The 72,089-nt window shown below is 40.5% G+C and overlaps 1 protein-coding gene across 1 annotated transcript; it reads left to right on the top strand.

Annotated features, from left to right (window-relative positions):
- Positions 1-13,167: 13,167 nt before the first annotated feature.
- On the top strand, positions 13,168-68,450 carry HECA (hdc homolog, cell cycle regulator). Its single transcript, XM_036903661.2, has 4 exons — positions 13,168-13,726; positions 52,685-53,734; positions 61,982-62,136; positions 64,895-68,450. Exons 1-4 carry the CDS (start codon positions 13,456-13,458, stop codon positions 65,057-65,059), a joined length of 1,641 nt encoding a protein of 546 aa, XP_036759556.2. The 5' UTR covers positions 13,168-13,455; the 3' UTR covers positions 65,060-68,450.
- The last annotated feature ends 3,639 nt before the right edge of the window (positions 68,451-72,089 follow it).

Raw genomic sequence — 72,089 nt, 5'->3', positions numbered from 1 at the left:
GAAATGGATCACAGACCTGAATGTAAGTCATGAAACCATAAACTCTTAGAAGACAACACAGGCAAACATCTCCTGAATATAAGCATGAGCAACTTCTTCCTGAATGTATTTCCTCAAGCAAGGGTAACAAAAGCAAAAATGAACATATGGGACTACATCAAACTAAAAAGTTTTTGTACGACAAAGGACACCATCAACATAACAAAAGGCATCCTACAGTGGGAGAATATATTTGTAAATTACATATCAGTAAGGGGTTAACATCCAAAATATATTAAGAACTCACACCCCTCAACACTCAAAAAGCAAATAACCTGATTAAAAAATGGGCAGAGGATATGAAGAAACACTTCTCCAAAGAAGAAGTTCAGATGGCTAACAGACACATGAAAAGATGCTCCACATCACTAATCATCAGGGAAATGCAAATTAAAACCATAATGAGATATCACCTCACACCAGTAAGTATGGCCAGCATTGAAAAGACTAAGAACAACAAATGCTGGCAAGAATGTGGAGAAAAGGGTACCCTCCTACACTGTTGGTGGGAATGTAAGCTAGTTCAACCATTGTGGAAAGCAATATGGAGGTTCCTCAAAAAACTAAAAATAGAAATACCATTTGACCTGGGAATCCCACTCGTTGGAATTTACCCAAAGAATACAACTTCTCAGATTCAAGAAGACATATGCACCCTTATGTTTATTGCAGCACTTTTTACAATAGCCAAGATATGGAGGCAACCTAAGTGTCCATCAGTAGATGAATGGATAAAGAAGATGTGGTACATATATACAATGGAATACTATTCAGCCATAAGAAAGAAACAGATCCTACCATTTGCAACAACATGGATGGAGCTGGAGGACATTATGCTCAGTCAAATAAGTCAGGTGGAGAAAGACAAGTGCCAAATGATTTCCCTCATTTGTGGAGTATAACAAGGAAGCAAAACTGAAGGAACAAAATAGCAGCAGACTCACAGACTCCAAGAAGGGACAAGTGGTTACCAAAGGGAAGGGATGTGGGAGGGTCGGTTGGAGCAAGGGAGATGGGCATTGAAGGGTATTATGTTTAGTACACACGGTGTGGTAGGTCACGGGGAAAACAGTGTCGCATAGAGAAGGCAAACAGTGAATCTGTGGCATCTTACTTTATTGATGGACAGTGACTGCATTGGGGTATGGGTGGGGACTTGATAATATGGGTAAATGTAGTAACCACATTGTTTTTTCATGTAAAACCTTCATGAGAGTGTATATCAATAATACCTTAATAAAAAAATTTAAAAAAATGCTACCTTCATAAAACCAACCATAGAAGCATATTATAGTCTTTGTTCTTTTCTTTCCCTTCAAGACAAATCTTGTCATCCCCGTTTATTGAATGGATTAGAAATCTAAGACGTTTTCTTTGGCATCGGATATGTAAATTATTTTATGTTGAGTTTATTGTTTTCAGTTTATTCTTTCTATTATTAAGTATATATAACTCTTTACTATCTCCTTATTTTAGAATGCAGTTTAACATGGAACCAGAACTAATCCTCAAAGAACTCCTTTTGTTCTGTGGTCTTGGATTTCCGGGGGAGCCAGTTTAAACTTGATATAACTCTGAACTCTTACTGATTCTTTCAACATCCACTGCTCATGTAGGTAGACTCTATTTTCTTAATTTATTATCATTATATTTAATTTAAGGGCGAGCTGAGATATGTAAACTATAAAGAAAATGAGAATCTTTCAGTTAAAGCTGTACTTTAAATTTTTAATGAGAATTTTGCTGTGATGAGAAAGCCCTTTTAAAATAATATTCCATCCATAATAAAACCTGAGTTCTAAGAAAGTTAGGTCTTTCAACAAAAGTTAGTTGGTTGCAATAATACCTTTTTACTTTGGAAATTGAATAGAAGTTTCCAGAATCTCTCTTTGGTGACAATGTCTGTTCCAACCTTGAATAATGAAATTGCAGTTGTGTCCCCTTTATTCTCCTATAGCATGTTATGCATGTTTCTTTCACTGTACTTTCCACATTATAGTGAAATTTTCTGCTTAAGTGAATCCCTAAAAAATTGCTTTTACTGAACTGGACTTTGATGATAAATCATACTGAGATGTGTTATAAGAGAAATAGCCCCACTCCATTAACTATAAGGATATTGTTGAGGATTTTTTTTTCAGTGTATCACATAGTATTGCACTGGTCAGATCACTGAGGGTTTGTTTGTTTGGCCTTACAACAGGACTAGTTATGTTTTCCTGAGAAGTTGGTCTGCTTTTATCTGGTGGAAGCTGTGGGTTGTATAACTGATCATGTTCCTCCTTTTGTTGAGACTGCTAAAAAGCTTAGAGCCAAATTCCTGGTGGATCCTTAACAAATACATACAGGCCTTCAGTGTATTTATTTTGTGTATTAGTCTACTTCTATTGTAAAATTCCAACATTGCTTTCCCTTTGCCTTAGCTTTCTCACTTTTTTCTAATACACTTGATTTTTCTGTGTTGCACATCCCTTTGTTTTCTGTAAGTCCTTTTGAAGAAAGGCATGAGAATAAAGACATACCTGCACCTTTCTCTCATCAGGCTGTGACCTCCTTCACAGTGGACTGGATTATTTCTTAATCACTTCGCAGTTGGATATGGCACAGACCTTCACTATATTCAGTTCTCAGTATATTTTTGAAAATAAACCAAATGAAGTGGCTATTATAAAATAGAAAATGATCATCTGGTAATTTGAGCAATGCCATTTTTCTCTTTCATGGTAAGACAAAGGGAAAAGACTGAATTAAATTGCTACCTACAGACAAGAAGGCCAAAGATATTCCTTATATGAGTCAAAGATTAACAGATGGACTAAATAAAAAGTTCCTTCTTTTGAACTTGTTGATGCTATGGTCATAACATTTTCATGACTTATAAACCAAGGAAAATGAAAGGCACTTGCTATATATTTATTACAGAGCTGTGTGCAAAATTGGTATTAGATAAATGCATGTTAAGTCTACCTCTTTGGATACAAACTAGGTTGGGAAACAGAATCATCTAGAATGCTTGGCAGAAAATGTCAAGCACTTCTTTTAACCTAAAAGTGTCTTGGGAAACCATTGAATTCAGGATCCTCCTTGACTTAATCCAGAGTTGGTCCTAAAGACATCTAGCTCACTGGGTGACATCTTTTAATGACAATATGCCCAATTTTACCTAGAATTTTCAACTCTTGATTAATAGTAAGTTGATTTTGTTCATTAAAAGCAAAGAAACCAACGTAGTAAATACTATGCTCTTATTTACCTTTACAGGCTTTCCTAGAATAGAAGATGGTAACAACTTATTTGTGGGTATTGAAATTCATTGTATCCATCTAAATGGAATAAGATGATGAGATTTCCTTCCTTTAAACTCAAAAATTTTTTTCTTTAAGTTCTGTGATTTCATTCCTTCAAAGTATCTGCCATATACATCCTTTCCTCTTGGTTCCCTTGTTAACTGTGTAATCCCAAATTCCCATGATCTCATCTCAACACAGATAAAACAGGTTTTTTTCTGGCTTCTCTGTCACTTTTTCTATTATATCAGTCCTGAGTGTTACTGTCAGGCTAGTCTTCCATAATTAATTGTTTTGATCATATCGTTTTTTAAATTTAGTCACTTGCAATAATTTATTCTGTCCACACAAATCAACTTCAAGCTCCTGGGCAAAGTGCTTCCTCATTATCTCCCATCCTGGCTTCCAGCTGTGCACACCAGAATGCGCTCTGTTGCAATGTTAGCGTCCTGCATAGGTTCCTGGTTTTGACTGTCCCTTTAAGGTACCCGTATTTACATGCAATAGGAAGTAGGGTGTGGTTTGTTCTTAGATGAGACTACTCTTGTGCACTGAAAACAGTTTATCCTTGATCTAGAATTAGCACTGCTTTTAGAAAAAAATCTTGTCTGCAGTTAAAAGGCAGAAAGTTAAAAGCATTTACAGTTAAAAGGCAGAGAGTTAAATAGCACTAGTGAATATAAACCTTATATGCTTCTGGTAATAACTGCTATTTATTGAGAGCTTACTATGTGCAAGGCACTACACAAACTTAATCTTGACGTGAAAATAGATATCATTATTATCCCTATTTTGAAAGTATGTTGTGCAAGGTCACACAGCTCCTAAATCAAGACTGGAACCCAGGAAGTTTGACTCCAAGGATGGTCTCCTGACCACAAAACTGTAACTCTAAATAGAACCTAAATCCAGTGTCCACCCTGAAACTTAAGAAATGGCTGCTCTAGAAATTAACAGAATATTTTGGGTTTATGCACTAGAAGAAAGTCCCTCTATTTGGAAGGGAAAATTTTTTTCTGAAAACAAGTCTGCTCTTGCGTGGGTCCAAACCTGGTGCAGATAGTCCTCTCACCACTTCAGCTCACACTTCTGGCTCTGTCAGCTATTGTTCAGATGTTTCATTACATAAAGAAACCCACAGTTTAGTGAGGGCAATGTTTATCCCATCTCAAACTCTTTACCTTAGTACTACAAGTTAGACAATGTTGTGGGATTACTTCAGAGTGGAGTCCATGTTGTGTGCCTCTATGGGAGCCCCCTGACTAAACCCAATTTGGCAATTTCAATGTTGCAAAAAATGGTGCAAACCAGCAAAGACTGCAGAATCAGTGTATCAGCATTTAAAGGAGAAGCTTCCAATAGAAATGTCACCATACTAGCTCTGGCTAGGTGATCTACTGAACACAGAAAATGTCCTTACCTAGAATTCAGCTATAAAAAGATATTGTACAGAGGAGGTTTCCTCAGTTGCCTATCACAGTACAAACAAGTCCTACTAGCTCACAGAGCTGATTATGCACACCTCTTGCCAGACTTGATTTCAGAGACATCTTGCCAGCCTAAAATTGGCCATGGTGGGAATATTAGTACCATGTGCATATGCAAATGCTGCAAATGAGGGCTCCCTTCTGCCCTCATCCTTAATGGTTTAACCATGGTATACCATTAAAACTCTCTCAATAGTAAAACAGCAAATATGTATTATTTCTCACAATTCTGTGGATTGACTGTGTTCATCTGGGCATTCTGCTCCATACAGTGAAGCCCTGGTGACTCATGGCTGCATTCAGCTAGAATAGGATTTCCTAACCATGACAGTACATTTGGGGCTGGATAATTATTTGTTGTGGAGTCTGTCCTGTGCATTGTAGGATTTTAGCAGCATCCTTGGCCTCTAGATATAGATGTTAGTAGTGACAACCAAAAATGTCCCTGGGTGAAAAATTGCTCAGGCTGAGAACCACTGAGCTAGGAGGTTGACTGAGACTGGAACATTAAAGATGGTTTCTCATCTTCCAGGTGTCTAGGATCTTTTGTTAAAGAAAAATGAATTCATGACACTTGTTAAAGATGGTAAGGCAGACTTTATTCAGAGGGACTACTACAGTGGAGATTGTAGTGGGAGAGAGAGATTGGGCCCAACTCTGAATATGACCAAGAAAAAGTGGGAATTTATAGCCAAGGAGAAGGTAGGAGTCAGTGGATGCAAAGTTACTGAGAGGAAAGAAACATCAGGGCTAGGGAGATTCTGGCTAAACTGACCTGACAGGACTTTTGCTGAAGGCAGGCCAGGGTGATAAGATACCAAGAATGGGGTATTTTCAATGAACTAACTCACCAGGGTAGTTGCTAAAACTGAACTAAGCAGGCCAAGGACAGAGCCCAAGTTTAGGGTCTCATTCAAAAGGGGAGCCTGATGCAAGTTTGGTTAAGGAGAGAGTCTTTGTCACCTTCTCCATATGGCCTCTCACCATTTCACAGTCCAGCTCAAGTTCCTTCACAGAATGGTGCCTGGCTTTAAGAGTGTAAGAGCAAAAGCTAGGATGGGAACTAGAGCAACATAATTTTTGCAGCATTTCTAATTGGTGAAAGCAAGTCATAAGACCAGGTCAGATTCAAGGGGAGAGGAAATTAGACTCCACCTGTCAAAGACAGGAGTAGCAAATTTGTGGCCATACCATATTTACATTTGAGGACTCAGAATGAATATTCTTCAGAAAGAAAGGAACTCCTGAGAAAGAATTCTATTCAAGATAAATCAAAATTAACTCCAGAAACAGAAATCACCACAGTCTTTATTACTGGACTAAAGGTGCAACTCATTATTCATGTGATGGTAAAGAAAAAAGCCATAACATATTCAGAGGGTACAAGGTAATATATTTGCAGATTTTATCAAATCATTAGTATTATTGGCATTTATTAATAAACTAATACATATAAATGATTTTGTTCAAACTAATCAAAGGTTCTGAACAAAAGTTGGAAGTTCTGGTAAAGATGTATTCCTATTTAAAAAAAAGTTGTCCTTACTAGGTTGTTGACAGTAATTTTTATTCTTCCATGGAGAAATGATAGCATAATTGATGTTTCTGAAAATGGAAGCAGTATTGTGACCATTCATCTGTTTTACATAATTTAGAATTAGTAGTTAATGTATTTATGGCATTGTAACTGTTGGAGTTTATGGTTTTAAAGATATTTCCCAAGATGTTTTCTAAAGAACCGGTTGTTTACATGAGGGATCCAATATCTACCTTTTCACTTGGTTTTTTACCATTGCATCAACTCACTTGAATATTAATACTAGAAGTAGATATTTTTTGATATAAGACACTATTTCCCAAAAAAGTATTCAGTAAAACTCCAGCTTCAGAGAGTGTTAATGGGTATTACATGTGAAGGGATTTGTAAGTTTATAAACTTCAGAGGTTCTAAGTTGAGAGTAAGGAGGTTTACTTACTGCTGGACTTGTTAGTGTCTTTGCTGTTAGGACTCATAAAATATAGTGTTTCCTAGACTTATTTAACCACAGAAATAGAGGCATGTCTTACATAATGTGTTACTTAGGATACTCTTGGTAGAACTTGTTCTAAGTGGAAATAAAGGAGGAGGTGGAATCTTAAGAGAATTTTATTCAAGATCAATCAAAATTAACTCCAGAAATAGGCATAGCAGTAGCCTTAAGCACTTAAAAAACACCTAGTTTTTTTAATACACCTAGTTTTTTGAAATAGGCCCTCAGATCCAATAAAGTACTATGGCTGCTGCGTTTGTTCTTAATGTCAATAGCATTTTGGATTCAGAGGACTGAAACGGTTTTAAAAAGGTCATTTTGCAGAATTTACTTTAAATTCATGAAATTTTATCATCCAAGAGTATCAAAGACTGACTAGTCAAAACAGTAATTTAGAAAGAACTAGAACAAATTTGTACCTTTTCTCACTCTTCTTGTTTTATTGACAAATAAAAATTGTATGTATTTACGATGTCCAAAGCCTGATATTTTCATGTATATGTACATTGTGAAATGATGGCCACAATCCACCTTGCTTGTCTTGTAAACTAAACTTGAAACCCTTAGGAATTAGGATTTGCCTTGCCACATTACCATACTTGTGGTTGGCAGCTTCTGAGATGATTTTCAATGATCCCCATCCCCTAGTATTCATGTCCTTGCATAATCCCTTCCCCTTGAGCATGGGCTGACCTTGACGACTTACTCCTGAGCAACAGCGTGCAGCAAGAGTGATGGATGATACTTCTGAAATTAGGTTATGCAAAAGACTGCCTTCTATCTTGCTTATCCTCTCCTACTCTCACCCTTGCTCACTGCAGGAAGCCAGCTGCTCTATGTGGAGGCTCACAGGATAAGACACTGAAGGAGGCCTCTGGCCAGTCCTCCTGAAGAACTGACTACTGTCAACAACCTCAGAAGTGAGTTTGGAAACCGATCCTCCACCAGATGAGCTTTGATGTAACATGACTGCTGCCCTGCTGACACCCTGACTGCAGCCTTATGAGCAACCTTGTGACTGAGGACCCAGCTAAGGCATGTACACATTCCTGAGAGATATTACTTGTTTGTGTTCTGAGCCGCTACATTGTGGGGTAATTTGTTAGACAGCAGCAGATAACTCATGTAGAATTAAAAGAGGTATTTAGAGAGACCAGTGCTGTATTATCTTAGTCAAACCTTGCAGATAGATGAAGGAAGGAGGAAAGCACTGTGGTGAAATCATGCTTTAGAATGGCAGCATAGAAAAATACTGATTTAATTGGAAACAAATATAGAAGATCTTGAAGATGAAATCTAAGTGATAAAAATCTTCTAAATTTCAGTGCCACTTTCAGAGGAGGTATCAGAAATACAAGGTGTAGAAATTGATAATTGCATGGCCACTGTAATTGCTGAAGAAGATATTACTATTTTTTTTTTCTTGGAGTCTGGTTTGGATTATTCCTTTTAGGTGTTCTTCTGTATGTTTTTTTATTCCACAAATACGTATTGAACACTTACTAACTGCTAGGCATTGTTTGAGGCACTGAGGGTTCAACAGAGATATCCTCCCCCTTGTGGAAGCTACCTTCTAGTGGGGACAGACAATAAACAAAACAAATAAACATAAAAATAAAATACATTATATAGTAGTAAAAATAAAAAATACGTAGTATAGAAATAAGTATTATTGAGAAAAAGAAAGCAAGGAATGGAGAGAGGGAAAGTGAGTTCTAGCTCCCTTACCATATCAAGTCTGGGCTGCATAACCAGCTGTGTGACCGCTGCTGCACTGGGTCTCATCGTGATCTGTTTTCTAAATCGACCCAACGCACCCCAGAGTCTCCAGCTTTCTCTCTCTCCTCTGTATGCTCCCTACTTATTCTTGTTTTCATGCCTTTTGGAAAGGCTGATTTTCAAGGCTTTCCCATGAAGTCTTCTCTGACAATTGTAGCCTCCACTAACCCCTCTTATCCTCTGGGGATCTGAGGGGACCACACCCCCACACCCCCAGAACAAAAGGTAACAAACCAAAACAAAATACAACCTACCCATCTTTTTTATTTTCTTCATTTACAGGTTAATAGTTGGTTAATTTTTATTTGTTTCATATATTTGTGGTTGTATGTTCGCCCCACCCCTACCCCACCCCGACTCCATTAGAATTTCAGGTCTTTGAGTGTGGTTTGTTTGGGCATATATATGGAACTTGCAAGCAAAGTGCTCTTGATGGTAGGTTCACTGGAAGAAATTTAAAAGAGGAAAGATATGATGCCTGTCGCTGAAGAATTTAAAATATATTTGAAGAGATAAAATGCTCTCCCTGACGTGAGAAGACCGTGGAAAGACAGCTTATATAAGTCAAATACTTCATGGCATGGTATAGTAAGTGGCTTTCAGATTTTTTTTTCTTTTTTGGCTTGCACCCATAATGAGAAATGAGCTTTACATCATGACTCAGTATACATTCACACATATATACCCACACACACGTGTTTGTGTAAATTTTATAAAATATGTATGTTTTATAAAACAATACTTAATTTCTATATATAATGAATTCTGGTATTTTTCTATTCTGTCCCAATTTTCAAAAAATGCTGGTAGAAATCCTCTGAATTGATTTCACAAACTGCCAAAAGAATATGACCCAAAGTTTGGAAAACATTGGTGTAGCCAGGTGGTGAGCATACGCAGTTACATAGTGAAAGAATGTTGAGTGGTATGAGTCCAGAGAAGTCTGTCTTGGAAAACACTATACTTGATCTATCTCTTGAAAAGAACATCCTGTTCAGATTATTGGGGCCCAGAACTAGTGTGGATGCTGTGCTGGGACAACAGTTTGAGCAAAGACGATAACAAGGCTGCAGTAAGCAGCAAGTTCAGGGGTCACTGAGAACAGAATTCTGATCTCAGAAAAAACTGCTTTTGTTGATTGTGGAAATATTGTAAAAGTTCAAGGCCTGAAAAGAGATTTTCAGGGCACATATTTGAGAAAAAATATTTATATTAATAACTGGGAATAGGCTAATAGGAGAGCAGATCTATGGCATTTAATAACCTGTACTATATCATTCGCATTAGTATTCCATTTTTGTCAAAGTTCTTTATAATCGCAGTTATCATTATTCCTCAAAGTAAACTTGTGGGCATGGGAGAGGCTATTTTCAGAAGAAACTGGTGCCCAGAGATAATATACATTATTCAGTGTATATTTACGTGAGGTGACTTTAGCAGATCAGGCTAACTCTGGCCCAGATGATTTAGCTGACCCCAAGAGTTCAGAAGATGGGCACGAATATCAAGCAAAAAAGAAACAGAACAAGAACAGTGAAACAATGATGACTTACTCTGAAGATTACCCTGGTCCTTTTCCCAAGAGTATAAAACTGTTTACCTTTGATGACCTTGATTTGTTGCTGTGTTTTAGTTTTACAAAGACCTGGGTGATAGAATGGGTGATGAAATTTGGGGGAAGGAAACCTTGGACAGAGGTATAATTTTTTTGAAGTTTACTTCAGACCATATGAGTCAGTCAGGGAAATTAAAGAAAGAGAAGCCAAGTGTGGATACACAGAGCAGAGTGACTTCCTGGGCTTCCCAGAGGCCTTCATATTTCCTTCTGGAAGCATCTGAGAAGAGGGCTTTGTGTCACCATGCATCTGAAGGAGAGAGAGAGAGAGAGAGAGAGAGAGAGAAAGAATAAAAACCTCTCCCTCTCTCTCTCTGCAGAAATGGTGGGAAAAAGGGAAAGAAAACGACTAGGATACCAGGGTATTCCACATGTTGTATGGAAATAGGAAATAGAGTCCTTTAGCCTCACCTAAATTTTGTTTTGAACATCTTGAGTTTAGTACTTCTTTTTGGTAGCAATAAAATCAAAACTTTACCTCTGCATGAAATTTGACTAAGGCTAAAAATACATTAGCAAGGTTGAGCATGGAAGAAATGGCCCAGCTTCTCCTTCCTCCTTTTCATGTTGTTTCGGTTTGAATGAGGAGGTAGCTCACACAATGAACAAGAACAGCAACTAGCTGAATGTCTGTGTGCTCTGAGCCAATCATGATATTTTTGTGGGAATGCTTCCAATTCTTAAATCTTAGTTATGTAGAGGTGGGAGGCAGCTGGTGTGAATGTCTGTCTGCGGGGTACATGCATACTTACTTACTCTGATCCAACATAGCACAACAGCAATGTGCATATTTAAGACGATAATTATCTCCATGTTCTTTTACTCTAACAAAAAACTTCTTCTTTCTCACCACTTAAAAAAAAAACAACAGCAAAAGAAGAAAAAAGGGCAAAGCCAAGGTCACTAAAATATTTTGAGATTTTTCAGTCACCTTCAGTAATGAAATTAAGCTAAATCTGAAAGAGCCACATTAACTTATTATCTTCCTCCACAGCTCCACTGCACTACCCCTAAAGTCTCCATTTATTTTACTACCATCATCATTTCCTCTAGTTTTCAGAATTTCTTGACTTCCTTTATCCCACACATTCAAGTGGCCACCAAAGCCTGCTGCATCTAACTTCAAAGCATTTGCCCATTCATTTATTCATATTATTTGTTATGCATTTATTAAAATACTGTGTACCGTGCACTGTGTCAGGCACCAAGGATTACAATGATGATTAAGACACAGTTCTGCCATCACAGAGCTGATACTCTCTCTAGTGGGGGCCAGACAATAGACTAATAAAGAGGCAATTTTAATACCTTGTGTGCAGGCTGTTGGGGTGGGGAAGGTCAGGGGGGCATATGGGGACGAGTCTAGGCTTTGAGCTGTCAGAAAAGACTTTCTAGAGAATCCATGATTTACCCGAGACTTTAAGGTTCAGAAAAATGTAGCCAGAAGAATGTGTTAGGCATCTTCCATTAAAAAATTTTCATTAACACTTACTCTGGGTCAGACTTTCTGCAGGACTGCAGAGTTAGAAAGATAGACTCAATCCGCGCTCTCTCAGTGCTTAGAGAACATCAGGGTGGGGGAGATACAGATGTGAAAATATAAACAGATGTGAAAAGAGTATGTATCTCTTACTCTATGAAAAGTCCAGCCAGCAATTGCTCCCAAGTATCCAGGCTCCTCCCTGCAGCTCTTGGCTCTGTTATGGACTCTGCTATGCACGCCCAGAGTCCAGAGTCCAGTAGGAGGGTTCGAGTACTCTTCCACCTGCGTTCCTGTTTTGTCTCTTGATGCTTCACAACACAGCTACAGAGCTTTACTGAAGGGCTGGGTTAATTAAAGATTACACTATAGGGGGGAAAACTGTAAATTGTCAGTTAAAATAGTTGTAGGGAATAAAGGAAAAAAAAAGAATAATTTACACATTGAACAAATAAATATATGCTAGCTGTTGCCTGAGGTGCCTATGAGAGAACATTTCCTACCTAGGGAACTTCCATTTGAGTGAGAAGGTGATAGGGAATAAGTAAACATATGCATGGACGATATAATTAGAGATGATGAGAGACATAAACAGGGTGATGTTTCTTATAGCTCTTCTGGGGAAGTGTCTCTGTTGAATGTCCTGAAGGAAAGGATGTGTTTGAGCTGGGACCTGAGGGATGGGAAGGAGCTGGTCTGTGCAAAGGCAGAATAGAGTTGTAAAAAAGGGAGACCAAGTGAAACTCTTCCCAGGGGTCGCCAGCCCTCAAGTCATTGCCTCTCTTCACAGGTGTCCGGTTCTAATCCAGCCTGCTCACAATGCAGCCACTTATCTCTCAGGACTACTCAGTCCTGCGCAGAGATTGGGTTTGCACCCAGACAGGGCCTCCTTCTGGGTCACAGGCATTTAGTTTCATCCTAGATGGTGGGTCCAGTTTGAATGAAATGTTTCACCACTAAGGTGTGCCGACTTTTCATTCAGCGGCAGTCCTATCCTTTCTCGCCGTCCAGGAACGCAGCCCCATTTCTGTAATTACTGAAGCTAATACTGTTCCTGAAGGGCAAAGCCTTTCAATGGATTGTTAATCCGAAATCCTTTGTTTTACATTCTTTTTCTAGTCACCCGCCTGCTTTTTTACGGACCATAGTGTTGTAAATCTCTTTTACGTGAAGGTCAGGAGGCAGCCGCATACCTTCAGACACCACCGGATTGGCGATCGCGGCCAGCTCGGGAAGCCGCTTCGCCGACGCCCGGCACCTCCGGAGGCTCGGAAAGAGGGCGCCAGGATTACGTCACTCGACGCGGCCGGCTCAGCGCGGGGCTTGACGTCACGCACGCGGCCGGTCCACCGTGAGGTCACCTGGTGGGCGCGGCCAGGCCGAATCCCCAGTGTCGTCACGGGCGGGGGCGGGGCCAGAGCGTGTCAGCCAAGCCGAATCAAAACAAGCCGTAGACCCGCCTTTTCCCTCCGGCTCGGGAGCGTCTCGCTCGCGCCTCGAGCCCGCGGCGTCCGCGCGGCTGCGAGCCTCTGGTGGCCGCGCTCCGGCTCCAGGAAGCCGGGGAGGGCGCGGCGGCCGGGATGGCGCGGCGCGGGCCGCGCGGCTAGACGGGCGCCGGAGGAGCCGCCGGCCCGCGCCCTCCATTCTCTCGCTGCGGGAGCCGGTTCCGCGCGGGCCGGGAGCTGTCGCGTCTCCGGCAGCCGCTTTCGCTGACGCGGGGCACCTGGACGCTCGCGAGATGCCCAACCCCAAAAACAGTAAAGGCGGCCGCAAAAACAAGCGCGCCAACAGCAGCGGGGACGAGCAGGAAAATGGAGCCGGGGCCCTGGCGGCGGCGGGCGCGGCGGGCGCGGCGGCCGGCGGGGCCCTGGCGGTGGCGGCCGGCTGCGGAGCGGCGGCGGCGGGCGCGGCGGGCACCGGGGGCGCGGCGGGCACCGGAGGCACGGGCACTGGCGCCGCCAACGCCGCGGCCGCCGCGGGGGCTGCGGCCGCGGGCGATGCCAAGAACGGTAAGACTGGGTTGGTGGGGCGAGCGCCAACTTCCTCCCCGAGGGGATGGCGCGGTGGCGGGGCCCTGGGTGGCGCGGGCGATGCGTGGACAATGCGAGAGTCAGGAAGTGCTCACCCCGCCCCTCCGCCCCGCCGCGGCCGCCCCTCCTCGGTCCCCACGCCCGGCGGAGGACAGAGCTGGCCCGGCCTGGGTCCGGCCGGCCTCGCTCCCTGGGCAGCCCGCGTCCCGGATTCCGAGGGGCGCCCAGGTGTCCGGCCGCCGCAGCGCCACCCTCGGCCCGGCCCTGGTGCCCGCCCTGGCAAAGCCGAGTGTGTGCCCCGGCCGGAGGGAGGGGGGAAGGAAGGAAAGAACGGAAGGGAGAAAAGAGCTGCCCGAGTCGAGAAGAATGATCCGATTGAAAACTTGGGCACCAGTTCGTTCTTCCCTGTGCCCCCCTCACCCACCCGCCATTCCCCCTCGGGTGAAAGACAGCCTTAAATCCCAGCAAATCCAGGCCTGCTCTGACGATTGCCACAGGTGAAGAGGTCCTGAGACATTTTTACTATACGGCGTGTGTGTGTGTTGGTGGTGTGTGGGGGGTGCTGTTTAATTCTCTTGCTCGCTTGAGGAAGGAAGAGAATCTGAACTTGACTTCCGTTCTCAGTCTGGAGTTTAAAAAAAAAAAGCATTGTCTAGTTGTGTTCCACGTTTTTGGAAGGACCACTAGTAGTCTTAGGTAGTGTCTGAATGCACCTTTTGAGGGGGCACTTAGGCAACAGTGAAGATGTGATGGGATTGCCGTTGTCCTACAGAGACATGGCCTTCGTTGTAGAGTGCTAGCACACGTTTTTTACTTGGACAGTTTGAATTCCTCTGGTCAGGTAGTTTTTCAGGGATGGGAATATAGGTATATCTTAATGAAGGAAGGTGAGGATCTTTCTCTCTGGCTTTTAACTTGTAGTTTTCAGCCTTTGAAGCTGTTCTTTATTAGATCAGTAACTTTTGAAACAGGGCACCTGCACTTAGAAGAACCCAACAGTGTTCTAAACACAGGAGACTGAAGCCAGCCTATTAGAAACAGCAGAACCTTAGGCCCCACTGACTGTCTCTGCACTGTAGACATAGGAAGATTTCTTTTTTCACTCAGAAACAAACTGAATCCGTTTGTGAGTGTTTGATAATACATCTTTTGGCCAGACTGTCTTCTCCATGTTCTTTTGTTTTCATAGCTTTCAACCTCATTTTGGTATTGATGTGGCAGAGGGGAAGGAAGATGGACTCCTGGCTCAGCCATTTAAAACTTTGCCATTTTGGAAAAGCCAGCCTTTCTGGCCTCAATTTCCTCACCTGTGAAATTGAAAAAATAATTATGCTGGTTATTTTGGTCTCCTCATCGGGTTATTATGAGGCCCAGAGTGTCCCTTCCCTACTCAGTTCCCAGTTCTTGTTGTCTTAAAGGCCTGTTACATTTTGACCAGCTTAGTATAGTAGTTCCTCAGGAAGAGTAAGCGATCAATGAATGATAGCTATCATTTATTCAAAATATATTAAGCACTACAGTTTTGCAAGTACTGTGTTAAATATTATAGGATACAGTGGTAGGTAGAGTAATCAGAGAGATCATTCTGGTCCTCATGGAGCTTGCAGTTTAGTTCTGGTGGTGGTTCTGGGTTACTCTGCCATACTGTGTATGGAAGCTTCAGATTGGCTGTTCCTTTTTTTTCTCCAAAAGATTAGACCACTTTAGGGTAGTGTGAGGACTTTTTTGATGCTATCTCCTTGTGCATAAACTGGTTATGGTACTATTACTCTCCTCTGAAGTGGCAAACTCAGGTCTGTGTAGCAGTTATGTATATATTTGTGTGAAGCTATGCATTTCAGATTTGGAGCTTGTTTTAGTAAATGAATGGGGTGTGGGTGGGGTGGGGAGAAGGAAGAAATGGGTCAAACATTACTGTAATCTGAGCTAGAGAAGGTGAAACTTAGATCAGCGAGCTGAATTTTATGCCAACTTCTTGGTTCTGACATGGTGTGAAGTCAGTGAATGACCCATCCTAATTTGAAGAACATGCAGTTAATGATAACTGAACATGGATGCTAAGGCATCCTATACGCAAAATTGTTAAATAAAGTACAAGTGCTTTCTTTTTGCCATTTAAAACTGTGTTTAGTAATATAGGGATGGGAGAGGTAGCATCAGTGAATTTTTAAAGGAAGGAACAACAGATACGTGCAAACTCTCAGAATCAACTGATATGGCCCAGTTATTTTTGAATTTTAAAATAACATTCGACTAGTATGTATAAATACATTTCAGTTTTTTACTTAGCTGTGATATTAGACTTTATGGTTATGGGTATTACAAATCAAACAGTTATTCTGGAGATGTAGTAAATCTGCATCTTATTAAACTTTTAAATGGTTTGTTTTCACTGCTCAACTCAGTTGTGATCTACATCTCCTAGCATGCAAACTCAATGACTTCACTTGAAGTTAATAGTATTTATTTGTAGTTGTTGGGAGTTTATAGAATTGTTTTATGTTTTGTAGTTCTTGAGCAGTGTGGGCACCAGGGCAGGGTAATATTAGTTCTTAGTTCACTATCAATAGGTATAAATACCTACTTACTCTGTGAAAGATAGTTAGGGAAAGCTTGGGGAAGCTACAGTAGAGTTATAGTTGAAGAAGTTGAACTGGTTGCAGTTGTACATCTTGGGTTAATGGAATATTAATTGTAAGGAATCTGTACCCCTAGTAAGAACTTTGTTAGTGCATTTTTAGATACTGATTTAGGAAGCTGTTTGCAGGGATTGGAGTAAAAGGTGAGGAAAGCCATCCTCTTCCTACATAGCAAATATCTTTCTGTACATATTGTAGCACTTTAACTGTAGGTGGGCAAGATTTGCCAGTCATTTTTTTAAAGACCTAGTCATCATGCAGATTATAACTATCAGTTTCTGCATGTGTGAAATGGGATTATAGTACCCACCTATACATAAAGTACATCTATGGTATGTATTACATGCATACTATATATATGTAAACAGTGCTTGACTTACTAGTGGGTAAGTGAGGAAAGGGGGGTTGAACCAAGTGAGGAGTTGAACTGTGATGCACTTCAAATGGGGAGCTCTGGAGCTGGGATGGCCTTTCAGAGTTACCTTACCTTAAGGCATGGGGGCAGGGTCTTCAAACTCCTCCATCCCCCATTGACTGATCATTTGGCTATGGGTTGACCCTAGGAAAAATGTGACCTACTTGGTGGTATATCTAGCTGGAGAATCTCTTTGGAGAGGGTCTCAGCGAGAGCCTTCGGCTCCAAGTGAAGGGGAGCCGTTCTTATTCCCCTAGAATTTTTGGTTTCTTCACTTAGACCACCAGTGCCATTCACTTGAATGGAGGTGTGGGATAAATAGTTCTCACTAATGACTAAATAGGCTTCATGGACTAGGCTGAGAGTTAACCACTGTTATAACATTGTTTTGATGGGAAATGTGCTCAGAATTCTGTATATCTCTTTACAAATAGATTTTTGGTGACACCCGTTCCCTATAAACAAGATTTTTATTTTTCTGCAAACTTAGGCCACCAGACACACTTCTTATAACCCCAGGTTTGTAGTATATTTTAAGTAGTTTCTCTTTTTAGATGTGAATTCTTACTACATTTAAATTACCTGTATCCATCTGAAGGAAAAGGAAGTGTGTTTACCTGCTTTTTACTTTAAATCAAGGAATATTTATTGAGGGTCTAAGGTGTGTAGTGCACCATTGCCATCTTGGAAGACATATTCTTGGGTTATCTAGAAGTTGCTTTTGTCAGGTCTTTAAAATATCTGCTACTTTTGGACCTTGTCTTTTGAAACCCACCCTTGTAATGGGGATCGGTAAAAAATACTGCCTCATCCATCAAAGATTCATCTTGTGCACTTCATATTCTGTGCTCTGCTAATGGTGTTTTATGCACAATCCTTTCTCTCTCTCTCTCTCTCTCTCTGCTTGCTACAGGCCCTGAGCTTACGTTCTAGAAACTAAACCTTCAATGTCAGCTTTTCTGTAAATCCAAGGATATGTATCATTCTGTAGAGAATTGAAAGGAGGAGATAAAACTTGGAAATCTCTTGCAGCTTAATCCTCCTATGAATTTACTCCAGGCTTTTAGCTATGAACAATTTAAAGAACTTGAAGGTATCAAAAGGAAGGCTTTTAGGGTAAAAAAAAAAATCAGTCCTGGTTTTGATCACAAACTCTTTGGCATTTTTAAGGGATTGATTTAATTAATTTATTATTTCATTACTTTGCCAGTTATAAATAGCATTGTGGAAAAAATATTTGAAAGTCATAAAAAAGTAAAGAAGGTAAGCAAAGTTCTCCTTGACTTTCTAGTTACATGCTACTTAGACACCATCGTTAACATTTTGATATACTTTCAGCCTTTAAATTTTTTTAATAGATTTTTTTAAGTTACCTGTATAATTTTTAAAAAAGACATTTTTATAATCTACTTTTTATATGTACAGTATTTTATGGACATTTTAGCAGGGCAGTAAACACAGGTGTATCAATACTTTTAATGATGGCATAATATGCCATCATATGTCTGCATCTTGGATAATGTGATCATTCTGCTGTTGTTTGACCTTTGGTTCAAAACCAAGTAAGAGCCTACTGGTTCTTATTCATATATCTCTGGGCATTATTCAGTTATCTCCTTAGGATGAATTCTTACCTGTGGACTTACTATGTCAAAGGATTTGCATAGTTTGATGGTTTAATACATGCTGACAGTTTGCCCTATAGAAAGGTTGCACCATTTTGACCCCTCTGTGGTCAGGGCGCCCTTTCCCCACGGCCCTCCCAGTCCCTAGTTCTGGTTGTTTTTAATGCATGCTGGAGAATTGCTGGTACCCTGGACTGTCTCAGTAATCAGAGGGCTCCTTTTGGATCGAGAGCTTGGAGTAGATGCTCCCACACTTAGGGAGACTTTCCAAGGCTGAGTCTATTTCTTTTGGGGACTATTGTACTCTAGTGATTTGGTGGCTAGCAAGGGTTCAGCAAAATAATAATGGGGAATGGTATTTTTGCAGCTGGCAGTAGTGAAGATGAGAGCATTGGCTTTTGAAATTCTCTCTGTACTATTTTTTTCTAATCTTAGGAAGTAAGGCCTAGAATTTTTGAAGTTTTAGTAAAAAATGCAGTTTGAACAGACCTGCTGTTCAAACTAGGTGCCACATTTTACTAGTAAAGTGACTTTGGGGTGAGTTACTTCATCTTTCTAAGACTCTATTTTACAGCCCTTTGGAGTGTTTCCGAAGATAAGGAAAACAATATTCTTGAAATATTTTGGCATAGGGTCTGACAGATATGGACAGTATTAACAGCTTTATCAGTTTTATGATTTGCTCAACTTTATCCAATTGAAAAGCTTGTTAAAGTATTATACTGTTGAGTACAGGCCCTGAGAGACAATAAGTTGGTGGTGAAGGGTCTGTGAATATTAATAGAGAAGAGGACTGGTATAAAGGTTTTTATCCAAGCACTGATTAGACTGTAAATGATCTCTTCTTCCATCATCATCTCTCTCTGAGCATAGTTTACCTGGAAAAATTAGATAACTTAATTAGAAAAAAGCAAAAAGAAAAGAAAAAAGTAAAAAGCAAATCTTTCATTTACATCTTTTTTACTTCATTCATTTATAGATCTCACATATATTGAAAGACTTCTATTTGTCAGGCACTGTGCTAGGCTCTGGGATGATAAGGACAAAAGAGGCAATGGTCTAGTTGGAAGACTTCCCGGAAGCAAGTGCAAGTAGGATACTACATGTGTGACACAAGGGCAGCTATGAGCTAAAGAGCAGGGGCTTCTGAGGTGGCAAAATATTAAAGATAGGGATTGTATTTGAAGATGTGGATAAGTGAAATGAACATGGAGTCGAAGAGTAGCTGTAAGGAGGTGAGGATCTCAGGGTGTTCTTTGGGAATCAGGGCTTAATATTACTAACAGTTAAACAGAAGATCATCCCCTCTCTCCAGGTAACAACTAGAGAGTTCATTCATTAGTTCATGCATTCATTTGTCTGCTCATTCATTGTTTTGTTTGCACTCATCCATTTACTAAACATTTATTATGTGCCTACTGTCTTCTGTGACTGGAAGTTTAATGTTGAATTATACTTTAAGAAATCAGAATCTATACCCACAGAGACTCATGGTGAAGCTGGGCCAAGAGACATGTAAACACCGGGAGCCATGACAATGTGCTGTGGATACCCAGTGGGAAAAACAATTTGTTTCCTGGAGGAGGGAACGTTTGAGCTGAGTCTCGCAGGAAGAGCAGCAGTTAGCTCTGAAAGCAAAGGAAGGGTGTTTCAAGCAGAGGGAGGTAGGAAAGAGCCTTGAATTCTGGTTGGTGCCAGGAGTTTTGTGGCTTGTTGGGTGGTAGGACATGAGGCTGGAGCCAGACAGTCAAATCTGGAGTTTAATAGCCACAGAGACCCATCCTTGAGCAGGGAACAGGTCAGCTGAAGCTGCAGAAGGGGACTGTAGGTTGTTGACAAGATTGTGAAGTTGTGCATTTCTTGCAGTTTTTCTGTTATCTTCTGGCAGTTTTTCTTTTGATACAGTCAGTTAAGGATTGGTGGTTCAACCTGCCACAGTCCCTTGATTGTGATTTTTCAGTAAAGTAGTGGGCACATGTACTTTTCTGCACAGCAGGAGATAGTATTGCAGCTGGGCAAGTCTGTCTTAATTGTGGCCATCAGTATCCCTGTGTTTTCTGAGCCGTGAGAGATTAGCTAATTGAGAGAGAACCAAATGCCAAGGGAAGACTTGGGGCCATCTGAGCAGAAAGGTTTTCTCTGGAGGGAAAGGGTTGTTTCTATGGTTTATTTTTCATACCTTGGTAGAAAGTGTGTATCTCTGTGACAGGGTGGGTTACTTTTCTTGGTTTTTCATTTTATTTTTATCACTGGATCAATTTTAAAATAATAAATTTTGGTGAGGGGATATGTCTTTGTTTTGTGAACTGTATGTGTGTTTTAATTCTGTGTATTTCAGAAAACTTCCAGTTCTCAGTGGTTGGTTTGAAATAGCAACTTGCTTTATTTAATCAATAGGACGTTTTAACTTGATTGTACTTGAGAGGTTTTTATAAACTGGCAAAAAGTGAGTTGTGTTTCTAATGTTTAATAACTGTATGTTCTGATTTATCAGAGGTAGATAGGGAAAGTAAATTATTTCTCCTAAATTATTCTTAAGAGAATAATACTTGAAAACAGTCTTAGAGTTAGAAACAAGAAAAATTAAATTTAAAGAAAAGTGAGAAATAGGAAGACGGAAAGAGGAAGTATTAAATGTTAATCATATAATTGCTTAGATTGCAATTGAAAGCATGGTTCTCAGATACACTTATAATACAGTGTATTGCATAGATTGAAATTGTCTGGGATGAGAAACTTTCCTCTTCCCTCTTCTGTGTCTAGCCACCTGCATATTAAACTGACAAAAGATGGATTATCAAGAGAAAAGATAGATTTAATCACAGAAAAGAATGTGACTCAAAGGGAGTGGAGGTTAGAATTTGTGGTTTCATATACCCTTTAATAGAAAGGGAAGGAGAAGGGCACTTACGGGAAAATAAATTACTTCTTAATAAGACAAGGGGAGGGAAGGATGGTAACTTTTTGGGAAGATAAATGGCCCTTAGAGAATAGATAGGAGATATGATAGTTTTCTGACAATATTTAGGTGTGGTGTAGAGACTTATCTCTGTTGATAAGAGTTAATCCTCCATGGCTACTCCTACTGAGGGGATTTATGACAATTGAGTTCTTTTGAGAGGCTCTGTTTTTATGCAGATAAGAGATTTTAGAAACTTAAATGCCTTCAGCTCAAAATAATTTTTAGGCCACAGTGGCATATTCTGGACCTTTTCAAAATATATTGCAACTCAAATTACATCACCCTCATAATAGCAATTACAGATGGTCAGATAGCAAAAGACAGTGTCATAATTCAGGATTCTCTTTTAATTTTATTGGAAATTTATTAGAAGTAAATGGTCTTAATGCATATGCTGTTATAAAACTGATAGTAAGGGTGAATTTAGGCAAAAGTTAGAGCATCAAATTGCTCATATAAGTAATGGAAATTTGTTAAATTTAAATAAAATTTTTTCCCCAGGGGTAAGCATAAGTTTGATGATACTTTAGATCATGTTCCTTCAAGTTGTAAAAGCATTTCAGGAGACTCTTTCAACACTGATGTTGAAACAGAATCACGAACTCTGTTTTCGATTTCTAGAACAGCACTCCTGAATGTGATGTTTATTTCCGTATACTATTTAGTAGGGCTATGTTATAACACAACTTCTTATTAAAGTGACATGCTATCTATTAATTCCCAACAAAGATCAATGTCTGGGTAGAAATGGAAACCAATGTACAGAATCAAATTCTGGCTATTTTTGATAGGCAGCATGTGCAGTCTGTAATTGGAGAGGATAAGGCTAGGATCGTTAGTTGGTGACAGTTGTTAATGAACAGACTTGATGTTGTCAAGAGCCATGGAGAAAGCCTGGCATTGAGAAATAGGAAGTGTTCTTCCGTAGTGGAGGCAGAAACACACACATTTCACACATGGGGCAGCTCCAAGAATTCTTCCAATGGTTTCCAACTCCTCAGATCTATTATTGAACAGTGCTTACATGTTAGCCCTACAATGATTTGGTTGTACTATATATTAGGCTTTTAGTTTTAGAAATGCAGATAATGTCTTCCAGTACAGAAGCAAATTGGGTAAGATTCCTGGGTGGTAGGCGTGTTGGGGATGTAGAACCCATAGAACCATAGAGTCCACAGAAAGGAGAAGTGGTCGTTCCCAGTGACAGGAACAACAATAATACTGAGACAGGGACCATGGGTGTAGTCAGAGTAGGGTGAAGGCCTCCGGAAAAAGCAAGGCAGGATATTTGCAGTCAGAGCAATGTACATGCAAGGAAACCCCCTACTAAAACTCTGTGTTAAACATTCAGCTCTAGAGTCATTCTTCAGTAAGATCAGTTAATATTCCCCAGATAAAGAAGAGTAGCACATGTTTTTATTACGCTAATCATTTATAATCATGTGTAAGATTCACCTTAGCATGCTAAAAGGCCCAGGCCTCTGTGCTGTTCTTTCCTCCTTCAGATCTGTTGAAGTGATTTTGCAAACTGGGCAACTAATTTAGCATGCAGGTCCAGCCATAAACAACACAGTAAAAGGCAGAAAGGATTCCACCTTAAAGATAAGATTGCATTTTAATACCCAAGAAGTTAAGATGTTAGAAATTCTTAACTTACTCTTTAGCAAACAATACCTCAGTCCACCTTGGGGGCAGGGCAGGTGACCTTGTTTTATATGCTCCCAGACCCAGACATTGGTATCTCAGGGAGAAATCATCAGAGCAGGAAGTTGCTTGTGTTAAGTTAATTCTAAATATTCTGGGAACACTTAGTAAGTCCACACCCCTAAGCCTTTTTCATGTTCTCAAAAATCCTCAACTGCCTGTAAAACCCCTATACAATGCACCACTATGGACTCTCACTCCAGGAGCTCTGTCCTTTCACTTTATCTCTAAATAAAAGCCTGTACCTTGCTCTCCTACCTTGAGTGTTTGTGGAGCTCATTCTTCGGCTTCATGAACAAGAACCCCAGCATCAATACCACAACTGCTCTCTTTTGAGTGTTTTCTAGGATCCCGATGTGACATCTGGCAGTCTGTAGTCTACCTGTGAGGACGAGGACGGCTATGCTCCAGAGATGGCCTCCTTCCCTTTTTTTGCAGAAAAGACATGCTTGGGTTAGGGTGATGTGCCCGACACCGATATCACAGTTGGATCCTGTATGATACTCATTCCATCTTGACTGACACACACATGTGCATAAATAATGAACAAGTGTTTAATAGATTTAAAATCAGTATAAAAGCATTAAGGAAGCGATAGGGCCATTTACACTACTTTTAAAAGGCCTCATGCTTACCATTGTGGCAATTAAAATTAGATTTGTGGAACAAGAAAACACTTAACCAACGAAGCATTTTGCCTTCACATTGTGCACTCTTGTTGATCTGACTTTTGATGTATATGACAGAAAGATTCCCGGGTCTTTTAATTGTGGAGATTGTAAAAATTTGAATCGATACTTCCTGTTCTTAGTGGAACACACTTCAGAACTAGGATATGATTATCTTCTTTAGGCTAAGTCCTAGAAGTAGGATCACTAGTCACAAGGCATGCGATTTTTAAGGCTTTGACATGTTGCCAAACTGGTCTCCAGGAATGGTTTGCTTGTTTCCACTGACACTGGCCCTTGGGTGATGTGCCACTTTCTTCACATGCCTCAGCATGGATATTGGTAACAATTTTCATCTTTTCCAATCAGATAGATGAAAAAATCACGTCCCGTTTTTACTTTTATTTGCATTTGTTGGGTTATCAGCAAGTGTCTTTTATGTTTACCACTCATATGTATTTTTTTTCTGTTTGTACTTTTTGTCCATTTTGCTAATGGGATAGATATTTGTGTTCTTCTTTGATGTGTACAAAGTCTTTGTAGGTTCAGGATACTTTCTGGTGTACGTTTTCCCCAGTTCATTGTTTATCTTTTTGCCTTGTTTAAGGTGTTCTTTAAGGTTAGAAATGTTATAGCTGTGTGTGATCACAGAACATCTACATAGAGATAGAACCTCAAGAGAAAGATAGGGGAGAGTGAGGAAAGTTGTCTGTGAAATTGTAGGAGAAGTGGTTTTGGGTATGGCATAAGGTTAGTGACTGCATTTGGATATCAGTGCACAGTAATGCTGTTACATTTGTGAGGTTCTGTGTCCTTCTTGTATGTAATTTGCTGGGCTCTGTTTCACAGATTGGTTGCAACTCCTGCTACCCTCCCTGACCTTCTTTTCCCTAACTGGCCACTTCCCTGACCACTACTGTCCAGAAGACAGCTGAGCTCTGCAGCTCAACACCTGTCACTTCTCACACATTTCTGAAGTCCCCTGCAGTTTTTATTCCAACTGCAGAAGACTTTGAAACTTGTAGATAAAGCCCATTATTTACTTTTCTCCTCTTTGCAAGAACCAAGCTGCAAACTTAGGCTTCTTAAAGCTAAATTGCCTGTACTTCCTTGTGGCAACAAACTTAAATGCTGAGTCGTAAGAAAGTTCTCATTTGTTTCATTCTGGCACTGGGATTGAAATTACATTTGTATGTTAATGAAATGAGAACATTGCACTTAATTGAACTGAGAGTTTATCCACACCCTGTGCATCATGCTGATCCAGTCAGCCCTTGTGCTTCTCAAGTGTCTGTGATTTAGAAGAGGTTCCCAAATTCATTGCTGTTCTGAAGAGTGAGATTTGAGAGACATAGCTCAAGATTGCGATTTTGCAAGGCCAGTGAACTTTTCTGAGCCCAAATGCCCTTATCTGTAGAAAGGGAGGATAACATGATGTATTGCTTATGACTTACTCTCTGCAGACAGAGTGTAGAGCTGCTTGAAAAGGCAAATAGTTGTCACATGAATCGGGTGTTTTAGTGTTTAGTTGGTTTTTTGGTTCTTAAGTTTATCATGTGGTAGGTAGTATGGCTGCTTCCCACCCTGCTGAGTGCGCACTGCCCTTTGTTGGAGGAACCCAGGGCAGACTTTGTCTCTCACACAAAGAGTTTGCAGGGAATGTTACTCTTCTAAAATCCTTATTCTGCTTCCTGGAGGGGTCCTTTAGTTTCTCTACAAGTTCTGGTCTAGGAGCTCTTGTTGTGCAGATGTTCCCAGAGAATCTGCAGTGCTTGCCTGCGGGTCTCAGGGCAGGCCTAGCAACTTGAGTGAGCTTTAAGGGGGTTCTATAAAAGGCCTTTCTGATCCCATGGTAGGGAGACTGTGGAGAAGCCATGGGGGAGGGATCTTTCACCAGTGTGAGTACAGCTGACTTGGGGGTTGTTTTGTCTGCTTCGTCCTGTCCCCAGGTTTCATTATAACAGCAGATTCCATGTGATTTTAACCACTGGATGAGCAGAGCCTTCTTTTTACTTGTTGTACATGTGTGTGCCTGTATCTGTAGTCATGCCTTACGTAGTTTGTATCTGGATTCACTTCAGGCCTTTCTGCTTTTTGCCCTTTGCTGGTCTCTAGGGTGCTATGGAGTGGGAGTTAAAGTGTTATAAAAGCATTTGAAATGCTTATATATGACTTTCCTTTGTTTTTTTATGTTCCTTTTAGATTTTGTATTTTAAATTAGGTTAAAGAATTTGGAATATACCAAAGTATATTATGGATTTTATCAAAATAACTTCTACAGGTGTAAGAAACTTGGTGTGTATATGTATCATTGCACATATGGGAATATATCTGTTAAGGTTGAAGGCACTAGGGGGAGGGGTGAGCACGTCAGACACTGATGTCGTGCCAAAGTCCCTGGCTGCTGCCCCCTCCCAACCTGAAAAATGTGCCTTAGGTTAGCCAATCCTCGCGCGGCTATAAATCTAAGCTCTGCCTCCCCCTACCTTCTTTAAAAACTCGCTGCCTGCCCTGCTGAGTGTGATTTCCCCGGCCTGTAATAGCCAGGCGGGGGAATATCACCTGGGAATTGCGCTCAAATAAACTGCCTGGCCCTTTGTTGCCTCTCGTCGCCTGCTTATTTCAGCTAGAATTTATCTTACAATATCAATGTGTTATATTGGGTCACTGTTTTTCTTGGGATTCGGTTGATGAAAAACAATTTGTAAGCTTCATTGTTGAGATACTCAGATTTGAAATTTTTGACTTTGAATAAATCAGTTTTCCTCATAATTATTTTTTAATGTTCCATGAGATGTGTGATCAAAAGATAACTTGGAAGAACTTTTTTTTTTTTTTTTTTTTAATAATTATTTTTTATTGAAGGGTAGTTGACACACAGTATTACATTACATGAGTTTCAAGTGTACAACACAGTGGTAGAACATTTATATACATAATTCTAGGTTCCAGCTATCACCCTACCAGGCTGTTACAATATCTTGACTATATTCCTTATGCTATACCTTACATCCCGGTTACTAATTTATTTTACCATTGGAAGTCTGTCCTTTTTTTTTTTTTTTTTTTTGTGAGGGCATCTCTCATATTTATTGATCGAATGGTTGTTAACGACAATAAAATTCTGTATAGGGGAGTCAATGCTCAATGCACAATCATTATTCCACCCCAAGCCTAATTTTTGTCAGTCTCCAATCTTCTGAGGCATAACAAACAAGTTTTTACATGTAGAACAAATTCTTACATAATGAATAAGTTACATAGTGAACAGTACAAGGGCAGTCATCACAGAAACTTTCGGTTTTGCTCATGCATTATGAACTATAAACAGTCAGTTCAAATATGAATACTGATTTGGTTTTTATACTTGATTTCTATGTGGATACCACATTTCTCTCTTTATTATTATTATTTTTAATAAAATGCTGAAGTGGTAGGTAGATACAAGATAAAGGTAGAAAACATAGTTTAGTGTTGTAAGAGAGCACATGTAGATGATCAGGTGTGTGCCTGTAGACTATGTGTTAATCCAAGCTAGACCAGGGTAATAAAACATCCACGTATGCAGAAGATTTCTCTCAGAACGGGGGGGTGAGGTTCTAAGCCTCACCTCTGTTGATCCCCAATTTCTCACCTGATGGCCCCCCTGCGACTGTGCCTGTCTTAGGTTGTTCCTCCCTTGAGGAATCTTACCCATCTCTGGCTAACCAGTCATCTTCCGGGGCCATACAGGGAAATGTGAAGTTGGTAAGTGAGAGAGAAGCCTTATTGTTTGAAAAAGTTAGCTTTTTACTTCTTTGCATATTTATGCCCTGTGGCTTCTATGCCCAGCATTTGTCTTGAGGTATCTTTACCACTTGGAAGAATTATGATACTCGGTAAATTTGATATGAGGCACGAATTCTATTTAAGGGTTGTAATTAGGAAGGAAGAAGAAAAGCTATAGAAGTAGCAGGCGGAAGAAAACATGGGAAGATTGATTATTTCTTTGATATATCTTCTTGTAGAGTAACTTCAGCATGTATAGGTTTTAAGCTACTACTTAAATTGCACACACACATTAACATAATAGGAGTATAGTTACATAACCAAAGCATATCTGTAATTACCAGCCATCTGCAGTGAAACCAAGAAAACCAGTTAGGCACCTTAGGCATTTGTGAAAACTTATCTATGATATGGTGGATATTGTCCAAATGAACTTGAACAGTCTGAGAGAAATCAGACAAATTAAAACAACCCATTCCTGGGGACTGTTCACATGCCATATGTTCTTTTAACAATAAATAGTTTGTAGTTGTAAGACTTTGGAGCGCTACAATTTGCACTTCTCCAAATTCTTGGTTGAGTTCCAACAGTATAGATCCAGTCCAATTTTGTTGTTTTACTGTATGCACAGGCCAGCTTAGATATCTCCTTCCTCATTCCCATGGCAAGTCCAGGAACTGGTGGGATGAGTGCATCTACAGCTGTAGCAGTGCGTGGATCTTTGTTGGGGTTTTTTGATGATCATCTTCTGGCATGAGTCTTCCAGAGGGTGCAGATGTTGGAAGTTCTTTTTCATATCGTATCTTAGTTCATTTTCGGGGTAGCCCAATTAGGCTTTGATCCTCTGTATAAACACAAACAGACCCTTTGCCTACACTTTTATATGCCCTTTATACCCTTGTGTAGAACTCGTTGGAGGTTACCACACAGGAACTGCCCTTTTTTTTTTTTTTTTTTTTTTGCTATCACTAATCTACACTTACATGACGAATATTATGTTTACTAGGCTCTCCCCTATACCAGGTCTCCCCTATAAACCCCTTTACAGTCACTGTCCATCAGCATAGCAAAATGTTGTAGAATCACTACTTGCCTTCTCTGTGTTGTACAGCCCTCCCTTTTCTCCTACCCCCCCATGCATGTTAATCTTAATACCCCCCTACTTCTCCCCCCCTTATCCCTCCCTACCCACCCATCCTCCCCAGTCCCTTTCCCTTTGGTACCTGTTAGTCCATTCTTGAGTTCTGTGATTCTGCTGCTGTTTTGTTCCTTCAGTTTTTCCTTTGTTCTTATATTCCACAGATAAGTGAAATCATTTGGTATTTCTCTTTCTCCGCTTGGCTTGTTTCACTGAGCATAATACCCTCCAGCTCCATCCATGTTGCTGCAAATGATTGGATTTGCCCTTTTCTTATAGCTGAGTAGTATTCCATTGTGTATATGTACCACATCTTCTTTATCCATTCATCTATTGATGGACATTTAGGTTGCTTCCAATTCTTGGCTATTGTAAATAGTGCTGCAATAAACATAGGGGTGCATCTGTCTTTCTCAAACTTGATTGCTGCATTCTTAGGGTAAATTCCTAGGAGTGCAATTCCTGGGTCAAATGGTAGGTCTGTTTTGAGCATTTTGATGTACCTCCATACTGCTTTCCACAATGGTTGAACTAACTTACATTCCCACCAGCAGTGTAGGAGGGTTCCCCTTTCTCCACAGCCTCGCCAACATTTGTTGTTGTTTGTCTTTTGGATGGCAGCCATCCTTACTGGTGTGAGGTGATACCTCATTGTAGTTTTAATTTGCATTTCTCTGATAATTAGCGATGTGGAGCATCTTTTCATGTGTCTGTTGGCCATCTGTATTTCTTTTTTGGAGAACTGTCTGTTCAGTTCCTCTGCCCATTTTTTAATTGGGTTATTTGTTTTTTGTTTGTTGAGGCGTGAGAGCTCCTTATATATTCTGGACGTCAAGCCTTTATCGGATGTGTCATTTTCAAATATATTCTCCCATACTGTAGGGATCCTTCTTGTTCTATTGATGGTGTCTTTTGCTGTACAGAAGCTTTTCAGCTTAATATAGTCCCACTTACTCATTTTTGCTGTTGTTTTCCTTGCCCGGGGAGATATGTTCAAGAAGAGGTCACTCATGTTTATGTCTAAGAGGTTTTCGCCTATGTTTTCTTCCAGGATTTTAATGGTTTCATGGCTTACATTCAGGTCTTTGATCCATTTTGAGTTTACTTTTGTATATGGGGTTAGACAATGGTCCAGTTTCATTCTCCTACATGTAGCTGTCCAGTTTTGCCAGCACCACCTGTTGAAGAGACTGTCATTTCGCCATTGTATGTCCATGGCTCCTTTATCAAATATTAATTGACCATATATGTCTGGGTTAATGTCTGGATTCTCTAGTCTGTTCCATTGGTCTGTGGCTCTGCTCTTGTGCCAGTACCAAATTGTCTTGATTACTATGGCTTTATAGTAGAGCTTGAAGTTGGGGAGTGAGATCCCCCCTACTTTATTCTTCTTTCTCAGGATTGCTTTGGCTATTCGGGGTCTTTGGTGTTTCCATATGAATTTTTGAATTATTTGTTCCAGTTCATTGAAGAATGTTGCTGGTAGTTTCATAGGGATTGCATCAAATCTGTATATTGCTTTGGGCAGGATGGCCATTTTAACGATATTAATTCTTCCTAGCCACGAGCATGGGATGAGTTTCCATCTGTTAGTGTCCCCTTTAATTTCTCTTAAGAGTGACTTGTAGTTTTCAGAGTATAAGTCTTTCACTTCTTTGGTTAGGTTTATTCCTAGGTATTTTATTTTTTTTGATGCAATTGTGAATGGAGTTGTTTTCCTGATTTCTCTCTCTGTTGGTTCATTGTTAGTATATAGGAAAGCCACAGATTTCTGTGTGTTGATTTTGTATCCTGCAACTTTGCTGTATTCCGATATCAGTTCTAGTAGTTTTGGGGTGGAGTCTTTAGGGTTTTTTATGTACAGTATCATGTCATCTGCAAATAGTGACAGTTTAACTTCTTCTTTACCAATCTGGATTCCTTGTATTTCTTTATTTTGTCTGATTGCCGTGGCTAGGACCTCCAGTACTATGTTAAATAACAGTGGAGAGAGTGGGCATCCCTGTCTAGTTCCCGATCTCAGAGGAAATGCTTTCAGCTTCTCGCTGTTCAATATAATGTTGGCTGTGGGTTTATCATAGATGACCTTTATTATGTTGAGATACTTGCCCTCTATTCCCATTTTGCTGAGAGTTTTTAACATGAATGGATGTTGAACTTTGTCAAATGCTTTTTCAGCATCTATGGAGATGATCATGTGGTTTTTGTCTTTCTTTTTGTTGATGTGGTGGATGATGTTGATGGACTTTCGAATGTTGTACCATCCTTGCATCCCTGGAATGAATCCCACTTGGTCATGGTGTATGATCCTTTTGATGTATTTTTGAATTCGGTTTGCTAATATTTTGTTGAGTATTTTTGCATCTACGTTCATCAGGGATATTGGTCTGTAGTTTTCTTTTTTGGTGGGGTCTTTGCCTGGTTTTGGTATTAGGGTGATGTTAGCTTCATAGAATGAGTTTGGGAGTATCCCCTCCTCCTCTATTTTTTGGAAAACTTTAAGGAGAATGGGTATTATGTCTTCCCTGTATGTCTGATAAAATTCCGAGGTAAATCCATCTGGCCCGGGGGTTTTGTTCTTTGGTAGTTTTTTGATTACCTCTTCAATTTCGTTGCTGGTAATTGGTCTGTTTAGATTTTCTGTTTCTTCCTGGGTCAATCTTGGAAGGTTATATTTTTCTAGGAAGTTGTCCATTTCTCCTAGGTTTCCCAGCTTGTTAGCATATAGGTTTTCATAGTATTCTCCAATAATTCTTTGCATTTCCGTGGGGTCCGTCGTGATTTTTCCTTTCTCGTTTCTGATACTGTTGATTTGTGTTGACTCTCTTTTCTTCTTAATAAGTCTGGCTAGAGGCTTATCTATTTTGTTTATTTTCTCGAAGAACCAGCTCTTGGTTTCATTGATTTTTGCTATTGTTTTATTCTTCTCAATTTTATTTATTTCTTCTCTGATCTTTATTATGTCCCTCCTTCTGCTGACCTTAGGCCTCATCTGTTCTTCTTTTTCCAATTTCGATAATTGTGACATTAGACCATTCATTTGGGATTGCTCTTCCTTTTTTAAATATGCTTGGATTGCTATATACTTTCCTCTTAAGACTGCTTTTGCTGTGTCCCACAGAAGTTGGGGCTTAGTGTTGTTGTTGTCATTTGTTTCCATATATTGCTGGATCTCCATTTTGATTTGGTCATTGATCCATTGATTATTTAGGAGCGTGTTGTTAAGCCTCCATGTGTTTGTGAGCCTCTTTGCTTTCTTTGTACAGTTTATTTCTAGTTTTATGCCTTTGTGGTCTGAAAAGTTGGTTGGTAGGATTTCAATCTTTTGGAATTTTCTGAGGCTCTTTTTGTGGCCTAGTATGTGGTCTATTCTGGAGAATGTTCCATGTGCACTTGAGAAGAATGTATATCCCGCTGCTTTTGGATGTAGAGTTCTATAGATGTCTATTAGATCCATCTGCTCTACTGTGTTGTTCAGTGCTTCCGTGTCCTTACTTATTTTCTGCCCAGTGGATCTATCCTTTGGGGTGAGTGGTGTGTTGAAGTCTCCTAGAATGAATGCATTGCAGTCTATATCCCCCTTTAGTTCTGTTAGTATTTGTTTCACATATGCTGGTGCTCCTGTGTTGGGTGCATATATATTTAGAATGGTTATATCCTCTTGTTGGACTGAGCCCTTTATCATTATGTAGTGTCCTTCTTTATCTCTTGTTACTTTCTTTGTTTTGAAGTCTATTTTGTCTGATATTAGTACTGCAACCCCTGCTTTCTTCTCACTGTTGTTTGCTTGAAATATGTTTTTCCATCCCTTGACTTTTAGTCTGTACCTGTCTTTGGGTTTGAGGTGAGTCTCTTGTAAGCAGCATATAGATGGGTCTTGCTTTTTTATCCATTCTGTTACTCTGTGTCTTTTGATTGGTGCATTCAACCCATTAACATTTAGGGTGACTATTGAAAGATATGTACTTATTGCCATTGCAGGCTTTAAATTCGTGGTTACCAAAGGTTCAAGGTTAGCCTCTTTAGTATCTTACTGCCTAACTTAGCTCGCTTATTGAGCTGTTATATACACTGTCTGGAGATTCTTTTCTTCTCTCCCTTCTTGTTCCTCCTCCTCGATTCTTCATATGTTGGGTGTTTTGTGCTGTGCTCTTTCTAGGAGTGTTCCCATCTAGAGCAGTCCCTGTAAGATGTTCTGTAGAGGTGGTTTGTGGAAAGCAAATTCCCTCAGCTTTTGTTTGTCTGGGAATTGTTTAATCCCACCGTCATATTTGAATGATAGTCGTGCTGGATACAGTATCCTTGGTTCAAGGCCCTTCTGTTTCATTGTATTAAATATATCATGCCATTCTCTTCTGGCCTGTAGGGTTTCTGTTGAGAAATCTGACGTTAGCCTGATGGGTTTCCCTTTATAGGTGACCTTTTTCTCTCTAGCTGCCTTTAACACTCTTTCCTTGTCCTTGATCTTTGCCATTTTAATTATTATGTGTCTTGGTGTTGCCCTTCTTGGATCCTTTCTGTTGGGGGTTCTGTGTATTTCCGTGGTCTGTTTGATTACTTCCTCCCCCAGTGTGGGGAAGTTTTCAGCAATTATTTCTTCTAAGATACTTTCCATCTCTTTGCCTCTCTCTTCTTCTTCTGGGACCCCTATAATACGGATATTGCTCCTTTTAGATTGGTCACACAGTTCTCTTAATATTGTTTCATTCCTGGAGATCCTTTTGTCTCTCTCTATGTCAGCTTCTATGCGTTCCTGTTCTCTGATTTCAATTCCATCAATGGCCTCTTGCATTCTATCCATTCTGCTTATAAACCCTTCCAGAGTTTGTTTCATTTCTGCGATCTCCTTTCTGGCATCTGTGATCTCTTTCCGGACTTCATCCCATTTTTCTTGCGTGTTTCTCTGCATCTCTGTCAGCATGTTTATGATTCTTATTTTGAATTCTTTGTCAGGAAGACTGGTTAGGTCTGTCTCCTTCTCTGGTGTTGTCTCTGTGATCTTTGTCTGCCTGTAGCTTTGCCTTTTCATGGTGATAGGAATAGTCTGCAGAACTGGGACGAGTGACGGCTGGAAGGATTTCCTTTCTTGTTGGTTTGTAGCCCTCCTCTCCTGGGAGAACAGCGGCCTCTAGTGGCTTGTGCTGCGCAGCTGCGCGCAGACAGGGTTTCTGCTTCCTGCCCGGCTGCTATGGAGTTAATCTCCGCTGTTGCTGTGGGCGTGGCCTGGCTCGGGCAGCTACTCCAAAATGGTGGAGTCGCGTTGGAGCAGGAGCTGCTGGGAGGCTATTTATCTCCGTAAGGGGCCTCCCTGCTCCCTGCAGCCCAGGGGTTAGGGTGCCCAGAGATCCCGGATTCCCTACCTCTGGATTAAGTGGCCCGCCCTGCCCCTTTAAGACTTCCAAAAAGCACCCGCCAAAACAAAACAACGACCACAAAATAAAACAAGAAAAAAAATTTTTTTAATTAAAAAAAAAAAAATATTAATTAAAAAAAAAAAAAGGTGGTCGTTCGTTTTTCTTTATTCTCCGGTGCCAGCCTCAGGCCTCTGCTCACCGGTCTTTCTGCCCTGTTTCCCTAATATTGGGGTCCCTGTCCCTTTAAGACTTCCAAAAAGCGCTCGCCAAAACAAAGCAGCAAAAAAGCAAAAAAAAAAATGGTCGCGCGCTTTTCTTATGTCTTCTGTCGCCCAGCCTCCAGTGCCTGCTCACTGTTCTTGCTGCCCTGTTTTCCCAGTATCGAGGGCCCTGCACTCTGGCCCGGATGGCTGGGGCTGGGTGTTCGGCAGTCCTGGGCTCCGTCTCCCTCCCGCTCTGCCTGCTCTTCTCCCGCCGGGAGCTGGGGGGAGGGGCGTTCGGCTCCCGCGGGGCCGGGGCTTGTATCTTACCCCCTTCGCGAGGCGCTGGGTTCTCTCAGGTGTGGATGTGGTCTGGATATTGTCCTGTGTCCTCTGGTCTTTATTCTAGGAAGGGTTGTCTTTGTTATATTTTCATAGATATATGTTGTTTTGGGAGGAGATTTCCGCTGCTCTACTCACGCCGCCATCTTCCGCCCCCCGACCGGAAGAACTTTTAAAGAATTAATTTGCCATGTTTTTCTGTTGACATGTTTAGAAATATTTAGAATTCATTTGGAATATACTCATATATACATTTGTACATATTTACATATTTTAATAGAATTGATACTTAATACAGCAAATTCTAAGGCAGAATGAGAAATTTCTAGATATTTTGGTAACATTTTTATAAATGGTATATATTTTTTCCTTCTAGTTTAGAAACGAATAGTTCTGAGTCTTTGAGAGTGGCCAATACTATAAAATTATATCTGTGTCCCACAAAAGTTAGGAATTGGAAAAGGAATGAACGTCTAGTTGTGATTCACTGGCTTAATATAGCAATGGGGGTCCATAACGTTGAGTTTCCTTAGCAGTAGAAAATTTTATGAAATACAGGTAACCCTTAAACAATGAAGGGATTAGGGGCACTGACCCTCCCACAAAAATCTGTGTATAACTTGATTCTCCTGTTGGGGAAGAAGAAATTTCCTCTACCTCTCAAGGTGCTTCTACCTAGTCTAAAAAAAAGTTGACATGGGACAGATTAACAGGAGAAAAAAACATTTAATTACATAGGTATGGGGAACTCATAGACATGGATTCCAAAGTTAGTCAGGGACATTGAAGTATGTAAGTCATCCTGAACTAAGGAGAAGGGGGCAGGGGTCTGGGACTTCCAAGGAAAAGGGAAGCAATTCACAGGAATATAAAAGAGTAAGTGTTTGATAAATATTTGATGGGCCACATAGAAACAGTGAGACACAGAAAGGAATTTTGACAGACTCAGCCACATTCCTCTCTTTTTACCACACCTAGTTCACATTATAATGTAGTTGTCTATGGTGACAGCTCTCCTCCTGGAGCACTTCTTCTAGGTCTTTTTATGATATTGTAGGGCTAAAGGGGAAAGGTCAAAGTATCTTTCTGACTTAGGCCTTGATTATGTATAGCTCACATGTTGCAAGGGCAAATTTGGGGGCAGCCTGCCCTTGGCACCTACACCCCCAAAACTTAACTAATAGCCTACTGTTGACCAGAAGCCCTACTAATAACAACAACAGTCAACTAACACATATTTTGTATGTTCATATATTACACACCGTATTCTTACAATAAAGTAAGCTAAAAAAAAGAATGTTGCTTCAAATGGTCACAAATCTCCAAAAACTTTTTCCAAGTTATTCATTGAAAAGTCCATGTATAAGTGTTTTGTTTAAGGGTCAACTGTATTCTCTTGGAAACAAGTCATATTATAGTGTAACTCCAGGGGGAAACTCCTGGGGCAAAATACCTTTGAAACGAAATCAGTCAAAGAGAGAAACAGAGTGGAAGAAACCCATTTATTGCTTATAAGCAGTCGTCCACTTCTGTTTGCCTGTGCCTCTTGCAACCTGGCTGCAGGAAAAGGGGACCCCACCCAACCTCTACCATCCAGATGTACCCTCTCTTGCCCTGATAATTACCTATTGATATGGAGATGGCCTACTTTTCTCCACCCCTTGGAAACACTTATTGATAGGAAGATGCACTAAGGCCGGGTGAGAGATTCTGGAAATACTGCAGTTTTACCCACATACAGCAAGCTGTGTTGGCTGTGTATATGTGATGAACTTCTGGACCAGGACATAGACATGAGTCTTGAGTTTAGTTTTCATTTTTACTGAGGTACATACAAGACTTATACATACCCTCTCTTTTGACAAGTCTGTCCTTGTTGCAACAGATTCTGTAAGTTAACTTGTTTGTGTTGATGCAGCATTTCAGAAATAGGCTGATATGGCCCCCAGGCAGAAAGCTTTGTTTTTTCTCCTCAGATCGCGGCAAAGTGACTGCCAGGGTGGGTGGAATAGGAATAAAGCATTTTCCTAGATTTATTTTGAAGGCAAGGCAAGGGAGCAGAAAGAGTATATTTTTCGAGGAGTTCAGCAGGGCAGAAAACCACATGGAAAACAAAGGAGTGTAAAGACTTAGTTTGGGGTATGGATAGGGTAGGGAAATGAATTTAGCTACATTGTTTTGGGATTTTATTGCTTTATATACAGTATTTTTAAAGTGTTGAGAGTTGGTGTGTTGAGAGCTCCAGACAGAGGGGATTCCCAGCTCTGGGCAAGTTCACTATGGATTTGATGAGACCGAATAAGGACAGAGGGATGTTGCAGGGGAAAAGGGGCTCATATCATGTTTTATTCTCACTGCAGTAGGTTGAGTGCTGGAATTCTGTCTGCCTTGTCTCTGTCCCTGGTTCAGCCTCTGCTCCCCTCTCTCCTTCTCTCTGTCCCTAGAACGGGGAGGAACTCTTAGTATCAATACTGACAATGATAGCTTATTGTCAGTGAGTACAAGCATGCCCCTCTGCTGCAGCCTAAGTATTACCTCATTGCATGTATACAGTTGGCGAGATTAGGATCAGGTGAGAATTTTGGCCATGGAATTTCCATTTTCCATGGCCCACAGTGTGTGGACCCTGTCCATTGACCCAAACCAGGTCAGGTAAGGCAGGCTGAGCTTCTGTTTCTCAATGTCATTGCTTTTTCTCCTGCCCAGTTCCATAGTCTTATACTGATAAAATGGTGTTTCTTCATATTCTTTCCAAGGAAAATTGCTTTATTCTCTTTAATGACTTTACTTGTGACTTTTTTTTTTAATTTAGCAGTTCTATCAGCTAGAGTAGATTTACCATATTGTTTGTCTGTCTTTGTTTTTAAGGAGTGCAAAAATTGGGAGTCAGGAAACCTTTATATTATAATTGAGTTTAAGCAATTCTTTAACTTGGTTTTCCCTGTACCTAGTTTTAAAGTAAATCTGAGAATTAATATGGGTATTGAACATTGTGAATAAGCTTTTGGGTTAACCAAATCATAGTAAGTAGTTCTATAATTTTGAATAAGACACTATTCCAAATTGTAGAACTACTTGTTATGAGCTGGTTACACAAAGCTGTTGGTCACTGCCTCTTATTACAAGCTGGCTCTATGTTCTTTTTAAAATTTTTCCCCCTACCAAAGCTTTTTTATTATTTTTATTATTTTTATTTTGGCATATCATTAATCTACAATTGCATGAGGAACATTATGTTTACTAGACTCCCCTCATCACCAAGTCCTGTCCATTACATACCCCATTACAGTCACTGTCCATCAGCATAGTAAGATGCTATAGAATCACTACTTGTCTTCTCTGTGTTGTACAATCCTCCCTGTGCCCCCCCGATACATTATGTCTGCTAATAATAATGCCCCCCCCCTTTTTTCCCCTTATCTCTCCCTTCCCTCCCATCCTCCCCAGTCCCTTTCTGTTTGGTAACTGTCAGTCCATTCTTGGGTTCTGTGAGTCTGCTGCTGTTTTGTTCCTTCAGTTTTTTTCTTTGTTCTTATACTCCACAGATGAGTGAAATCATTTGATACTTGTCTTTTTCCACCTAGCTTATTTCACTGAGCATAATACCCTCTAGCTCCATCCATGTTGTTGCAAATGGTAGGATTTGCTTTCTTCTCATGGCTGAATAATATTCCATTGTGTATATGTACCACATCTTTATCCTTTCATCTACTGATAGACACTTAGGTGGCTTCCATTTCTTGGCTATTGTAAATAGTGCTGTGATAAACATAGGGGTGCATATGTCTTTTTAAAACTGTGCTCCTGCATTCTTAGGGTAAATTCCTAGGAGTAGAATTCCTGGGTCAAATGGTGTTTCTATTTTGAGTTTTTTGAGGAACCTCCATACTGCTTTCCACAGTGGTTGAACTAATTTACATTCCCACCAGCATTTGTTGCTGTTTGTCTATTGGATGGTGGTGATCCTTACTGGTGTGAGGTGATATCTCATTGTGGTTTTAATTTGCATTTCTCTGATTACAAGCGATGTGGAGCATCTTTTCATGTGCCTGCTGGCCATCTGAATTTCTTCTTTGGAGAAGTGTCTGTTCAGATCCTGTGCCCATTTTTTAATTGGATTATTTACTTTTTGTTTGTTGAGATGTGTGAGCTCTTTATATATTATTGGATCTATCATTTGTGAATATATTCTCCCATACTGTAGAATGCCTTTTTGTTCTATTGGTGGTGTCCTTTGCTGTCCAGAAGCTTTTCAGCTTGATACAGTCCCACTTGTTCATTTTTGCTTTTGTTTCTCTTGCCCAGGGAGATAATGTTCATGAAGAAGTTGCTCATGTTTATGTCCAAGAGATTTTTGCCTATGTTTTTTTCCAAGAGTTTTATGGTTTCATGACTTACATTCAGGTCTTTGATCCATTTCAAATTTACTTTTGTGTATGGTGTTAGACAGTGATCCAGTTTCATTCTCTTACATGTAGCTGTCCAGTTTTGCCAACACCAGCTGTTGAAGAGGCTGTCATTTCCCCATTGTATGTCCATGGCTCCTTAATCGTATATTAATTGACACTGGCTCTATGTTCTTTATTAATCTGTGTGCAGTATGTGTGGGAATGGAAGAGGGAAGGCCACCTACTAGTTGAATGACTTTGGGCAGATCACCAAAGGATCCGGAAATATTTGTAGAATTTGAACTGAGGAATTGCCACATTTCTATTTTGTGGAACTTTGGCATTTTTAAGAAACATTGTAGAAAAACTATGAAATCATTAACTTTATCCTGATATTTAGCCTTAACCATGCATATTTTTGGTCCATGTCCTTTTGGATCTTGACCTGGCCTCTGTTAGGCAAGGAAATAAGAATTTTGTACTTTATAGTTATTATCAATATAGATTTCATACTGATATCAGAGTGTTGGAGTCAGAATGGAAATGAAAAAATAGGTAAAATAGAAGCCTATAGCTTTCTATTACTTGACTGTGCTGGGTAGACCGGTGGGAGTAAAAGCCTTGTGTTTTAACCCTACTCTAAGCATAAAAACGTATTTAATTGAATGTAACTGCCATGTACTCAATTTGCTACCTACTTTGGAACAGTCTCACAGATGAAAATTACATGAGGGAGGATTAACTAAATCAGAAGTTAAGACAGATATGCTTAAGTGAGTTTATGGTAGTTCCTATACTAATTAAAACAATTTGACAAAATATTTTTGTATTAGCCTCCTTTTATGTATAGGACTTGGTGTCTTTTTTATGTAGTAGAGAAAAGTTTCTCAAAATATTTAAAAATTAATTTAAAAACCTTTTTGGTTTTTACTTGAAAATACTAGTTAATCAATAAATGCTTTTTAAATACCTAGTGAATCTGTGGTGTGGTGTGGGGCACCAGTGGGCTGCAGGTTTCCTTACCAGTCTGTGTCCACCCTTCCTCTTCTAATCTGCTTTCTGCCCTATAGCCACAGGGAGGCGTCATGGCTGGAGCAGAGGCTTCCTGCAGCCGCCTAATGGGTGATCAGGTGAAAAGGCCATACTGGAGCCTAATTGTGGAACTCCTTGTATAAATCCAGAGGAAGGGCTTGGCGCTTGAGTCTGGCAGTTTCAGAGGGCTGATCTGAGGTGGTGATCAAACATTTTTGCATGTGTATCCCCTAAAAGAATTTGGGAAAATCAGTTCCTTTTGCACATTGAAAATTGTCACACCCAGTTGTATAAGGATTTAAATAAATGCCGAAGGTACAGTTTCCAGTTAATTGCAAACATTGTCATTTAATGAGTTTAAACAAAATACAAATATCGTAGTAATTTGATAACCATTATCAGCCATTCAAAAAATAGTCATAAATTTTGTATTTTCTGTTTCTATTCAACTCTCACCCAGCATTTGATTATAAGACTGAGTATTGTCCTCCTTCAACATCTTTTGTTGACCATCCATATTCATTCTTGATAGCAAAACCAATTTACGTAGCAATTTAATTTATATAGCAACAAAATATGAATATAAACTTAAATTTATATTCAATAAGCACTTCTGGAATGACCAAATAAGGAACTCTAGAAATCTGCTTCTCCATAAAAGCAATGAGAGCACTGTCATAAATGATCAATATCAACTTTTCAGAACTCTAGAAATTAACCAAAGGGTGCACTAATCCTAGGAGTGTTCATTCAAGGGAAATGACTGAATTGTTCATTCAAGGGAAATGACTGAATTGTAGTAAGAAGAGTGAATTTTGTTGTATTTTAACTTGCTACATTCCCACTCCCTATCCCAGGCTCCCTGGTAGCTTTAAAACAAGCAGCCTAGTAGTCACTGCAGGGGGAAGAACAGGTTGGGAGTTTCCCCCAAAGCCCTGGTCCCTGAGAACTGTCACTATTTTGACTTGATTGGAAGTTCCTTGGTAAAGCGTCGTTCATAAAGCTTGTCTTTATTTGACTTTATTCAGAGATTTCCCAGTGGAAAAGCACATTCTTAGGGTGACTGTTGAAAACAGCAGCAATTATTTAACATTGCAGCTGCCTGTGGCAGTGATGCTAGTTGGGACAAATAAAAGATTGGCCAAAAAACTTAAAATTTTGGGAATGAGATGTACATAGGGGACTTTGAAAAGCTCTGTTGTGTTCCTGGTGCTCCAAAAGACCATGCACAGGGGCAGGGCTGCACACATGTCCAGGAAAGACCTGTGGGGGCCCTCATTCTCACCTCTGGCTGACCTTGAGGCTCTGCACACACAGAAAGTAAAGGCTAACGCAGAGTTGTAAACTGCTGAAATGTTGAAGATGTTCCCCAATACACATGCAGAGACTCTTGGCAAAGGGTGGGAAGACTTCTTGATTCAAGGCACTTAAGAAAGTCTGTCCAGTTATTAGCTGACCACTAAGCTAACTAAGCAGACTTCAGTGACTGCACATGACAAATAAACACAGACTTTATAGAATTAATCCAGGAAAATCACTAAGCAAACATCAATAAAAACAACATCAACACCATGTCCAGTGAGGGGAGGGAACCTGATTTTCAGAGTTGCTACCATATGTTGTTTAAAGTGTCCAGTTTTCAACAACAGAAAAGTGTACTCAAAGAGTGTGGAAAGTATGGCTTAGGATCCTATCATTTGTATCCCTGATGTTAAATTCTGCACTGGTCACAAAACAGGTGTTCAAAAACATTTGAATTGACTTGCATTGATTAGCAGCTGGTCATAATTAGATGATTTTCAGAGACTGCATGTTTTTTCTTCTGTCTGTAGTGAGCATTTAACCCTAAGACAGACCCCTAGAACAGGGTCCTTATTAAACAATGGCTATTAAAAAAAGCCATATATTTGTCCAAATGAGTGTTCATTAGTATCCTAGAAAGTTTGAAGGCTCTTTATTTAGGCAGTTGTGTAACAGTAAACCTGATAAGAAAACTGACTTATTCAGACTGGCTCACTCTTAAATGTTTCCTGTATGATGTTTATCTTTATAGTTTTGAGTTTTTAAAGCATTTTGAGAATATGACTATTATACTTTTTTGCGGGTGTCCAGATCTCCACTGATGCACAGTCAAGTACTCACGTTAGCCTGTATATGACTACTGTGATGGTTCAAAGGATTTTGGTGTGTCAGAGGTAGTAAATTGGTGTTAAGTCTACTTATGCTGATAAAAGAAAATCTGGCCTCAAATCTATAATATTTTCAGGTGACAAACTTTTACCATTTTCATGATTAATTGTGATGATGGAAGAAGTTCCAGGTTGTTGTGTACTGTATTGATGTTCCCTGATTCATTCTAGAAGCAGAAAAAAGAAAACTGGAAATGCTGATATCATCACATCTGTACACAGGGTGTTATCAATATTTCCTGCTTTTGAATACTCATTTGTGTATATTTTTCTATATTTTTCTTTCTTTTTTTACTGCAGCATCTGTAAAAAGGTGAAGTAAACCTGCTGGACTGGCCAGCTTCAGCGTCCTGTATTGCTGTAAGGAGGAGATGCTGGCCGAATTTGTATTGATGCTGAGCAGAGAGGCAAGGGCTGATTCATATCCTAGAGAATGTGGTCAGAATTCCAGATGGTGATGACTGATTCTGCAGTGGTTAATGCTGAGTGGCCAACATGCAGAGAGTGACATGACAAAGGACAACCCAGAAAGTAAACAGTTGTTTACTAGTAATTGTAAACAAGGCCGGAAATGACTTGGGTTCACAGTGATCATGAGGTTAAAATTCAACTATTAAAGACCTTGGTTAGCAAGTTCTTTTGAGGACTAGTTTGGGTTTATAAGAAATTGAAGGCCTTTGTCTTTTCTACTCTTTGTTTCATAGTTTTCTGTTTGCAAATGTCTAAGAATATAATAAGGAGTTTCGGGTTTTCTCTGGTAGAGCATGTGAAAGTAAAATGTATGGGTCTTTTTCACTGGAAATAATACTGCATCTAGAGTAGATATGTATGAGTGTATATAAAATTACAGGGATATAAAGTTACATCTGTAGTTATTCATGAATAAGCTCATGAGTATGTGTGCTTTATTTCAATTGGCACCTGTTATAGACATATTTTTTCTTATAATTCTTATATATGAGTACATGTACCTATGATTATTTTACCAATGGATATGACTTTTTATTAGGACAAGTTGCTGTTGTAATTGCTAATGCTGCTTATAATTAAGGCTAGGTGACTACAATGATCTATTATTGTTGCTGTGAAGTTGTTGTACTGATGTTTCTTAGGTAGCCATTCTAAGAACATGAAATCAGTTGGAGTCTTGTATTTGTCAGTGGTGATGTGGTCCAGCAGCAGGTTCAGATTATGTGACCACATCTCTATCACTTGTCGTTTCTCAGTTCATTGCTCTTTTCTCTGCCTCTCTGCGTATAGATCCAAGTCTATAGGTAAATAAGGGACTCTTCTTTGAATATTTGCGAGAAAGGAATTCCCAGGTTTGATAGGTGAGGGAAAGAAGGGAAGAAGGGGAAGTAAAGAAGATGCTATTGAGAAGAGCTAAGTGGAGACCATGCTGGGGGCACCCAAGGATGATGGTGTCCTGAGGACTCTAGGTTTCGGGAGTTGGAGCCTTGGGAGATGACAAGGCAGGATAGAATTGGGAGGAAGCAGGGCCCACTTCACTGTGTCTTAGTTTCACCAGAGAGGCTGGGAGCAGATTGGGGGTGTGGGGAGCACCTGCATGGATGAGGTGAGGCAAGGAGAACTGAAGGGGCTGGTTGGCTAGCAGAGCCCTGAACGACAGGAGCCAGGCCTAAGGTGTGTCCAAGAGAGAAGCCAGGTGAGATGGGAATAGGTAGAAACCTGGGTATGAAGAGCGAAGTCTGAAGCTGTGGGGCCGAGCCAAGGGGAAGTGGAGGAGAGGTGTGAAATGGATGAGGTGAGTCTCTCCAGGACCAAGAGCTCTTGTGTTTGGCAATGGGGTGCTTCTCTCAGGAGCAAAGCACAGGGCATGGCCAAGAGGGTAGCCGTTCCTAAAAGGTGCTGTGTTTGTAGGACTCCTGGAGCCAGTGGGTCAGCACTGGCCTCCCCTCTCACTTTGAACCCTTCTCTGGTCAACTTTGGAAGAGAGGAGGGAGGGGAGAACCTTGGCACCCATCAAGTACAGACTTTAATATGTGTTAGGCAAAACTGATTTGAAAGTTATGAGAGGAGGTGGTGAATGTTTTTGTTTTCATCATTTATACCCTCCTTCTTCCAAAAATAAAGTGGCTTTCAAAATACATGTAATGCTATAAGAGAAGTAATAAGGAAGTGAGAAGTATTAGTAATAGGAATAATACTCTTAGGAAAAGTAATGGATATCTGAGTCATTACAAGAGGTAGGTCACAAATTTGGCTTCCACCTTTCCGGCACAGGTGGGCAAGAGCCAAACAGTGGCAGTGGTGTACTCTTCAGTGTCCATCAGATTAAAAACAAATCAAAACAGTCACTTAGTCATGTATAAGATGTTGTAAAATACTGAACAATGTCCATGCCAATATCCTTTCATAAATAAAACAAATTTATTAGGCCAGCACACATAATTAAAAGCAGTCTTTCCAGTGAATGAAGCGATGTGGTCCAGGTAACCAGCTCTGGGACACCTGGTTTAACTGAGGGATAGCTTTCATCTCGCTTGGGAGTCACACACCCAAATGCCTCCAGAGCCTGACACATGAATAAGCATGTGTTGGGGGCTGGGGCTGATGGGTGGGTGGGGGTATACTTGGTGCACCCATAAAACATTTGGATTTACATTTCATAACAAAAAACCCTGTACTGATTTGATAAGACACATTGCAGTCCAGCTACTTCACTGGAACTCTCTCTAGAGGAATGTGTGTACATCATCTATGAATCCTTTGTTAAAAGTATTAATTTCAGTTGAGGTTTTTTTTGGAAGACTGAAGAGCGGTGAGTTATAGGTTGTATTCTCTGACAGGCATCTGGTTTGCAAATGACCCATGTTGCCAGTTAATCATGCAGCCGTATGTTTTACCTGCTGGACAGACTAGGGAGGAGGTAAAGCCATTTGTTTTCTCAGCTGAGGCCTTTGGGAATTGTAGGGGAGGAAAATGTCCTTCTTCCCTTCCAGGTTCTTTGGCTGGTCTAGTAATTAAATTGACTTAAGAGACATTAACAGGAGAAAAACAAAGTTATGTACATGCAGGAGCCCCACAAAGACATGAGAGGCTCTCTGACAGGCAGTTGAGGCTTATAAGCCATCCCCAGCTAAGGGGTTAGGAGTCTGGGATTTCAGGGAAGAAGACAAGTCCCAGTAAGGTGGGAAGAGCAGAGGTTTGACCTGCCTTGCAGAGAAGTCTTCCTTACGTAAGGCTTCTTGAGTTTGCTGAGACTTATTTCTCTTCAGCTCAAAATAATCTGCCCACCGCAGTGGCACATTCTTGGGGGGCCTGCCCTAGGTCCAGAGGGGAGGGGCAGGTATAGGGAAGGGACCTACCCTGTGTCCTTTGGTCCCTAGGCACCATTTTGGGCCCACCAAGAGAGAAGAAATAGGGGGAGGCTATTTTGGAGACACTGTTCTATAACTGAGGTGTACGTGGATATTACATATAAAAACTATGATTTAGGAGTGTTAATTATGGCCACATTTTGAATATTTTTGTGGCAAAGGGGAGGACATTGACAAGGATAATCAAAATCAAGTTCTGTAGGGTTTCAAAGGAGCAAAGAAAATGCTTCAAAATTTGAATATAGTACTGAAGTATCGTCAAAGTCTTTTCTCTAGTCTAAAAATGGGATAGTTTAGCAACTGGGCAGTTTCTCTGTAGTTACATATATGCACACACTCATGCATGTACACATATACTTAATCTAGAGTTATATTCCCAATTTGTGATATTGAGATTTGGTTCTGAGGGCTCCCGGATTTACCTCTCCTTTAGGGTGAGTTTGTTCAGAACATGTAATGCTAGGGTGCTGTGTATGTAGTTCCCAATGATCCAGCCACCTTCAAGATGGGAGTCTCCAGGAGGAAAGGCAGCCTGCTAATTTACTTCCTACTGTAGTATGATCCCATTATATGCAGGTTGAATTATGCAGATTTCATCTAATGACACATACTATTAATAAAAGCTTTATATTATGTGCAAAATTTCAGTGGACACATTCCCCCAGATTATGCATTACACTATCTCGTATTTTCAAAGCCAGCAGGTCAACTCTATTGCAAAAATGCTTTGTTTCCCAGTGGTGTCACCTTTTCTTGTAAATCCTTGGCAGTATTACATGAACTCCTGTTGTTTGTAGAACTTCTTCAAGGATTTTGGTGACATTTGTGTCATTACTTCAAAATGAACTGTTACAATTTCCACCTTTATTATGGCTTTAAGAATATCCAAGTGTGCTGTTACTGGTGCTGAGAAACATCCCGAAAATCAGTAACTTTGGAACAGATATGTGATAACACACATGCTGTCCATTTATGAGCTACAACTGAGAAGTATTAGAAATAATGCTGAAAATTAAAAAGCACCAATAAAACAAGTACACACCACAGTGACTGCAGATTTATGTGTTGTGAAGACGTATTCCCCACAGCCTTCCCCCAGACTGGGATAATCAGTCTTGAATTATGTAAATTCTTTGAGGAATATATCCCATGAATCAAATGCAGCCATGCTTTATGAATCCCTATTACCTAGGCTTGGAAAAGATAACTTAAGCTGAAAAATACATATAGCAAAGTGCTTATTTGTCTGACATTTGAGTGGAGCACCTTTAAGGGGTTAGAAGAGAATTTTGCTTTTAGTTCTTTAAAACTTGTCAGTAAATATTCAGTGAATTATTTTATGTGTGCCATTCTGTTGTAGGGAAGAAGTACATTTCTTACACTTATTTATGTGCGGAGGAGGGGGAACGGTCACTTCCTGGTTGTAGCTTTGCTCTAGATGCTTTCAAAGTCCTTTGGTTTTCACATCAGGTAATATAAAGTGATAAGGCTTTTAATAATAATTGCTTATATTTGAATGGTGCTTATTGTATGCCAGACACTGCCTTAATAACTCCTTTAATTCTCTTGGCAACCTTTTCAGGTAGGTACTATTATTTCTGCCTTTTTACAGGTGAGAAAGCAGAAGCACAGGGTGGTTAAGTTACTTGCCAAAGATTGTAAAACTGATTAGTTGTAGAGTTGAGAGTCCAATCCAGGCTGGCTGGCTCTGGAGTCTGTAATCTCAGTCACCATGCTCTGTGGCTCCTCAGAAAGCTGGAGATGATCCTCTGGTCCACAACTTCCTGCCCTGAGGGGAACTTGCTCTGCAAACCAGGGGATGTGTTCCCACCTAGGAAGAACTGCTATGTGGAAAAGAGCCCTGTCATAAAATAGTGGTTAAGAAACCCTAAAATCTGCGTTTGGTTAACTGGATATCCAAGGAGGGTAGAATAGATTCCGGTAAGTTTGAGGAAATGAAGGTGAGGGCCAGGCTCTGCCCTGAAAGAGAAGTCCCGGTTGAGTCTGGAAGACCTGGTGAGCGCCCAGCTGGCGCGAGCAGCCTGACTGTGCTCTGCAGGGCTTCCCCCATCCTCCTGCCTCCAGCCTCCAGCCCCCAGCACTGCAGTCACCGCAGAGTGTGAAATCTGACTGGGCCCTGCTTTCTTTCAACGAGACGTGTGTTAAAACACTTAGTACAGTTTTCACAGTAGTGGGTTCACGAGGATGACTGTGACCAGGTCCTACCGTAGGTTTTGCCTTAGAAAGCCTCATCTGACTGCAGAAGACCCTCCTCAACCCCCTATCCCAAACTCCCCACCTGCCTGTGATGCTTAAAACTATTTTAAGAGGGGTGAAAACATTTAATTTCACAGTTAAAAAGCAGAAAATGACAATTTACGGAGCTCCTGTTAGTGTGGATGAGTTTGCCAAGGAGTTCGTGTTTGTTGGGCGGCCAGTGTAAATGACTGCTGCCAGATTGTCCCTGTTTCACAGGTGGGGGAGCACAGAGGCCTGCCGTGGGGGAGGCCTTGGGACGAGAAGGCTGGGAGAGTGACAGACTTGGTCCAGCTGACGTCAGCCTAGTTACCTCATTGTCCACACTTGAAACTGCTTGGGTTTTGGCCAGAATGAGGTGAGCCCTGATTAGTTTCACTTGAGCAGGGATAATTAGAAGTCAAATACTGAATATTTGATGATGAAGCTGTAAAAACAGGCATTGGAGGATTTGGCTACATTTTTTAAAACAGTGCTGACTCTGCACAAAGGACCATTTTCCCATATTGCTTGTTAGCCCAGCTATCACGTCTTAGACTAGTGTTCCAAGGTCTTCACTGAATGTGGGATTCCCTTCTCCCCTCTCCTGTTCAAGGTTTAGTTGTATCAGATCAATCTGTATTTTGTTTATACCATTGTTGGACTGCTCTTCTTAAGAGCTAGGGGTTTTATAAATTTAGAGATAGCTTTCTGGAAGCAATCAAATACATGTCTATAATCTATTTTGTTACAGGTGTGATTTTGAATGCCGTCCGTGCTATTTCTTGCAGTTACAAAATATTTGCCTGTATGTTTCCTTATATGTTGTAAGACTTAGGAGATTGAGCCATGACATTATTCATTTATTTACTTAACTTTCTATTATGTGTCCAAAAATAATAGAAAAAGTGTGAGATGTATTGGAGCGGTTTGCATTTAGGTGGGAAGCCAGGTACACAGATATAAAGTTATGGTAGAGGTATCATAGAAGACTTTCTGTGGAACTTTACTGTGGACAAAGTGCTTCCACGTATATTTGATGAGAGGCAAGTATTTTTATCCTCACTTTATGGAAGGGGGAACTGAGGAAACTTGGTCATGTCAAACTAGTCAGTAGCAGAACTGGCATCTTCTCTTATTCCCAGCTGCCTTCCTAGTGTGGAGACTGGGAGGGAGAGAAGTTTGAACCAAGCCTTGAAGGACCTCTTGCAGTCTTTGACTGCAGAGGCCAGCCTACCGTGGCTCCATCAGAAGGTTGTGTGTTTGGTGTAAAAGCCTTGTCAGAAGTCTTCACAGTGGTCCTAAGGCTCACCCTGTCACCCTATTCCCTGGAGCCTTGCCTCAGGCTGGAAGTGTGTGGTACATAGTATTTGGTGTTAAACAAGCCCTTGGCTTAGATTTGTTTTTGAGGCTTAGCCATGAGGCCACATCCATCAGTGGCTGAGAGGTGAGCGGGCAGGACTTGCAAGTTGGAGTAAGGGCTCTTCACTGAAGAGTCCTGGAGGGTAGAAAGCAGGACACAGTGGTTACGATGATTGTAGACAGTGTTAGGGGGACAGGGACGTGGAGCTACACTACCTCCTCTGTGATCCAGGCCTGAACTTCCAATAGTACTCTTAGCACTATTTGCTGATCTTTCCAGATCCAAAGACCTGGTCTGTAAGAAATGGCTCAGTATTGGTTAAATGATACATTTCCAGCTCTTTGTGGACATACATAAATAGGATTTTCTCTCTCCATCTACCTTCCTTTAATGTGAAAGTACTTTTAAAAGAGATACCAAGGAATCTTAGCATTGAAATTTTTACATCTTGGATGCTGTGAATGCAGAGGTATAGTTAGGCTGTTCTTTAATTTGATTTCATTAGTCCTGGGTTAATATTGCTTTGATTACTGCCCTCACATTTCAGAGATATTCCCTTCAAGGCTATTCCTCTGAAGGACTGAAGATAAAAGCAACTGAACTTTGTTTAATTGACTGATTAACATTTTAAAGGATATTAAAGGTCACAGCCCAGGTGACTGCAGTTAATTTACTGTTTACAAACCATTTTTCTGCTGCTTTGCAGTGTACTTCAGTGCATTTAGGTTTTTCTGTCTGGGATTACAACTCTCTCCCTCTTCTGTTCTGCTTGTCATGTGTGGGTTTCATGGGCCAGTGTCGTCTTAATGCAGCTCTGCTCAGCATCAGATGTGCAAGGTCTGAGCCCAGTTGTGCCAAGACCACAAAATGATTAAGAGGCGTCCTCTCCTTAGTCATCATCTGGTAGGGATCATTATGGGGACTTAAGTAGGTTCAGACCAGACCTGGATGGGGGCAGGTTGGGGGAGCAGGTCAAGATGCAGGGGAAGAAGGTGGTCCTGGTGAAATTGGTGTCTGAAGGTTGGCGTTGAAGAATGGGGGGAAGAGGAGGTTTACTATTGTGCTGGGCCCTGCTCTAAGTGCCACCTGTGTATTGGTGTATTTCATCCTTATAACAATGCTGTAAGGTAAATTCAGTTGTTGTCTGCATTTTATAAAGGAAACTGACACAGTTAAGTTTCTTGTCCAGCACGCAGCTCATAAGGGATTCAGGGATTCCAACTTGGGCAGTCTGGCTGCAGAGTCCATGCTGTGAATTGTTACGCTAGGGGAGTGAGGTTTGGACAAATGAAGACTGAGGATGGGGTCTCCCAGGAGGTAGATGGGGAAGCCACAGTGATCAGAGGCCCAGAGGTAGACATTTGGTAGGGCCATTTTGCTGAGGCCCTGGAATCCCTCACTGGGGCGATGATTGTAACATGGGAGAGCCATAGGCTTTATGAGTCCCCTCACCTGTGCTGTTTGGAGGCATGTTGTGTGTGTAGTTCAGCAGGCAGTGCTGAAGCTGTGAAGGTTTTTGAGTAGGGAAATTGCGTAGCTTTTGCTTCTCCTACATCTTCAGGCTACCCTGAGGTTTGGCATTTATTCCCGCACTTGATGAATATGCTTAGGTTCAGCCTTTGCTGTGCTCTGCCCATTCTTTTTCCTTCCTTCTGCAGTTACACTTCTGGAAAGAGGCTTTCTGAAGGGTCGTCTGTCTGTACTATTTCCACTTCTTCACCTCACCATCCACTCCTCACCACTCACTTCTCACCTGTCCCCTGTCGTCCCACTGGAACTGTCCTTACTGAGGTGGCACTGACTGGCTAACTGATCATTCTGGTGAGGACTTTCACTCTTTATCTATTCCATAGTTCGCAACGAGGGCAGTCCCCCCTCCCTCCTGGGGAGAGGATTATCTGGCAGTGTCTGCAGACTTTTTGGGGTAACACATTGGAGGTGGGTGGCATCCTGGCATCTTGCTGGGATGCTCCTGAACATCTTAGCGTACACAGGACAGCTGCCACAACACAGAATTATCCAGCCCCAAATGTCAGTAGAGCAGAGGCTGAGAAACACTGACCTCACCTGGCACTCTGGGACATACCACAGTCCGCGTTGTCATAACTTGCCTGACCGCCGTGACGATAATTCTCTTCTGACTTGTCTTCCAGTGAATTCTCATTTCATTCCTTACCAGTCTCTGTGGAGGGCTCTTCTCCCCCAGCCCTTTAATGTTGTTTCCCAGATTTCTTTTCCACTCTTCACGTTCCTGTTGGGCTAGCTCATCAGTCCAGGCGCATCTCTGGGTGTGCACCTCCATCTGTATTCACAGCTCCAGCTCTCTTTTGGGCTCCAGTCATGTCTTCCTCTACCTCAGTGGTACACAGGCACTTCAATTCAGCAGGTCTTAAATAGGGCCAGCCTGAAATCTTCTTCCATCCAAACCTGCCCCCAGCTTCAGTGCCCACCTGCCTCCAGCGCTGAGAGTCAGCCTGTGCTGCTGTTGCCCTAGCTCAGGCACTAATCATGCCCCCATCCCCCTGTCCCTGGATTACTGCATCCCCCCCACATCTTCCAGCCAGCCCTCCCTCCATTTAGCTTCATGTCCCGCACTGCCACCAGGCCGAGCTTTCTGAAACAACTCTTGACGGAGGGGTTCTGGGGCTTACAGTCCTCATTTAGCTTCTCGGCTGTAACAGATTCAGTGTAAACTGAGCTTGGCATGTGGAACCTTCACCCTCAAGCTCAGTGGTTCCCACCTAGAAGTAGTAGTACTGCTCTCCAAAGGGGCCTTTGGAAAATGATATGGATGTTGAAGTAACAGGAATCCAGTGGAACTCCAGTCTCCATAAATGCTGTTTATTCTTAAGAAATGGGTTCTACTTTGTGTCACCAGGCTCTGGGAAACTGCTTTGGCCTTTCGGATGCTCTGTAAATGGGGTAGATCTTGGTGTCCCTGCTTTCTGTCCTGATAGCTGTAGGCGCATTCTGTTTTCTTTTTCTACTTAATGTCCTGGCAGTGTGATTCTGTGCAGACAATTAGTTTGACCAAACATCCCTGCCATTAAGTATTAGGCTATTCTAGAAGACAGTTGGGGATGAGGGAAGACTTTTCTAGCTTCTCTGTGGCCTTCAGGATGACCTAAACCCTGTGATGAAGGGCTTTGAAGGCCCTCTTAGAGCTACTGCCTGAACTGATTGGTTCAGTAGCTTCGTTCTAGTTCCTAGTTTCCTGGAGTGATTCATTTTTCAAAGAACCTTGGAGCTGCCCCTCCTTATACCCATGTCTTAGAACCTCATACTACACTGTTGCAAGTAATCTGGACTTTCTGAAGCTTATTGGTGTGTTTTTCAGCAGATAACAAATATCAAAACATAAATTCCCTTGGCATAACATCATACCAGGAGAAAATGGTGAATGTTTTCTGATCCTGTCTGGCGTAATTCCAGGGGTGGAAATTTTGACACCAGAGTATATTGTATCTTGGGCATGAATGGACTAATACCAATGGTAGCTTTGAGCTCTGACTTGGTTTCGACTGGATCCCACCTCCTGTGTGCTGAACCTCTGTCTTTTTGTGTTTCTCCCCAGAAGCCCCATGTGCCACCCCCCTGATCTGCAGCTTTGGGAGGCCTGTTGACCTGGAGAAGGACGACTACCAGAAGGTGGTGTGCAACAATGAGCACTGCCCGTACAGTGCGTGGATGCACCTGCAGTGCTTCTATGAGTGGGAGAGCAGCATCCTGGTCCAGTTCAACTGCATCGGCCGTGCACGCAGCTGGAACGAGAAGCAGTGCCGCCAGAATATGTGGACCAAGAAGGGCTACGACCTGGCCTTTCGCTTCTGCTCCTGCCGCTGTGGACAGGGTCACCTGAAGAAGGACACAGACTGGTATCAGGTGAAGCGGATGCAGGATGAGAAAAAGAAGAAATCAGGGTCAGAGAAGAACACAGGGAGGCCCCTGGGCGAGGCAGTGGAGGACGCCGCCTCCACAAAAAAGTGCAGGCCACTGAACAAGCCCCAGAAAGGCCTGAATCACGACCTGCCCCGCAGGCACTCCATGGACCGGCAGAACTCCCAGGAGAAGGCGGTCAGCGCCGCGCCGTACGGGGCACGCTCCCCCTGTGGCTCCCCCGGCCAGTCGCCGCCCTCTGGCTACTCCATCCTCTCCCCGGCCCACTTCAGCGGCCCCCGCTCCTCCAGATACCTCGGAGAATTCTTAAAGAACGCCATCCACCTTGAGCCTCACAAAAAGGCCCTGGCCGGGGGGCACGTGTTCAGAAACGCCCACTTTGATTACAGCCCGGCTGGGTTGTCGGTTCACAGGGGGGGCCACTTTGATGCGCCCGTGCAGTTCCTGCGGCGGTTGGACCTCTCCGAGCTGCTCGCTCACATCCCCAGGCATAAGTTGAACACTTTTCACGTTCGGATGGAAGACGATGCGCAAATGGGACAGGGCGAGGATCTGCGGAAGTTCATCCTCGCGGCCCTCAGTGCCAGCCACAGAAATGTTGTAAACTGTGCCCTGTGCCACCGCGCGCTGCCGGTGTTCGAGCAGTTCCCGTTGGTGGACGGCACTCTGTTTTTGAGCCCGTCCAGACACGATGAGATCGAATACGATGTTCCCTGTCACCTCCAAGGTACAGGTGTTAAGTCACCTTGCCTGCATTCTATTTTGTTGAAAGCCCAAAAGCAAAGGATCGCTCTGTTCTGCCTTAGTTTTAACTGATGGTGCTTTTGTTCTGGTCTGGTGCTAGGTGGTGGTTGAATATTTCAGCCTTGCCCAGTGAGGTGGTGGGGGTGATGGTTTTTTTCACTCTGGTGTCACTATACAAAGTACAGCTGTCCCGGTGGGTCATTTTATGTTTTTTTTTCTGCTGTAATTTGAAGAGAGGATTCCTGGTGTACAGTTTTCCATAATTGGGAGGAAATTTAGAGAGGGAATTGCATGATCATGTCATTTGCCATAAATAGTTGTCTTTGAAACCTGTGCTCATGTGCCTAGCACGCTGTGTATTCCTTTGATCCCTGTAAATTTAGAGTGGGGGCAAGTAGGGGTGAGAGAAGACCAAGGTGTTTTTAGATGAGCTGAACTCATCTTGAAATTTCCCAAAGGTGAGCCTGCCTTGATAGGAGCAAAAGAGAGATGGACAATTATTGAGAGCTCAGCCATTGCCCTGGTGGTAAAGCGTGGAGAGCTTCTTGGGTGCTGTGGATGACCTTCAAGGACTTGTGGACATGTTAGTCATAACTTATAATGGCAGGGGGTGTAGTAAGTACAAGTGAGAAATCTGACAGTTCATGTACAACTGTTGAATTTACGTAAAGGGGGGATACATGACCTGTATCATGTATGTTTATAACTTCAGGTGTGCTTAAAAAAGCTTATAGTAAAAGTGATTATCCCCATCTGTCTTCTCTCCATCAACCCTTGCTGTCTTAATTTCCAGAGACAAGCACTTTTAGATCCTAACTGTTCAGGAGTTTACCAGCATAAATTTAAAACCGCCTTCTTCCTTTTCAATTCTAGGTATTACCTTTTAACTCTTTAAAAAAAAATTTTTTTTATTAAGGTATGATTGATATACATTCTTATGAAGGTTTCACATGAAAAAACAATGTGGTTACTACATTTACCCATATTATCAAGTCCCCACCCATACCCCAATGCAGTCAGTCACTGTCCATCAGTGCAGCAAGTTGCCAGAGATCCACTATGTCCCTTCTCTGTGATCACTGTTCTCCCTGTGATCCCCCACACCATGTGTACTAAACATAATACCCCTCAGTCCCTTTCCCTCCCTCCCCACCCACCCTTCCACACCCCTCCCCTTTGGTAACCACTAGTTCATTCTCAGAGTCTCTGAGTCTGCTGACATTTTGTTCCTTCAGTTTTGCCTCATTGTTATACTCCACAAATTAGGGAAATCATTTGGCATTTGTCTTTCTCCATCTGGCTTATTTCACTGAGCATAATGTCCTCCAGCTCCATCCATGTTGTTGCAAATGGTAGGATTTGTTTCTTTCTTATGGCTGAATAATATTCCATTGTGTATATGTACCACATCTTCTTTATCCACTCATCTACTGATGGACACTTAGGTTGCTTCCATATCTTGGCTATTGTAAAAAGTGCTGTGATGAACATAGGGGTGCATATGTCTTTTTGAATCTGAGAAGTTGTATTCTTTGGGTATATTCCAGGAAGTGGGATTCTGGGGTCAAATGGTATTTCTATTTTTAGTTTTTTGAAGAACCTCCATATTGCTTTCCACAATGGTTGAACTAGCTTACATTCCCACCAGCAGTGTAGGGAGGGTTCCCCTTTCTCTGCATCCTTGCCAACATTTGTTCTTAGTCTTTTCGATGCTGGCCATCCTAACTGGTGTGAGGTGATATCTCACTGTGGTTTCAATTTGCATTTCCCTGATGATTAGTGATGTGGAGCATCTTTTCATGTGTCTGTTGGTCATCTGAATTTCTTTGGAGAATCGTCTCTTTATATCCTCTGCCCATTTGTTAATCAGGTTATTTGCTTTTTGGGTGCTGAGGTGTGTAAGTTCTTTATATATTTTCGATGTTAACCCCTTGTCAGATATGTCATTTATAAATATATTCTCCCATACTGTAGGATGCCTTTTTGTTTAGTCGATGATGTCCTTTGCCTTACAAAGACTTTTTAGTTTGATGTAGTCCCATGAGTTCATTTTTGCTTTTGTTTCCTTTTCTCGAGGAGATGGGTTCAGGAAGAAGTTGCTCATGCTTGTATTCAGGAGATGTTTGTTTGCCTATGTTGTCTTCTAAGAGTTTTATGGTTTCATGACTTACATTCAGGTCTTTGATCCATTTCAAGTTTACTTTTGTGTATAGGGTCAAACAATAATCCAGTTTCATTCTCTTGCATGTAGCTGTCCAGTTTTGCCAACACCAGCTGTTGAAGAGACTGTCATATCCCCATTGTATGTCCATGGCTCCTTTATCATATATTAATTGACCATATATGGTTGGGTTTATATCAGGGCTCTCTAGTCTGTTCCATTGGTCTATGCGTCTGTTCTTGTGTCAATACCAAATTGTCTTGATTCCTGTGGCTTTGTAGTAGAGCTTGAAGTTGGGGAGTGTAATTCTCCCTGCTTTATTCTTCCTTCTCAGGATTGCTTTGGCTATTCGAGGTCTTTTGTGGTTCCATATGAATTTTAGGATGATTTTCTCTAGTTCATTGAAGAATGCTGTTGGTAATTTGATAGGAATTGCATTGAATCTATAGATTGCTTTAGGCAGGATGGCCATTTTGACAATATTAATTCTTCCTATCCATGAGCATGGGATGTGTTTCCACTTATTGGTATCTTCTTTAATTTCTCTCATGAGTGTCTTATAGTTTTCAGAGTATAGGTCTTTCACTTCCTTGGTTTTACCTGTTAACTCTTAAGGTGGACTGTTGATTGTTGCATCTTCCTGTTTCTAGGAGAGTAATGTATCAAAATTCTTAGTTAAATTCTTAATGTTTTTGCTGTTATGATTATGTCAAATTTAGTGTTCAGCCAAATAGTATAGGTATGTTTCCTAAGTAGAGTGCAGTATATTCTGAGACACCTTTTATTTTTATTAATATTAGTAATTGTTTCATGTTCTCATTTGCTTAGCCTTTTTTTAGAAACTTTGGCTGGTGGTTCTCACTCTTCAGCAGCTCTACAAACCACTTTTCAAAAATATTCTCATACCTGTCAGACATTTTATGAGTTGTTTTTTTAAAGAAATTTCCCTCATGGAGCCTTTCATCCGCCTGTTCCTATCTGTCCAGGTACATTCAGTGCCTGCTTTACCACAGAGCTGCCCTTCTAGGAATTCTTTAATTGCTTTTCTATTTTTTTTCTCCTGTTTTCTAGATCCTGTATTTTCTTATTTCTTAGTAACATTTCCAGAAGCTTTCTGAGGAAGGGAGCATGGGAATAGATGTTTTGAAACTTTGAAAGTCTGATAATATCTTGATTCTGTCTTCACACTTGATTGCAGTTCAGCTGGGTATAGTCCTCAAGTTGGAAGTATTTTCCCCTTAGAATTCTGAAGGCATTTCTTCACTGTTTCCTGTCATTATTGAGAAATGTCATGTTATTTTTATTCTGGTCCCTTTCTTCTTGCTGCCCATCCCCTGATAGTTTTAAGATTTTCTCTTTATCTCTAGTATTCTAAAGTTTCATCATGATAAGGGTCTTCTTTTTTTCATTTATTATGTAGGGTGCTTTTTTGGCTTTTTGACTTTGTAAATTTACGGTCTTCAGTTTGGGAAAACTTTCTTAAGATTTACTTATTTGATGATTTCCTCCCATTTTCATTTTTTAAAAAGCACTGTGGAACTGTTAGGTATTGGGCTTCTTAGATCCTTTTTTTTGTTTGTTTGGATAAGAAGATCCTTTATTATGTATATTTTGGCCCTATTGTTCATCTCTTTATCTTTATTTTGCTTTCTGAAAGATTTCCTTGACTTTATATTCCAATATTTTTACTGAGTTTAAGATTTCCTGTTCTCATAATTTCCATGAGCTCTTTTTAATAGTGTCCTGTTCTTGTTTCATGGGTGCAGTTTCTTGTCTTCTCTTTGCACAGGGGAAGGGAGCTGAAGTTGCAGGGAGTGGTCTCATTCATTTTCTAGTATTCCACTGATCCTTTATGTCTTTTTGCCTTTGTTGTAGGGGAAACTACTCCAAAACTTAGTGGTTTTAACAGATGATTCGTGATTTCTCACAATTCTGTGGGTTGGTTGGTTAGGTTGGCTTCTCATGTGTCTCAGTTGGCAGACTGGATGGCCTTGGGAGTCTGAGCTAGAATGGCTCATCCCCATTCTTTAGAGTCTTTCATTTTTCTGTAGGCTAGCCTGGGTGTTCTGATGTGGCGTTCTCAGGACAGCATTCACAGGGTGAGAGGTGAGAGTGGCTGCTGCAAGCTCTCTTTCTCCAGAGACGTAAGGTTGGAACTGAGTATCATCGCTTCTGTCACGTTCTATTCTTCAAAGTAGGTTGTAAGACTAGCTCAGATTCAGGGAATGATTAAATGGACTCTGCTTCTTGATGGAAAAAGTTACACAGAATGTATGGTTGCTTATGTATCCCACTATTTTCCTTTCAGCATCTCATCTCACTCTTTCCTGTGCTTTTTGTCCAGTTTCAGAGCTGAACCATTTACCTTTCCTCCATCCAGTTCTGACTAACTGTTTTGGTTCAGGTTTGCAAGGACCTGAGTTCTGTGCAAGATGGAGTTTGTGTTTTGTTTCTTGTTCTTAGTGCTGTTTGAGGATAATTTTAGAGGGAAGTAGGTGGAACAAATTTACTTCATTTTAAAACTAGAAATGCTCTTTATGAAGATGCATGTGAGATAAGGGTGCATGGTACATGAGAGTAGTGTTATTTTTTTCTATTCATCTTGGGCAAATTGTGTTCATAGAATCTATTCATCAACCAGTCAAGCTTAGGAACTTCTAACATGTGCTGGGTATTATCAGTCCTTGCCTTTCATCAGTTTGTAATCTTTGAATGTAAGATGCTTTTATAAAAATGTAACTCACTTTACCAGGCCTCAGGCTCTAGTACCTCTTGTGGAATTCAGTAGCTCCTGGATATTACATACATGAAGCATTTTATAACTTCCCAGGAGGAAGGGGGCCCCTCTGGCTGGGGTAGTCAGAGGAGGCATTGTGAAGGCAAAAGTCCTTTTTTTCCTTCAGGAAGGGTAAGCAGAGGGTCTAGTCTCATCAGGTCATTGTTGATAAGGAGAGGGAACAATGTGAGCAAAAGACTGGTGGTTAAAAAGACAAGGTCAGCAGACAGAAGTGAGAGAACTGGTGAGAACTATTTGGTTGGAGCAGAGATTCTAGAGTGGAAAATGAGTAGGGTGGGTGGAGAACAGATTGTGGGTCTGTTCAAGCCACCATAAAGCATAAAGAGCTTTTCCATGTTCTTTATGAATTGAAGGCTCAAAATATTTTTTAAAAACAGACGTTCACTTAGGGGAAAAGTTGTTTGATGGGGTGGCTCCTACATACAGAGAGATCGTATTTCTGTCTTATCTCCTTCCAGTCTAGATGGAAGGAGGTAAGAGACTGCTAGGCAGTAACAGTAGGAACTGAAAGATGGGAATATCTGCAAGGATTATTTTAAATGAAAAATTAAAGTTTTGGGGATACCTTGACTGTAGAGGATGAAGATGAGACCCTGTTGGCTTGCTTTGGTTCTAGAACAGATAAATGATACTGTCATGGACCTAAGATCAAGAAAAGGACCTGATCTTGGGAGGAGGATGAGAACATTGGTGTTTATTGGGTTTGAAGGGATTTTGGGATATTTGTGTGGAGATGTCTGTCTAGCAAGCACTGTTAGAAAGAAGCATTTGGGATAAGCACTGGTGAGCTTGTTTTATGACAGTGGTGGCTAAAATCTTAAGAGTGGAAGAGCTCTTGAATGGGAGAAAAGAGAAAGAAAAGGAAGACTATACTATATGACAGATTCCCAAGACCAAATCTTGAGGGTACCTGTTAGGGAGAAAGGTGAAAATTAGGTAGGCCCGAGAATTGTGTGTGGAGTGTGTGTGTGTGTGTGTGTGTGTGTGTGTGTACATAAGTACATACACAGCCACAAATAGATAATGGATGTGTTAGGCATGCACTGTAAAGGTCTTGAGAAATTTAACTGTTGAAAAAGTCCAAAGAGCAGGATGTTTTATCAGTACCAGACAAGTTAGGGCTACAGGTGGGCCCTTAACATGTGTGTGTGTTGTCATCTCAGAGAAGTCCATGCAATCGTTTTTTTTAATAGCAAGCTTGTGTAAATCATTTATTGTATCACAGAGTCCTAAACATTTTCAACTCCCAATAGAAGGGCCCTGTTCCAGACCACAGAGTTCCAGTCTGCAGTTGATGAAATGCTGCTGAAGTAACTTGTTATTTCCAGTGGTGGACTGTGTGAATCGTCGTTGCTCCCGTGCCTGCCATTTACCCCTCACTGCTCTCCCCAGCCTCCAACTCTAGCCTCTGTTCTCTGACTCTCCTGAGAGAATGGTTTTGTTTGGTTTTAATAATTTCTTAAGATCAATCTAATTAGGAAGTTATTGTGCCTTTTTACCACTTAGAACCACAGGTAACTGGTCTCTCCGGAATCTACTTTTTGTTTGTGCTCACAACCCTAGAATTAATACATTTAGAATTCTCTATATTTAGGACAATATCTAATGCTAACTCAGACAGAGGACTTTAAGTCTGCACTTTGCTACTTAGTATCTCTGTGAGTTTAGGCAATCTACTCTAGCTTGCTGAGCTTCAGTTCCTCCTCTCTGAAGTGGGGATAATAATAATGCCTACTTTGCAGTGTTGCTGTGAGGGTTAAATGAAATGCTTCATGTATTCCTGTAGCACAGAGCCAGACCGTTGGTGAGCACTTAGTAAAATGTCCCAGTCAACTTCATTATAGTCATTGCTACAAACACTTGACCTCTGTCCCAGTCCCTCTGCTTCCTAGCAGTTGCCTGAGTATCTTTGAATGTTTGAGCATTGCAGTGAGTGAGTCTAGGATAGAGACTGGAAGTGCAGCATTTTCCTGCGGTCCTTGGGTATTTGAACTGACATCCTGAAATGCCCCCAAGTGGGCATGGCATGTGAAACCTTTTAATTCTCAGTGCCTTAGAGCAGAAGGAGGCAGTGTTGCAAGAAGCTTTTATTCTTCCCATTTTTGGCATAAAGATTCCCAAGGTTATAATTTATGTCTTTGGCTATTAACCATCTATTCAACCAATGTTCAACCAATGTACAATTTTGGAATGCTTTTCCCACTGCAGACAGTGTGCTAGACACTGGCCTACAAGGATGGATAAGACATGATTGATTTCCTGCCATCAAGGAGGGAGTCTCATGAGCATTGCATTAAGAAATTTCCCTGTATGTACCATATATATTTCCCTTTCTAATGTATAAGGAGCAGGCTGGCCCCACTGCTGACAGGTGAAGAACCATGGTCTGGCTGACGGCAGTGAGCTGCACATTCTGAATTAGAAGGCTCTTAGGAGTATGTCCCCTCCTGATAGCATTTTTTAGCACTGGAGCTTCCTGTCCCCACATAGAGCAGCACTGTGGCCATTATACACATTGCCCAGGCAGATCCTGGACATCCTGATTCTTTGCCAGTGATTTGAACCCTAGTCCTTCTGTATAAACTAGGGTGACATCTTTTCCTTTCAAGCTCTAGATGTTGATAAATAATGGAGGAATGGTGTAGTGACTTTTAAGAGCCAAGTACATAACAAGACACTGAACTCCTTTTAGAAAACCACTTACAGGTAAGATGCAATTCTGGCTTCTAAATTAGATGTGGTGATGGCTGAACGATAGAGACAAGGACAGTTAACATAGTAATTTTGACTGTGGTGTAATTCTGGGCTAGTACCAAGACAGACCTGACTTCTTCATGATGGGACTTGGTGGTGGATGAGAGTCCGTGACTACAGACTGGTGTTGTTGGCTCAGTCTCCCTGTGCCACACACAGAAATTAGGGCAGGAAGTCCTGTGTGATCACAGGCCGGTGTTGAGCATGTATTGGCTTTGTCATTTGAGTTTGGATGTTTATATTGTAAACCTGGTAGCACTTTTCAAAAAAGGAATTTAAAGTGAGCATTTAACAAGGTTGAACTTAAACTACATGCCCCACTGACCATAGTTAGTAATACATCATTACTCTAAAAGGACAAGTTGAGGATGTGTGATATCTATTGTGATTCTTATATTTATCCAAATGATAAAATGTTTGCTTATAATTGAGAGATGAGCCATTTTTTAAATCCCTTTTGTAGACAAAAGGTGATTTTTCTTGATGGCCACTCTCAGCACTGTGTCTTCTGTGCACAGGGAGACTCATGCACCTGTACGCGGTATGCGTGGACTGCTTGGAAGGGGTTCACAAGATCATCTGCATCAAGTGTAAGTCGCGGTGGGACGGCAGCTGGCACCAGCTGGGCACCATGTATACCTATGACATCCTGGCCGCCTCTCCCTGCTGTCAGGTTGGTATTGCCTCCCCGGGTGAACAGTGAATGATGCCAGGCTCCTCTCTCCCAGTGAATGAAGAGGAGTTAGAGGCAGCACTGCAGTTACTCTGGGAGAGGATGAGACATGGAGAAGATGTTTCTCTAGTTAGCAGTCACAGAGCTAACCCAAGGTCCAGGAATGATGGCTGGCTTACCATAGTGTGGCGCTACCATGATGGGATTACTATACAGCCATTAAAAAAGGGCATTGTAGAATAATGTATAATTATGTGGGAAGTATTTTCAGTGTAATGAGTCAAAAAAGTAGGTTAGAAAATGCTATAATCGTATGCTTCTAACTTGTAAAAGTGAACATAGGAAGGGATCTGCTAATCTGCTATCAAATGCTGGTGGGGTGCTGAGTGATTCCTTTAGTTTTCTTTTGCTTATGTTTTCTTATTGACATATGCTAAGTTTCCAGGAAGAAGGTGGTATTGTTTAAAAAGAAGAAACTTTCAGTTGACAGGATATTCTTTCTGTTTTCTTTCTCTGGATAATACAGTTACCCAAGAACTGCCTGCCTTGTGCAGTGGTTGAAGTTGGCATGAAAGATTCGTAATTCCTAAAGGAATGTTAAAAGGATGCATTTTCTAATAATAAGAGAGCATCTGAAATTTAGCTGTCATCAGGAAAAGAAGGAAGCATTAATGTGTGAAAACACATTAAATAAGTCCATGTAAACACAGGAAACAAAACAAAAAATACTTGGCAATATCTTGGTTTATTTCCAAGCTCCTGGGGGAAAGAAAGCATTTGTTACATAATTCCTTGATATTCCTGAGAAACCTCCCTTTGCTCTTGAGTGTGCAAGCCTGTTTTTTAATGTAAGTAACCGATAAACACTTTATTAGTTACTACATAGTTTTGTATCTTTAGCATTATGACTTGAGTTTTGTGAAGAGAATATCATTACTATTAGCAGTTTATTCAGATGATAACCCTTGTCAGCTGAATTAAAAGTTGGCAGAGTGGGATTTCGGCTATACTCTATTTATACTAGTGATATCAGACATAGAGTCGTGATGGACCCAAATGGCCATCCATAGCCTGTTGTTTGATTCCAGCTAGGACTACCTTTACGCTATTCTAGTACTTTGACCACATTTCCATTATAAAACAGCCTTGGAAATGAGATATCCCTTCTAAGTCTTTTGGTTATTCCCGGTAGCGTTTTATAATACTCACTGTGCCTTCATGCCAGCTCTTGAGAGAAACAAAGGGGAGTGGCTTTTCTCTCCGGACACAGACCCCCGAGAGGAGTCTCTTAAAGAAACAAGAAAGTGAAAGAATGTTTGGGCCTGGTCCTCACAAGAATGTTAGTGCTTGAAGGGAGCTGGGAGATCCAGTCTAGCCTCCTTATTGTCCACGTACAGTGGAGGCCTAAAAGTCTGGGGTGTTTTACCCAGGTCTACACAAACAGGTCGAGCCATGACTAAAACCACTGACTCTGGGTGTTGGTGTTCTTAATACTACACCACTGAAAGGCAGTGGGATTAGTTCCTTATCTTCAGGGGGAAAAGCAGAGTGGCATCCTGCCACACCCAGCCTGTTGGTGCTCACTGCGTATTTCTTCCTTAGAATTTGAGGTCAGAGCTTTATTTTCTGGCCTCCTACTAAAACGGGAAACATTTTTGTTTACTCTTTGGCCTTTAAAAGAAATCAACTATATTCACCGTGAGGGTCTAAGTAAGTATTAGACAATACTAAGGAATCACTAAGACTGAGCCAAAAATAAGCAGTGATTAGTTATTAGAAAGGAATAACAGATTAGAGAATGATTAAAGAGAAGTTTGCTCGGAACCTCACTTTTAGTGTTGTTCAGAGGGATTAGTCAGGGAATTTATCTCAGGTTGTAGAAAGGTTGTCCATGTAATGCTCTGGGTAAGTAAGCTATTTTGGTTCGAGTATTAGCCTTCCTACCTTACCTATTTGGTGTCACGGGCATGCTGCTTTGTCTCTGCATGCCTCAGGTTTATCATCTAAATTCACATATTGCTACCTACAACACAGGACTCTTTTGAAGACAAAATGAGGTTATACTTTACTGTTGTAGTCTCAAATGAATCTAAATTGAGAGTCTGTTGTAGTCATCATTTCTGGCGATTGCTGTAAGTCCTTGCGCCCACTGCTAAAAGCCTCTAGTGTTGTGCTGTCAGAGAGAGGCCTGGGGCATGAATGAGGATATAGAGTGCAGGTAGGTTCCAGAAACCTCAGGATAAATATAGTACTCTTTCCTAGGTTATTAATTTTACTGGCGTATTTTAGGGAACTTTTATTTTTACGTCAGAGAAAACAAAAATGTTGTAAAAAGTAGAGTGAAAAATGTGCAAGGAATTTAAAAAATAAGCTCAAAGGAGTTTAATGCAGGTTTGGATGAGGAAAATCAGCTTCAGCCACTCTTTAAAATCCAGGGGGAAGAGGCTCCCTATTGTTTGGGGAAGTAGTGGAGACATTGAGGCAGTGCGAGTGTAGAATTTTCTTCATACTAGTAGGTGAAACTACTAGCAGTGCTCACATCAGGGGAAGTATTAGGAGGCATTCATCTTTGAGATTGATGAATAATTGAATTTATGTCTTATGCTTTGCACACTCTGTTTTTGGCAATAAAAGGGCCGCTTTACTAAACTGCTCAGTTTCCCAGATACAACAGTCTTGCGTTTTGGCCTGGACGGCCTTGACAGTGGCGTGAGGATGAAGGGTGTGGTGGCTTACTGCGTCTGTGTTTTGCCCGCAGGCCCGCCTGAACTGTAAGCACTGCGGGAAGCCCGTGATAGACGTGCGGATCGGGATGCAGTACTTCTCCGAGTACAGCAACGTCCAGCAATGTCCACACTGTGGGAACCTGGACTACCATTTCGTGAAGCCATTTTCCTCCTTCAAAGTTCTTGAAGCTTATTGATGAAAGCTTTGCTTTAGTAATAGCTATTTTATTGATATTATTACTTTATTACATATCTTTTATAGGGAAACATTCTGTGACATTAATTTCTTTTCTAATTTAAAGGAGAGTTCCTTTGTGTATGTGTGCCACTAAAATGGGGCTGTCCCCTGCCCTCCTTTGACTCCTGAGTGTTAGTCTGTGGTCATGACCAGAACCCAAATGGGTAATCCTGTGAGTTTGGGGTAGCAGTTCCCTATCACTAAGAATCTCTCATGCAGTTTTTAAGGTGGTGGGAGGATGGAGTGGATTTAGGAAAAGGATTATGTGGTTGTAAACTAAGAGCAGGGTAGGAAACTCTTTTTAAAGTGTTAACTGACTGGAGACTCACCTTTGATCTTTTCTGGGCCTTGGGAAGAACACGTGACAAATGAATGTAAGTCTGTGCCTGGAGAGCTGATAGTGCGTGAGTCCATCTTGGTGTAGCGTCCTGCAGTGCACACTGACCTGCAGTTTACCCTCACAGATGATTTACAAGTAGACATGAGTGCTGTTCTATCTGTTGTAATTTAGCAGTTTTCATGCTGAAAATGATACCCAAATTATTAGACATATGAAAGCTTTTGGTCTTGCAAGTAATTTTTAGATAAGCTGACCTTTAACAATATACTAAATGAATTTGGAAATGCTGTACACTGACCCAAGAGGGCAGAAAGGTAAGAACCTGTCATTTGAATTGTGTCTTTGAAGTTGGTCAAATGGGCTCTTAAGGAGAATCCATGAATAAACTGATTTGGGTGGTACTGATTTATGTAGGTTGCACTGTCAAAGCGCCATTTGATGTCAGATTCTTCTCACAGGTAAATCTCACAGCCACAGACCTAACTTTAATGGTGAAGTGTGAGTTTCAGAACCAGTCATTTCCATGCTTATCATCCCCAAAATTGCTTATGGCCACAATTTACCCATTTAATGCTAAGTTTCCAAAAAATGATTTGACCCTAACATGGAAAGGAAAAAAATTGTTTTTGAGGCTAGAAGGGAAATACTAATTTTAATATGTCTTCTTAAAATGTGTTTCATTTTGGGAAATCCCTGATCATAATGTATAGCAATATATTTGAAAATAGATCATTCTGAAGATCTATCCTACCATTGTGAAAAAAGATAATTTGTATAATTGATTAGGCACAGATTTGGGTTTTCCAAAATACAACCTTCTGTTCATTACATACAGCTTGGTGATTTAAATAGACTGACACCCCATACCCTTAACAGAATTGGAATTGGAATATGATTTCTCAAAAATGAACTTATAATTTAAAGTATAATACACATATGCTAAAAGAATCGTGAAATCTTTTATGGGTAGCAAAATTTGGGGTTATATAAATAACATTTTGTATTACTCATTTGGTTTATACCATTTTTTTTTCTTCTCAAGAGAAACAGTTGTTTTTCTTGCAGTACGGTTTAGGCATTATTAGAAGTGAGTTTCAATTCTGCTATATGAAATACTTGATGTTTTGTTTGAAGCAACACAGCATTAAAGGACCAATATACTGAGTAATATTCTTCATCTTTCAGTTTGGATGATTGTAATTTGGTTTAACATCTACTTTGGTGTTGATGATCTGAAAAATATTTCACAGTGCAGGGAAATGTTCAATGCCTATAAGAAGCAGGAAATTGTTACTGGTCTAACAGTATTTGATGCAACTAAAAGAGGTCTATAGGATATAGCCCTTGCAAATTTGTCTTTAATACACAAAGCTGTTTTTGTGAATTAACCATTTCCCTATTGATTGTCTCATGTACTTAAGTATAAAAGTTGGTAAGTTTCTCTTCAGAGTACCATTTGAATTTTATTTCTGAATTTAAAATGAATAGTAAGATATTTGTAATGCTGTTCTTTAACTCACATACTTTTTTACAGAGAAACCTGGCTTTTTATTGTTCTGAAGCTTAAAGTTACGCGTAAATCTCATTCAGCAAGCTCCTCAATCTAAAACTGCTTTGAGCATAGTGTTGCGTTCAGTATTTTCTCCTTATATTGTTTTCTACTCTCTGAAAAACAAGTGTGATGAGGTTGCACTGTAATTGGATAAAATTTGCTTTTGGCCTTGATTTTAATGATAAAGATAGGATAGGATTCTGCAGGTATGTAAGAGGAGAGGCATAGGTGTTGTGTCTGAGAATGTCATTTGTCTTTAAGGCATTGCATTCTTGTCTAAAGTGGAAAATTTGGCTGAGTTGAGAATAAAATATTATTCAGTATGCAACAGTGTGAAGAATAAAACTTAATTTGGAAATCTGTTGACCTTAGCATTTTTTGACGCTTTCTCAAAGCACTTTGCACTGAGCACCTTGATGGAAATTGGAGTGTGTCAAAAAAGATGATTATTTTTGTTTTGGTTTGGATATTAAAGGATGTTAGTCACCCAAGAGATCCATTTTCTGTTTTTCTGATACTGTTCAATAACATGAACCACTTGTAAGTGACCAATAATTTTTCAAAGTGATTTTCTTCTACACTGAGTTACAGACCTTGAACAAAGAAAGTAATCTGCTTTAGTTTAGTGAGAAGACTTTCTGATGGTCTCATAATTTTTTCTTCAGGCCATCTCATTTCTCAGCTCTCTTCTGGTTGCATCTGAAGCAGTTGATATATTGGGCTTATACCTTAAAAGATAGACATTGACCATGAAATTGGGGGTTGGGGGAGTTATCCCATTCTAGTTAAGAAAGAGCTTTCCTCAGTCTTTAATTTCCAGTTTTGTAAAAGAAGTTCATTTTCAGAGTAAAAAAGTGTTTTCATGTCTGTTTGGGAGAAGTGAACTCATCAAGAAAGACTATTATTACCAGGTGTTTAAATCCTAAAACTAACAGATACTCTGATACATAATTTATCAGGCCACCAAAACAAACTTGCTGAGATTTTTTGTTTTGTCCTGTGAGACAAATGCCTAACCTACAGTCTGTTCTTCTGTGCCCAGGTTGGTAGCCCCAGTTTGCTTTACTCTTTAGTCTCACGGTAGCAGCCGCTGAGTGATTTTAGGCGGAGGCCGGGGAAGGTGAGGAGAGAGAGCTCTTGGTCAGTGTGCTGGTTCCTGCCATAGGTGCTGCCTGACCCCGCTCCTCTCTGTGTCCTGTTGATTTTATTGTCATCCCAGGTAACTGAAAGGAAATATACTGAATGGGCATCATTAAAACGAACTCAAACACATTCTCGTCAGTGAAGATTTCTTGTCAAGATGTCTTGGATCGAACTTTCGTTGAGGGAAGACAGTGTAAATAGTTCAACAATGTTGATAAAATTGGAACATTTTCTTATGGCATTGTGTGTGGTGTTAGAAAGTTTCTGTTTGTGAAATGTATGTATTAAAAATAATAAAATTTCAGAAACATTGTGTTTTCTCTTTAGTGTGCCATTTTATTTCTTGTCAGGATTCAAGGTTTTTGAGCTTGAGATTGGTGAGAAAAAACAGTAGGGAAGACTTTGAGATTTTAATCACTATTCAGGTAGCCATTTCAAAGGCACTCAGGCAGCTAATAAAAACTACGAACTTTTTTGTTGTTTGAAAGTGGTATTCACATGCAACAAAATAAACATACTATTTAACAAAGTTGGTTCCATATGGATAGTACAAAATTACTGTTCTGGTTATCGGGAATTCTATTGATAGAGAATCCCATTCTACAAATATTTTCTTTGATTCCTAGGCCTGTAACAATTTCATAATGAAAAGACTTGATTATATGCTTGATTATAAGAAAATGAAAACAGTTTTAATTAAGCTTTTTGCTGACTTTTTGCACTGTGATCAAGTATAGTTTATCTTTAAAATCTCCTTGTCCCCTTCATTTAAAATATCATTCCCTATGAATGGACTGAAATGCACAAAAACATTAGAACACATGAAAAGATGTGGAAATATGGGTTAGGCAAGAATCTCTAGTCTGCCAGTGGATTCAAAGCCTGTCTTACCACTTATTTATTACAGACCTCTGAGGGATAAATTTTATCTTTTTTGAAGGTTTATGCACAGGGAATATTGTGATTTCTACTAGTGTAGTTTATGTCAACCAAACTCCTTTCTAAGAAAAATTTCTTACTGTAGTAGAAAGAAAAAATTTAAACAGTGATTGATAAGAATTAAGTTTAGTGGAAGAAAAACCTTATTTGCTCTTACTGGTTTCCATTTCTTTAAATCTTGCTTTTAATTGTTTTGACTTAAATTTAGCAGCAATTAGATTGCTAATTATGAAGGCTGCTTAGTAAAGAGTTAAAATTAAATTTTGGAAGAAAAGAAGCTTGTCTTGAAGTTGTGTTCTTTTCATGGTCTCTCAGCTCTCCATACCTGGGATAAACTGTATCTAACGAATGTGAAATATCTTTGAAGACAGTAAGGTGCTGTACAGCCGTACTCTAAAATAATGTACTTTAAGCAATATTTTTCTTCTAATGGCAGCCTTTTGCATAGTGGTAATTATATTAGCATCACCTGGTATTACTTAGACTCCAGAAGAGCAAAAATAAGGATGAACAAAGCACTTGGTCTTGTGGAGTCCAGTAGAACAACACTGATTACATATATCAGAATTCAAATGGAATCGGCCACCACAGCACCTTTTCCTGATGGACACCATGCCAGATGGTCTGATACACTTGATTGAAAAACATATCTTAAAGTGAAGTTTAGAACTATGTTATTATAAACCTAAAAGTGAAAAGTCATAGCCATACAGTCTAGAATTTAGAGAGGCCAGAATTTAGAGTAAGGGCTGTGTCTTTCAATGTATTCCCTGTAGTATACATTGTTAAATTGCATTGACTATTCATACAGTTAATGACTAACTGGGGATTACGCCTGGATTCCCTCTCCTAGTATTCAAAATGAGGTCAGCAGATGGGCATGTTGTTTTCAGTTGAGAGATAACTTGGGGTTTGGTAAGGTAGTAGATTTAAATGGTGTGATACAGTAGCCCTCACTTCAGCAGCATCTGTGAAAATGGAAGTAATTCTGAGAGGTCTTTCTGGGACTCTGCATAAGGGCGACAAGCATGTTGGAAAGCATTCCCTAGTTTTAGAAAGAAGAAAAAAAAAACGAACACTTTTCCGAAAAGGGAAAAATATATATTTGAAATCAATACTTGTGTCTTTTATTTCATTTTTCATGCATTATTTTGTTGACATCTCCCTTTTGTTGAGATAGATCATTGCTTGAGAAGAGCTGTGTCTGTGTATAAGGTGACATTTTTAACAGTCCACAGTAAGAACCCATTTTATTCACTTTGGGATCTGACTTTCAGATGTTTTTGGACTCACATGTCAAGCTGTCAGATTTGATACCATTGGTCTATCCAATTTGGGCAGGGTTTTCCTTTTAGACTACTTCAAACATTTCCTCTTGGTATGTTTCATTTTCAGTTTCTCATTTTTTTTATCTGAAGCTCTGGTATCTCAGATTGTTTTTGAGTTGCTAAATCTGATTACTATTTGTATTCCACACAGCTTTAGGAGAAAAAAGTGCTGGTTACATGTGCTAGAGAATTAAAATTGTTTGTGGTGTAGAGGCCATCTCTTGAGCTAATAGTGATGTTCCAAGTTATTGTGAAGCCATGGGTTGGCAATCTGCCTTAAACTTTCCTATTTTAATCACATTAACAAATCACATTTTTTTCTGAAGCTCTTGGTGACACAGCAAGTGGTTTATGAAGGAAGAAAAGCGAGGTGAAGCTCCTAGGCTCCGGAACCATGTGGCTCAAAGGAGTGGTTTGGGCAGGGAGTGGTCTGGGGCTATTGTGAAGATTTCAAAAAGCTTAACAGAATCATAACACTGCCCACTGCAAGACTTCACAGGACATCTAAAAGGCAACTTATTTTTGGAAGGAGTTATAGCAACTTTGGTTATCATACTGCTTAGAAACAACTGGCAGTAGCCATATGCCTTTGATGAATAATAAACGAGAACACAAATGATTATTACCTGACAAATGCTGTTTATTTTATAGACATAACCTTTCAAAATAGGATGGGGTCGTATTAGGTGGGGGGTGCTCTTTAGTGATGGCTGAGTTGGAAAAATGCCGCCTAAAAAAGTGTATTTTTTCTAATCCTTTCCTTTTACCTGTTGTGATAATTTTACCTTAACTTTTCCACAACTGTCCATCTCTCTTTCCTACCTTGTCTTTTCTCCTGCCTTTCCTGTTGGATCAATTTCTTAGCACTTGGACTAATCGTAAAAGCCCTTTGACACCAGAAATGAGTTGGTCAGTAAGTTAGTTGAAAAAGTGGATTCCTACAATTGGCATAGAGTTAGGTTGATCAATGGGAGAACAGAGTCCAGGAGAAGACCCACACTACATATACGGTGAATTGATTATTGACAAAGGTACAGAGAATTCAGTGAGGAAAGGATATGTGACATGGAGCTGGAATTTGATACCCATATACAAAAAAACAAAGCAGCCAGACAAGCCTGGATGTGTACTTATACCACATTTGAAAAAACGATGCAAGGTGGGTTGTAATGTAAACTCAAAATAGATAAATTTTATTAAAGTTAAAAATATCTCAAAAGACATTAAGAGAATTAAAAGGTAAACTGCAGACTGGAAGAAAAGGACTTGTATCCAGAATATACGAAGAACCCCCAGAATGTAGTAATAAGAAAGTAAATGACCTACTTAAAAAAGGGCAAAGTATTTGAACACTTTGCCAAAATAGGACAAATGAACATACAAGATACCCAATATAATTAGTCATTAGGGAAACGTAAATATAAGCCGCAATGAAATTCCACTGCATGCCTGTTAGAATGACTTAAAGTAATAAAGATAATAATTGCTGGCAAAGATGAGAAATAACAAACTCACATGCTGCTTGATAGCAGATCGGAAGTGTCTGAAAAAAGTTAAGCATATTCCTATCCTGTGTCCTAGCCACACTACTACATATTTACAGAAGAGAAATGAAAGCGGGCACGTAGCAACTTGCTCATGAATGTTTATAGCAGCTTTATTTGTCATGGGCCAACCCAAATGTCCA

Source organism: Manis pentadactyla, chromosome 12 (assembly GCF_030020395.1).
Source record: "Manis pentadactyla isolate mManPen7 chromosome 12, mManPen7.hap1, whole genome shotgun sequence".
NCBI lineage: Eukaryota > Metazoa > Chordata > Mammalia > Pholidota > Manidae > Manis > Manis pentadactyla.
This window is presented reverse-complemented; position numbering and strand designations above follow the sequence as displayed.

Bases quoted from the DNA above. Each gene is read 5' to 3' on its own strand.
- HECA (XM_036903661.2), top strand. From the start codon at position 13,456: ATGCCCAACCCCAAAAACAGTAAAGGCGGCCGCAAAAACAAGCGCGCC. The intron at 13,727-52,684 runs GTAAGACTGGGT...GTTTCTCCCCAG, and splicing joins CGCGGGCGATGCCAAGAACG to AAGCCCCATGTGCCACCCCC. The intron at 62,137-64,894 runs GTTGGTATTGCC...TTTTGCCCGCAG, and splicing joins CCGCCTCTCCCTGCTGTCAG to GCCCGCCTGAACTGTAAGCA.